At 40.2% G+C, this 72,089-nt stretch overlaps 1 long non-coding RNA gene across 1 annotated transcript; it reads right to left on the bottom strand.

Moving 5' to 3' along the window:
* Positions 1–32,504: 32,504 nt before the first annotated feature.
* LOC133537597 (uncharacterized) lies at positions 32,505–52,806 on the bottom strand. The gene is made up of 3 exons (XR_009802743.1): positions 52,593–52,806; positions 32,788–32,886; positions 32,505–32,695 (listed from the first exon to the last, which is right to left on the bottom strand). It is a non-coding gene; the product is annotated as an uncharacterized LOC133537597 (long non-coding RNA).
* Between the last annotated feature and the right edge of the window lie 19,283 nt (positions 52,807–72,089).

Genomic DNA, 72,089 nt, shown 5'->3' with positions numbered 1-72,089 from the left:
TGTTTTATCTTTATTCAAGAATGTATCCAATCTGTTCTTAAACAGTTTTTCAATAATTTTAGAACATTCTGGAAGTAGAGAAACAGGTTTGTAGTTCGTAAACTGCCCTGTAGTCACATAAGTAATTTTTGACCAATCATAGAGAAGATCCCCTGAAACCGGCCATACTTTTTCTACAAAACCCAAAACCAAAGAAGATGTGTAAACCGTAAATAAAAACACAATATAATAATTTGCAAATCCTTTTTGAACTTTGCACTTATAACTGCCTGGGTGGTTATTTTCCGCTTTGGTCCAGAGGACACGACGTCCACAGTTTCCAAAAACAATTTGAAATGTGGACTCGTCAGACCACAGAACACCTTTCCACTTTGCATCAGTCCATCTTAGATGAACTCAGGCTCATCAAAGCCGGTGTTTTAACAGAAGTGTAGACAGAACATGATAAAAGAAAAAGTAAGCAGATATTAACAGTAAATGAACAAGTAGATTCATAACTAATTTTGTACCACTTGTCCTTAATAATTTTGACCAAATAATCGAATGATAAATGACACAATATGTTACTGCATACGTCAGCAGACTATTTAGGAGCCTTTGTTTGTTTACTTACTACTAAAAGACAAGTTGTCTTGTATGTTCACTATTTTATTTAAGGACTTAGCTGCAATAAGAAACATATGTTTAATGTACCCGGAGATTTTTTGTTAAAATAAAGCCAATAATGCAATTTTTCTGTGGTATCCTTTTTTTTAGAAAAGTACCGAAAAGTACCAAAATAATTTTAGTACCGGTACCGGAACCAAAATATTGGTATCATTACAACACTAGTCTGTCATAATAATTGTGAATGATAGGCAAAATTCCCCAAAATTGCAATTTCTCTTTAAGTTCAAATGATTGATGTTTATATACTGCTTCAAAATAGCTCCATGAGAAATTAATGGTAAATGTTCTACCCTGCCTTGGAATCGTCAAAATTCAAACATTGCACAGCCCTAAACAAAAGTGCACACTGGTATTCTCACTTTTAAAAAGGCATTTCAATATTGAAAAGAAATCCATGTTCATGTTTATTGTCCATCCATATTTGACCGTTTGTCCATTTCGGGGTTAGCGAGGGGCTGGAGCCTATCCCGGCTGCAATCGGGTGCACACTATAAATCAACATGTCCAAATCTAAACCTTGACGGAATCATAAACATCCTCTTCAATCCTGCTTCCTCTCGTGGGAACACAGTTTATCTCTTCAACCCTCAACCCTCATTAGCATAACACTGGCACCAAGACAGCTAAATTTGCTTTATCAAAAAGGTATTTTAATTACCATTTAGATCGTTGGCAGCCGCCGCACCCCAGCTACTCTACTTTGTCAGACCATGCCACACACACGCACACACACACACACAAAAAAGTGTATAGCCATGAACAAGCCCACTGGAGCGACACGCTCTGAATAAACAATGTTCAGTTCAGCCCAAAAGGAATAATTAGGGAGCAAATATTCCAAAAAAAAGAAACTTGTTCATTCAGTGAGGAAAGCCGTAGTAACGATGCCGAGATGGTGTGTGGAGACATTATCTAAATGCCACACTTACAAAAGATGTATAGACATACAGAAATCCTCGGTGGCAGCTCCGTGACATGCTAAAAAACATTTGTGAATAATTAACGAAGTAGATAGTGTTTCATTGTGTATGTTAAGCTTTCTTCTCAGTGTGTGTGCTTCTTAATTCCACATTCTGGCACCGAGTTCGCGTTTGCAAAGTTGGCCTCTGGCTGCCCCTTTAAAATACACTCCACTTAATACATCAAGCCTGGCACATTTTGACTCACTTGTATACTTCTCTGTCAGTGTTTATGGTGAAATGAGTTAACAGCGGCGCGAATGCAAACAGACAGTAAGCATTCCATTGGAGTCATGCTTTAATCCCATTCAAGTCTGAAGGTAAACATATGGGGTTTGATCTACTAAGATGCCAAATAACAAGTGCTAAATGGTGGGCACATTGCAGGAACTGTTGCAGGTGTTCGGTGTTGCAGGTGATCTACAAGTACTGTGTGTGCATGTGATGACTACAAAAGTGGTGTGGACTTGCATATGCATTCAATGATTCAAGGACATTTCTTGTCATAAAAGCACAGACGAAAATGTAATTACAAACCCTGTTTCCATATGAAAAGGGATATTGTGTTAGATGTAAATATAAAAAGGAATACACTGATTTGCAAGTCATTTTCAAGCCATATTCAATTGAATATGCTACAAAGACAACATATTTGATGTTCAAACTGATAAACATTTTGTTTTTTTGCAAATAATCCTTAACTTTAGAATGTGATGCCAGCACTACGTGACAAAGAAGTTGGGAAAGGTGGCAATAAATACTGATAAAGTTGAGGAATGCTCATGAAACACTTATTTGGAACATCCCACAGGTGTGCAGGCTAATTGGAAACAAGTTGGTGCCAAGATTGGGTATAAAAACAGCTTCCCAAACAATGCTCTGTCTTTCACAAATAAAGGATGGAGCGAAGTACACCCCTTTGTCCACAACTGTGTGAGCAAATAGTCAAACAGTTTTAGAACAACGTTTCTCAAAGTGCAATTGCAAAACATTTAGGGATTTCAACATCTACGATCCATAATATCATCAAAAAGTTCAGAGAATCTGGAGAAATCACTCCACATAAGCGGCATGGCCGCAAACCAACATTATAAGACCGTGACCTTTGATGCCTCAGATGGCACTGTATCAAAAACCGACATCAATCTCTAAAGGATATCACCACATGGGCTCAGGAACACTTCAGAAAACCACTGTCACTAAATACAGTTTGTCGCTACATCTGTAAGTGAAAGTTAAAGCTCTACTATGCGAAGCGAAAGCCATTTATGAGCAACATCCAGAAACGCCGCCGGCTTCTCTGGGCCCGAGATCATCTAAGATGGACTGATGTAAAGTGGAAATCTGTTCTGTGGTCTGACGAGTTCACATTTCAAATTGTTTTTGGAAATATTCGACATCGTGTCATCTGGACCAAAGGGAAAGCGGACCATCCAGGCGGTTATCGAAGCAAAGTTCAAAAGCCAGCATGTGTTATGGTATGGGGGTGCATTAGTGCCCGAGGCATGGGTAACTTACACATCTGTGAAGGTACCATTAATGCTGAAAGGTACATACAGGTTTTGGAACAACATATAGTGCCATCCAAGCGCCGTCCTTTTCATGGACACCCCTGCTTATTTCAGCAAGACAATGCCAAGCCACATTCAGCATGTGTTACAGCAGCGTGGATTCGTAAAAAAAGAGTGCAGATACTTTCCTGGCCCGCCTGCAGTCCAGACCTGTCTCCCATCGAAAATGTGTGGTGCATTCTGAAGCGTAAAATACGACAGCGGAGACCCCGGACTGTTGAACGACTGAAGCTCTACATAAAACAAAAATGGGAAGAATTCCTCTTTCAAAGCTTCATTAATTAGTTTCCTTAGCTCCCAAATGTTTTTTGAGTGTTGTTAAAAGAAAAGGTAATGTAACACAGTGGTTAACATGCCCTTTCCAAACTACTTTGGCACATGTTGCAGCCATGAAATTCTAAGTTAATTATTATTTGCAAAAAAATAAATTAATTTTATGAGTTTGAACATCAAATATATTGTCTTTGTAGTGCATTCAATTGAATCTGGGTTGAAAAGGATTTGCAAATCATTGTATTCCGTTTATATTTACATCTAACACAATTCCCCAACTCATATGGAAACGGGTTTTGTAGAATAGGATATAAATACAGTAAGTTATAAATAGTATAGCTTAAAGGAAACATTTGTAGGACTCTGGCCAGAAATGGTACTGCAATCCTGACTATGGTTGCCAAATATGCAGCCGTATCCAGCTCGATCGACTGGGCTACTCCAAGGAACTTCAAACTTCCACTGTCTCTTACTGGGACCATACTAGCTGAATAGACAAGCGTTTTGTCAAGAACACATCTCGAACCAACACATTTTTCACAGAAATTAGGCACTTTTCATGAAGAAGTATGTCTTGCCTTTGTACAGCAAATAGCAATCGTCTTTTTATTGTCACTTTTATCAGAAAACAAAGACTAAAACGAACCAATGCTAGCAATGGTCATACTGGTGAAAATAAGTAGAGCATGCTTAGCAGCCTAATTTTTGCCTAAAACTAAAGAGGAGACATTTTACAAAAGTATGCCTAGATACTACGGTTTCAGGTGTTTCAGATTGCCATATAACTTGGTACATGTAGTCCACAAAATGCACACACGAATGAGGAATTATTTTATCATGTGAAATGTCTCTCTCCATACGTATTACTTTGCCATGATGACAGCCGTGCTAATGTTAGAACCCATTTCCTCAGTGTATCAGCATATTGAGAAAGAAATAGGCACTGACACTACTCATATCCACATAGGGTTTTTTGTCGAAAATATCTTTTGCCCTGTCAGTTGGATGACACATCAATATACAGGCTAACGGGCATATATTTTCCACGTTAGCCTACATGTTGATGTACCATTGACTGGGCTAGCATGCTAAGTATTCGTTGCACAAACATACTTGCTTTGTTAGACAAAGTCATAGACCGTATTGGACTATATGTTTTACATACGAAATGTTCATTTCCATTTATTACAAGTAATACGAAAACGTAAATGCCTGACTTACCTATCAATTAGCAAGTTTGGCGACAGATGAAAACATCTTATCCGCCTTAAATCGTCTCCATCTTTCAAAGGCATCCGGGATAAAAATCTTTGTTTTGTTCCTGGCTATGTCATAAATAAGTTGAAAATCGTAACGAGGCCTTTTAGATTTACTAAGGTCTGACATGTTTAGTAACTTTACCAGTGGCAGTAGCTCAACAAAGAGGACGGTGCGTAACTGGCAACCTGGATGAGACACACTCACAGACTTTCTAATTGGTCAAACGGTGGAGGGAGGGGATCCAAAAAAAACAAAACAGTAAGATTTTGGGGCTGTAAATATGATTTTTGAAATGAACATATTCCGGCTAAACTACTGTTACCAGTTATACAGGTATTTGATAGGAATATGATTTATTAATGCCTTATGACATAAGAGGGCCTCTTAATGATGACTTGACATGAAACTCTTACATATGGAACCTTTAATATGAACATATTATAAATAGATTGTGATGATTTAGTGTAGTGGTTCTAAAACTTTTTTCACCAAGTACCACCTCAGAAAACCCTTGGCTTTCTAAGTACAACCATAATGACCATCATTAAAATGCAGTAGTGTAGTCGGCCTTAGTATTTATTAATAACAGAGCAAAGGTTTTATTTAACAAAAGTGTTTACTATTTTTGGCCACTGTAACATTACACACAGTTTGAACAGTAACACTGTGTTTGAATATTGAGTTGTGATTATTTGGCATACCACTAGATGGAGCCCACATACCACTAGTTGTACACAAATCACAAATAATGTAAAAACAATGACAGCAAACTAAATCAAATAAAATCCCAGTTCAGCACACATGGTACACATGTACAACTTAAGTGTTCGTTGTGCTGGGATGGTGGCAGATTGCTATCTATTGCTACAGAGCTCCATCAGAGTTCAGCAGTCCTGTATTACAGCTCCCGTAAAAAAAGCTGTTCCTCAGTCTGGTGGTCTGACTACGGATGCAGCCTCCTGTCTGAGGGGAGGGGGTCAAAATATGTTGTTGATGCTTTCTGCATCTAATGATGATGAAGTAGGTATGGTGTAAGTTTATTTTAACCAAGTATACAGTTGCAATATGGCTCGGTTGGTGGTGCGGCCGTGCCACCAACTTGAAGGTTCCAGGTCCGATCACGGCTTCCGCCATCCTTTTCACTTCCGTTGAGTCCTCGGGCACGACACTTTATCTACATGCTCTCAGTTCCGCCCACACTGGTTTGAATGTAACTTACACACCCAAAATCAGTGAAACAAAAACAGAATGCAATGATTTGCAAATCACTTTCAACTTATATTCAAATCAATAGACTGCAAAGACAAGACCCAAACTGAGTTTGGATGGTTCTTCTCTTTGGTGCGGAGCACACGACATCCACATTTTCCAAAACCAATTTCAAATGTGGACTCGTCAGACCACAGAACAATTTTCCACTTTGCATCAGTCCATCTTAGAAGAGCTCGGGCCCAGCGAAGCTAGTGGCCTTTCTGGGTGTTGTTGATAAATGGCTTTCGCTTTGCATAATAGAGCTTCTACTTGCACTTACAGATGGAGCAACAAACTGTAGGTACTGACAGTCGTTTTTTGAATTGTTCCTGAGCCCATGTGGTGATATACCCTATACACACTAATGTCAGTTATTTATGTTGTACCGCCTGAGGTATGGAAGGTCACGGGCATTTCTCCATATTCTCTGAAACTTTTGATGATATTATGACTGTGGATGGTGAAATCTCTGTTCTTAAACTGTTCGAAAATTTGCTCACACGTTCGTTAACAAAAGGATGACCCTCGCCCCATCCTTGTTTGTGAATGACTGAGCATTTAATCGAAGCTGCATTTATACCCAATCATGGCACCCATCTTTTTCCAATTAGACTTTTCGCCTGTGAGTTGTTCCATATAAGTGTTTGATGAGCATTCCTCAACTTTCTCTGTCTTTTTTGCTACTTGTGCCAGCTTTTTTGAAACATGTTAATATTTGCAAAAAAATAACGTTTACCAGTTCGAACATTAGCTATCTTGTATTTGCAGTCCATTCAATGGAATCCAGGTTGAAAAGGATTTGCAAATCATCACATTATTTTATTAATTACCCTTTACACAACGTGACAACTTCACTGGTTTGGGGTTTTGTAGATAATGAGTTTCACTGTGTAAAGTGCTTTGAGTCACTAGAAAAAAAGTTCTACATAAATAAAATTCACTTTGCTGCAATATGATACAACACATATTTCCAGTTTTTCATTACATCATGTCCATAAAGCAGTAGCAAGAAGCAGTAGCAAGAAGCAGAGCTCATTTAATCTTACTCCTTTTTTATTTCAAAGCAAAAAACAACACATTTGTTCACGCCTGTTCTCAATTTGTACACAATTTAAAAACCAATAAATAATAAAGTTCTCAATATATACTTATAAAAGTTGGGATTCACATAATTGGATGAAAAAGATCCTCATTTTTCATTTAAGTTACATTTTTTTAATCAAGATTCTTCTTATTTGTACTTTATAAACTCTTTGAATTTGAACCATTTCTTAGACTGGATCATATTAGTACATGGTTTCACTTCTTTGCTAAATTCATTCTATTTTTCAGTTCTACTTGTAAATATACTTAATGTCTTAAGTGTTGTAAGTGCTTTCAAATATTTTAAATTAAATTTTTCTCTATGCAAATAAAAAATAAAAACAATTCGGGCCATTTTTTCTATTTTCATTTCTGAAACAAAAGTTTAATGAGACCTTTTTTTACAATAAGACCCCTGCTGAACAAAGATGTCACTGTTTTGCTAAAAACAAAGGAAAACCTAAAATACTGCTTTCGGTTCAATTTGTCATCACACAGATAACCACAAATTTCGGATGAACATTTATTGATTTTTACTTTTCCAGATAAACAAAAAAATATAAGGACAACAGCAAAAAATCAAATTTTATGCCAATATTTTAATGAAAATCAACCTTTTTTTGTTTGTTTTAAAATCTACCATTTATAATAAAAATCCAAAAACGGCCCTAATTTTGTTTTTTGATTTGTGTTTCAGAAGAGGATAAACAATAAACGAGTGTTGTACATTCTTGGGTAGCAGTTTATAGTTTGCTTTGTTCATAATTTCAATCAATCAATAAATGGGTTGTACTTGTATAGCGCTTTTCTACCTTCAAGGTACTCAAAGCGCTTTGACACTACTTCCACATTTACCCATTCACACACACATTCACACACTGATGGAGGGAGCTGCCATGCAAGGCGCCAACCAGCACCCATTAGGAGCAAGGGTGAAGTGTCTTGCTCAGGACACAACGGACGTGACGAGGTTGGTTCTAGGTGGGATTTGAACCAGTGACCCTCGGGTTGCGCACGGCCACTCTCCCACTGCGCCACGCCGTCCCTAACAATTAATCAATTAATCAATCAAATATGTTTATTTATATAGCTCTAAATCACTAGTGTCTCAAAGGGCTGCACAAACCACGACACAAACCACAACAACATCCTCGGCAGAGCCCACATAAGGGCAAGGAAAACTCACCCCAGTGGGACGTCGGTGACAATGATGACTATGAGAAACCTTGGAGATTACCACAAATGTGGGCAACCCCACATATGCGGGTCTAACATGACACTGTGAAAGTTCAATCCATAATGGATCCAACACAACCATGAGAGTCCAGTCCAAAGTGGATCCAACACAGTAGCGAGAGTCCTGTCCATAGTGGAGCCAACAGGAAACCATCCCAAGTAGAGGCGGATCAGCAGCGCAGAGATGTCCCCAGTCGATACACAGGCGAGCGGTCCATCCTGGGTCCCGACTTTGGACGAGCGATCTATCCTGGGTCCCGACTTTGGAAGAGGGGTCCATGCTGGGTAACGACTCTGGACATTTAGTACTTCATCCATTGCCACCGGACCGGACCCCCTCCACAAGGGAGAATGGGACATAGGAGAAAAAGAAAAGAAACAGCAGATCAACTGGTCTAAAAAGGGGGTCTATTTAAAGGCTAGAGTATACAAATGAGTTTTAAGGTGAGACTTAAATGCTTCTACTGAGTTAGCATCTCCAACTGTTACCGGGAGGGCATTCCAGAGTACTGGAGCCCGAACGGAAAACGCTCTATAACCCGCAGTCTTTTTTTGGGCTCTAGGAATCACTAATAAGCCGGAGTCCTGTGAACACAGATTTCTTGTCGGGACAATACAATCGGCAAGATAGGCTGGAGCTAGACCGTGTAGTATTTTATACGTAAGTAGTAAAACCTTAAGGTCACATCTTAAGTGCACAGGAAGCCTGTGCAGGTGAGCCAGTATAGGCGTAATGTGATCAAACTATGGCGTCCCATTAGTGCCAAAAATCCAAGCGAATAAAAACTGTTATCGCGCGCTGATTCTCCACTTCGCTCGCGTGCAGTGCGGTACCTATATGTGCGCGCTTCACAAAAAAATAAATCTTTAATATCAATATTTATGGAACATGTCCACAAAAAAATCTAGCTGTCAACATTGAATATTGCATTGTTGCATTTCTCTTCACAGTTTATGAACTTACATTCATATTTTGTTGATCTATTATTCAATAAAAATGTTTATAAAGGATTTTTGAATTGTTGCAATTTTTAGAATATTTAAAAAAAAAAAAATCTCACGTACCCCTTGTCACACCTTCAAGTACCCCTAGGGGTGCGCGTATCCCCATTTGAGAACCACTGGCATATTTAATATGCAGGTCACGGCATGTATATTGAGCGTTGTTGGAGGTTTTTTGGATGTTTATTAGCAGGTTTCATTGGCAAAATGGTAGAATTCTCATTACCTGCATTGTTAGCCACCTCATACTCGCACTTTTTTTTCACTAATTTGAATGCACAGAAAAGGGTAAACATGTTTAAAGATTGTGGATGATGGGTAAAATTAAAAAAAAGTCAACCAGCAGCTCTAAAATGTAGGCTCATTCCTCTCTTGTTTGTCAAATTAGTTTTCAAAATAATAAAGCAGGAGACATGCTCTATCTCATAAAGCTGTATACTGAATGTGTAATGTTTCAGGTTAAGCAGGACAGAAATCAAAGTAAATCAATAAAAGTGTATTTGTATAGCCCTTAATCACAAGTATCTCAAAGGGCTGCACAAGCCACAATGACAGATATCACATCAGTGAAAGAAAACACTCAACCCAATGGGATACAATGAGAAACCTTGGAGGGGACCACAGATGTGAGGACGCCCCCTGGGCGACCGCTGCAATGGACGAGGTAAATATATTTATTCTGTAACAAATTCTATCTTAAAGCAAAATCCTTTCGATTCTGTTAATTGAGGTATTTTCCACAAAAAATGTATGATTGAAACAATTTATTTTCCATGTATTTGTAATAATTCAAAACCTGCTCAAATAGTATAGAAATATGTGTGGATTGTCAGTCATCAGGTCATACCATCCACAAAGGTTGAATGGAAGCAACTGGACTGGAACATTTTCAACAAGAGTCCAGTTGCCCCCATTCAACCTTTGTGGATGGTATAAAACTCCTTTCACACAAATAAAAAAGGCCGGAAAAAATTAGGTCGACCAGCCCTGCGAGGTGTCCCTTATTTTATTTTTTTCGGCATAAAAAAATGAATGGGTATTATTTTCGGGGATCAAAGTATTTAAAAGTAATAATGGGCTTGTTTGTTGTTTTTTTTTCAAAGGAACCTGCCTATGAAATGAGGCTGGGCAACCTTAGACTTAGACTTAATCTTAGACTTCCTTCTATTGTCATTCAAATTCGAGCTTTACAGTACAGATAAGAACGAAATTTAATTAGCTTGTTGTAGTGCAGGATAAAATAGCAATAAGATGTAGATATAAATAAATAGATTACTGTACAGATAAATATATTGCATTTTTTATATGTATCCAATTTTATGGATGTATGTCATATTGTCTTTATATTCCATTTTTGGGGGGAATTGAGCGGATTATTATGATGTGTTCAAGAGTCTTACGGCCTGAGAGAAGAAGCTGTTACAGAACCTAGAGGTTCTGCTAAGGAGGCTGCAGAAACCTCTTTCTAGAGTCCAGCAGTGAGAACAGACCTTGGTGGGGGTGGGAGGAGTCTCTGCAGATTTTCTGAGCCCAGGTCAGGCAGCGGCTTTTTGCGATTTTCTGGATAGGAGGAAGAGGAGTCCTGATGATCTTTTCCGCCGTCCTCACTACTCTCTGTAGAGACACATATGATATGAAAGCCGTAAAATATGTGCAATTTGAACGGAGGACAAACTTTGCATGCAACTCCATTGACGAGATATAAACAGGTCTCAATTCCACCAATTTTACTTATTTACTCAAGGCTGCGAGACTTTGGAATTGGGTAGAGTTGGTCTCGATTTGGTCTTTTGATTTTTACATTTTGTACGATCCATTTTGTTGCTCTCTCTCACGGGTACGGTATTGCAATGTAAACAAAAGCTATAGCCAGAAAAATAGCGACCGGGGCCCCACAATGCATTGCGAAATCACATGCCCATTCGAGCCCTGTCATGTTTAGTGTTTTCTCTAGTGAGAGAGGTATGTAGAAAACATAGTTTTGTGGATTTCTTTCTAGCAGAGTTCCAAGCAGTGTTAATTTTGTTGACAAACATTTTTCATCATAATTATCGTCAACGACCTTTTTTTTCTGACTAAAACGAGATAATAACTAAATAAAAAATAATTTACGTGGACTAAGACGATGACGAGGTGTATTGACATATTCGTCAACGAATAAAAACGAGACGAAAATATCTGCCAGGGACGAGATCCAATCGGAACTCATTTCGTTAGGAAGAGGCGGGAGGAGTTGGGAAGAGAACCAATCAGAGCGACGTGGTAAGGAAGTTACGTAAACGTAGTTTGCGTTTGAGACTGACCCGGGAATGCGCTGCAGAAGACAACATGTCAACGCCGGGGAGGAAGAGGAGAGAGGACATATGGGGAAATTTTATATTTGACGTCAAAGATAAGACGCAGTGTAAGAAATGCTGCGCGAGGATTACGGGGAAAAACACAACAAACTTGAAGCGACATTTACAGTCGAATCACCCCGAAATCCACACACAGGTAAGCATTTTCCACAACATACAACTCACTCGACGTTATCCCGTTTATTTCACGGCTTACTCGTGAAATACTAAATTTGAGACATGATTTTCATCAAAATACGACTTGTATCGGTGATTTTTCCGCTGTTTTGCTTTGACTTTCAGAAATTGAAGGGAAAGTTTACATATTACCCTTTAGTCGACTAAATCTACTGTAGTTTTCGTCGACTATAATCTTATGATATTTCGTCAACTAAAACTAGACTAAAACTAAAACAATTTAAATAACTAAATTATGACTAAAACTAAATTACATTTTAGTCAAAAGACTATGACTAAAACTAAGTAAAATTTTGCTGTCAAAATTAACACTGGTTCTAATATCTTGTCAAATTTACTGGTTTTATAACTGACACAATAAAACAAAAAAAGGCAGATGTGGATGTGCAGCAGAAGCGTGTAGTCAGACCCAGCAGTCTGGTTATATTGGCAACAGGGAGTCATTGGGGAACTCTGAAAAATACATTTTAAATCCCTGATGAGATGTCTAGGAAACGATTATGTCTCACAGGGAAACAGTCAAGCCTGAAAACAAATGTAGCATGCAACAAAAACAGTTATATAAATGGATGGCAGTATTATGTCATAATTTAGGTGTCAACTTTGTAATGGCTTTCCAGTAATGGGTAATATATTTACAGTGGTACCTCTGATTGCATACGCCCGGATTTTAATATGATTCCATTTCTGTTTACCAAAAATATGGCTTGGCGTTCATACACTGGGTTTTCTTGTGAGTACCTTTTTTTTACTGAGTACGGATATATAGATAGATAGATAGATAGATAGATAGATAGATAGATAGATAGATAGATAGATAGATAGATAGATAGATAGATAGATAGATAGATAGATAGATAGATAGAAAGTACTTTATTAATTCCTTCAGGAGAGTTCCGTCAGGAAAATTAAAAATAATGTTGTAGTATATAGTAATGGATGCTACATGCTACCATACATGTAGTACCCTAGTACCCTAGTTACCATGAATTGATTAACGTGGACCCCGACTTAAACAAGTTGAAAAACTTATTCGGGTGTTACCATTTAGTGGTCAATTGTACGGAATATGTACTGTACTGTGCAATCTACTAATAAAAGTATCAATCAATCAATCAATCAATCAATCCTTGAATTGCCGCCGGGGCGCTAATTAATTTAAAACCTTTTCTCACTCCTGCGCTTACCAGAGGCATGCAGTAAAAGTAAGCATGTGCTAATTATTTTAAAACCTCTTCTCACTCCGGCACTTACCAAAGGTATGCAGTCAAAATTTGAGTGTGATGTAAGTTTGGACCTTAAATCCTACTGAATAGCTCTTAATCTTATTCCCTTTATGCGAATTCAAATTACCGGTATTAAAATCAGCCTCCTCTATTTTGAAAATGATGACAGGGGAAGTGTCACACGTGACGTCACGAGTTTGACCAGGTGGTAATACTAAGCATGCGCTAATTATTTTGGGAAACGAGTTTGACCCAGCAGTAATTCAAGGCAGAAGCATACTTAGGGGCGCCGCTAGGGATTTTGGGCCCTATAAAATAATCTTTACAGGGCCCCTAACACATAATTTCATATAATTTCATCATCATTAGGGGCCTCTCTGGGCCCCCCTCAATCATGGGCCCCTAGAATCTGTCTCCTTTACCCCCCTTGTCGGTGCCCCTGCGCATACTATATATACCCTGCGGCAATTCAAGGATATACGGTATACAAAAATATTTTGACCATAGTTGACGGATCATCAACTATGGACTATTGTGAATTAATGACTTAATAAATGTTTACCCCCAATTATAGGAAAAAATATATATATAGAATGTAGGTTTGTGGATCCCAGGTTTGAAATCCCTATTAAAGATCAAACATTTATTTTGATGTTGTGGTTTGTAGCTGGATGCTTTACTATTAAAAACCTAATTATTTGACCATAATCTATCCATCCATCCATTTTCCTACCGCTTATTCCCTTTGGGATCTTTGGGGGCGCTGCTGCCTATCTCAGCTTTAATCGGGCGGAAGGCGGTTTACACCCTGGACAAGTCGCCAACTCATCGCAGGACTATTATCTAAGTGAAGGTAATTAGTAGGCAACAGCAGGTAAACCAAGGTAAGAAGTGAGTAACAGAAGGTAATAAGTAGGCGAGAAGTTGATAACAAAAGGTGAAAATTAGGCAACAGAACGTACGAAGTTGTTGACAAAAAGTAAGAAGTAGGTAACTGAAGGTAAAAAGTTGGTAACCAAATGTAAGAAGTAGGCAACAGATGGTAAGAGAAAGCCTGCGTCAGCTTTCCATTACTACTTTGACTTGATGGCGACGACATTTCAAGATTTTACTGATTTTTAAAGACGACTCAGTATTTAATGTTTTACTAATACAAGATTTACACGATTTATAGATGACATATTGTACTATTTTTTGTTTCTATTCACAGCCCAGACGTTGATTGGTCCATAACAAGTAAAGATGTAAGAATGACGTCATGGCAGAAACCAGAAACTTCATTGGACTCCAAATTTAGTTGTTAACTTTTTGTGGAAATTATCATGTACTGTAAAGATAACTTAAAACCATGCTGATGTCTGTGTGGTCTCTAATTAACAGTCATAAAAAGATTACAACCCTCCCAAGTATATTGCATTGTTTACATTTATTCATACATTATATTACTTTCATTTAATTTCAAATTAAAAACACTCATTTTCAAGGTGTGGTGACTTTTTTTATTTTGTAGTAGTTGTAGCAGCGACTTGTTTATTTGGAGAACCTGGTCAACTTCCTTTGTTTTCACGGTATCGAACTGCACATGCAAGTGATGTCTGGTCCATATTGGGGCCTGTGCAGGTTTACAATATAGTTTTATAAAATCACAATTTTACTTGCAGTGTAAACAGTCTGGAGAAAAATCCGATTTAGAAAAAATCTGATTTGGGCCATTTTGGCCTGCAGTGTAAACGTAGTCCCTGACTGGTGGGCTTGTTGGCAAATGTAAAATATGTGAATTTTTTTTTTTTTTTTTAATGAAACTTTTACCAATATTTGAACAAATAAACAGAGGTGGGTAGAGTAGCCAGAAATTGTACTCAAGTAAGAGTACTGTTACTTTAGAGATGTATTACTCAAGTAAAAGTAAGGAGTAGTCACCCAAATATATACTTGAGTAAAAGTAAAAAGTATGTTGTGAAAAAACTACTCAAGTACTGAGTAACTGATGAGTAACCTGTTCGTTTAATGATGACGGCAACAAGTAATGCACAAAAACATAAAAATAGCAATGAACGATTTCAGAGCCAGGATTATCTCTTAAGCAACTGAAACAATAATATATATTAAATAATATATATGTGGTTTTACACTGTATTGAAACAAAAATTGAGAATGAATTTTACCTTTGCAACCTCATTATACTATTGGCTAAGTTTTATATTCATAAATGTAAGTATCCCGACCTGTATTTTTGCCTTTAAAAAAGATTTAGAACTCTACATTAAAACACTCTACCTCTAACAACCAAAAAGCTGTGAAAACAATGATGATGTGTTCCAAATTTAAGTACTGAGAGTGAGTGAGCATATGGCTTTGCACTTTGTTTATTATACATATATATATATATATATATATATATATATATATATATATATATATATATATATATATATATATATATATATATATTACTTTGAATTTACAACCCCCTGGCGCTGTTTTGTACGGTTTTTATACTTTTTTGTACTGTTTTTGTACTTACTTTGATTATTATTTTCAAGTGTTTGTAAATGTTGATATTTATAAATAAAAGTTTATTAAAAAAAGTGTGCAGTTAATCATGTGACCGCCTGGCTCTGTTTGATGGGTGAAACGGAGTCAAATGTCACCAGTGACTGCATTTGATTGGTGAAACGCAGAGATGTGATAGGTCTTACATTGAAGGTCTGTCTGTCAAACCAAAACAAACAAAGCGTGCAATAACAGATCGATAAAAATCAGTAGCGAGCTGAATGTAGATAAATGGAGCAAAGTAAAAGTAGCGTTTCTTCTCTATAAATATACTCAAGTAAAAGTAAAAGTATGTTGCATTAAAACTATTCTCAGAAGTAGAATTTATCCCAACAGTTACTTAAGTAGATGTAACGGAGTAAATGTAACGCGTTACTACCTACCTCTGCAAATAAATGACGTGAACTAAAATAAAAATACATATAATAATTCTGTATAACTTTCTCGCAAAAAATTGTATTAGTCAAAATATTGAGATCTTTTTAGAAAAATTTCAATCATGAAAGACATTGACTTAGTAATTGTAATTAATCAAAATGCAAAAGTGTGATTAATCTAATTTAAAAAATTGAATAGTTTGACAGCACTTGTTACAATATACATTACCGTATTTTCCGGACCATAGGGCGCACCGGATTATAAGGCGGACTGTCGATGAATAGTTTATTTTTGATTGTTTTTCATATAAAAGTTGCACCGGATTATATGGCACATTAAAGGAGTCATATTATTATTGTTTTGGTTCTGAATGGAAAACACTTCCTTGTGGTCTACATAACATGTAATGGTGGTTCTTTGGTCAAAATGTTGCATAGATTATGTTTTACAGATCATCTTCAAGCTGGTTTCTGACAGTCGCTTCCAGATGTGCCATTTTCTGGGCATTTTTATTTACGTGGCTCACCTTTGGCAGCGTCTTCTCCCCGCCATCTTTGTTGTAGCGGTGTAGCGTGCAAAGACGGGAGTGGAAAAAGTGTCAAAAGATGTAGCTAACTGTTTTAATGACATTCTGACTTTACTTAAATCAATAACGGAGCATTATCTCCTCTGCCGGAAATAACAACACCGGAAATGTGTCCCATGAAAAAACGTCCGACCGGAACTCTAATAACTAAAGTTCCTTTGAGTAAATAAAACAAACTCACTACACCGGTATGTCGTAGCACTTTCATGGCGAGTTTACAAACGGATATAAGTAAGAACTTTACACTACTTTATATTAGAAATGGCAACAGCGGAGGATGAATGTCCCATAACAATAACAAACTTATCGAGAAAGGTGTTGGCATGGACTACAAAAGCAGAAGCGCACACATTTTGAGGATTTATGCAGATCCCAAAAACTGATCAGCAGGTACTAGAAGATAACAAAAGTGGCTTTTGCATAATATTGCGAAACAAAACACCAGATAATTTGTCTTACCTCATACACACACACCATTATAATACTCGTATGTTTAATGCGCCGACAAACTTTCAAGCGGTGTGGCTTCATAGCTTACCAAAATCGTACTAAAACATTTTGATACATTTTTGAGCGCTGCATGTAATGTTCTTGTGGAGAGGTGGAGCCAATGGGCCGACGGGGAGGCAGGGCACGCTTCTGACCAAGATGGCGGCAAGGAAGCGGAGGATTCGGCGGAGCGGAGAGGCGGGGCTTGCTGAGAGCGACGCCACCACAATCTAAATCAGGTGCGTGGCACACACACCGGCACACAATTAATTAATCTCCTCCTGTTGTATAAAAGGGGAGAAGGAGTAGAGTTTGGGGGAGGAATTGGAGAGCCTGCAGTAGCAGATGAAGAGCGATCAAAGAGCGACAGAGAGCAAGCCACAGAGGAGGAGGACGACGACGGCGGCTGAAAAAGCGGACCGTGAGGGATCAGTGGAAAGGAGCAGCTGCAAAGCGATCCGACCTACACTCAAGACAAGCTTTATTTGAAAAAATAAAGGACTCAAACCTGCTCAAAAGCATGTCCTTTCTGGGTGGTCCACTGAACCCGCACGATTACAGCAAGAGACGGTCACATTTGGCACCCAACGTAGCTGGACCATCGGAGGAGAGGGAGGATGATTTCCTCTGGGCGCTCGTCGGCGCATTCACTGAGCTGGCAGCAAGCAGCCAGCAGCGGCTCGAGGAGTACCGCCAACAAGTGCGGCTCCTGCAAGCGCTGGTGGACCAGGTGGGGGGAGGTGGCGAGTACCCCCCCCCCCCCAAAGAAGTAGAGGAGGAGCACAACAAGGGAGACGGCAGTGCGGAGGAGGCGCCCTCTGCTGAGGAGACAGATGCACAGATGGTGGAGCGTGCAGCTGAAGAGGAAGAAGAAGAAGTGAAATACGTGGTGGTGGTAGAAGAAGAGGAAGAAGAAGAAAAACAGCATAATGATGATGAAGATGAGGAAGAGAAAGAACAGGAAAAAGTGGTGATGCTGGAAGAAAAAGAAGAAGAAGAAGTGAAAGAAGAGGAAGAAGTCAAAGTTGAAAAAGAAGTCAAAGAGGACAAAGAAGAAGAAGTCAAAGAGGACGAATGAGAAGAAGAGGTCAAAGAGGACGAAGAAGAAAAAGAAGAAGAAGAAGACAAAGGAAAGGTCAAAGAGGACAAAGAAGAAGATGAAGAAGTGAAAGACATAGTGGTGGTAGAAGAAGAAGAAAAACAGCAGGATGTGATGAAGATGAGGAAGAGGAAGAAGTGGTGGTGCTGGAAGTAAAAGAAGAAGAAGAAAAGGAAGAAGAAGAAGAAGAAGTGAAAGAAGATGAAGAAGTAGAGGAAGAAGTCGAAGAGGACAAAGAGGCCAAAGAGGACGAAGAAGAAGAAGTCAAAGAGGACAAAGGAGAAAAAGAGGTCAAAGAGGACGAAGAAGAAGAAGAAAACAAAAGAAAAGTCAACGAGGACGAAGAAGAAGAAGAAAACAAAAGAAAAGTCAACGAGGACGAAGAAGAAGAAGACAAACAAGGTCAAAGAGGACAAAGAAAAGGACAAAGAAGAAGAAGAAGACAAAGAAAAGGTCAAAGAGGACGAAGAAGACAAAGAAAAGGTCAAACAGAACGAAGAAAAAGAAGACAAAGAAAAGGTCAAAGAGGACGAAGAAGAAGACAAAGAAAAGGTCAAAGAGGACAAAAAAAAGGTCAAAGAAAGGGATAAAGAAAAAGACAAAGAAAAGGTCAAAGAGGACGAAGAACCGGAAATACAACCACAAGACGAAGAGGTGTCAGAGGAAGAGGACAAGCTCGCCTCGGTGGAGGAAGCGATGGAAGAAGAGAAGACAGGTGGCCGTGGCAGTTTTTTCCCCGCCCCTTCAAAAAAGGGAGGTGGGAGTATGCTCAGCTGGGCAGAATTCCGGCTTGCGTCTGGCGATGGAGGACTGTGTAGAGGCGGAGCCAACGGGCCAGCGGCGGGGCAGGGCACGCTGCATCCCTGCCCAAGATGACGGCAAGGAGGCGGAGGATGCGGCGGAGCGGAGAGGCGGGGTTGCTGGGAGCGACGCCGCCACAATCTAAATCAGGTGCATGGCACACACACCAGCACACAATTAATTCATCTCCTCCTGCTGTGTATATGGGGAGAAGGAGGAGAGATGGAGGAAGGAGTTGGATAACCTGCAGGAGCAGTTGAAGAGCGATCAAAGAGCGACAGAGAGCGAGCCAGAGAGTAGGACGACGACGACGACGGTGGCTGAAAGAGCGGACCGTGAGGGATCAGTGGAAAGGAGCAGCTGCAAAGCGATCCGACCTACACTCAAGACAAGTTTTATTTGAAAAAAATAAAAGAGTCAAACCTGCTCAAAAGCATGTCCTTCCTGGGTGGTCCATTGAACCCGAGCGACCACAGCAAGCGACTGTCACAGTTCTATATTTTCAATGGAACATATAACATGTTGGTGTTGTTTACTTGAATCATATTGGCAATCATAGTTCAGTTTACACCTATCTGTTATGTTTGATTGCCATCTACAGGTCACATTCATCATTACACTTGTAAGCAAAACCAGAAGTATTCCATACTTTAAGTGCACCTGGTTATAAGGTGCACTGTCGAGTTTTGAGAAAAAACTAAATGTTAAGTTCGCCTTAAAGTCCTGTAAATACAGTATAAAAATTTGGCCTACAACAGAGATTTTAAATTATATTGCCATATCGTGACAATGCATGTTGATGACACCTTCTAGCGGGATAGGCTGCAACAAACACGATGTACATTGTTCCACAGTGCAAAGTAAGTTTCTTCCATGCATCATTGTCACATGGGGGAATACAGGATGATGACTAGCTGGTCATATTGCTACACTCAGGGACGTAATTTGTCTCCTGCACTTTTTCAAAATGCTTTTTTTTTTCCCTGCACTTTTTACCGCCCCAAAATAATATGCTCTTTAATTGAAACACTTAGGCTGAAGCTTGTCTCTATAGATCGCCCATAACCTCATTGATTGGCTGTCTGTCTCTGCCATTGTAATGAGAATGATTGCCAGCATGCGGCAGCTGATCCATCTGATGCAGGTGGAGAGTTGGATTCCAAATGGCAATATGGAAGACGCGCATGCAACGGAACGAAAGAAATCAGCAAGGAAAAAGCCCGGTGCTTCATTCAAAGGTGGCTGACTATGCTGCAGAAATTGACAATATTGTGGCATAAACACTACAGCTGTTACTTAACAACAATAAAAACTCGGATAATACCTACTTTATCGTCTTGAAAAAACAGAGTAAATGTATGTTTTTTTTTTATCCTGTTATTTTGTACACAGAGTATATTATTGAACATTTTGTTTCCTGTGTACTCATATTACTCCAAAACATGCATTTAATCCCCTCAAGCTACACACTCTTTTAGCCACGCCCCCCTACTAACTTCCGAAATAAAAATGTTGTGCACGGCTACCTACACATTGTAGGAGGATAGAGGATGCTAACCCCTAAGCTACTGCTCTTGAATATAAACAGAGCTGGGTGAATTAATACACATATTGATAGTAACATTACCAAGTATATCAGGGGTGTCAAACATAAGGCCCAAAGGCTAATCAGGCCCACAAAGAGGTTTTAGCCGGCCCGCGGGAAGAGTTTGTTAAATATACAAGTTTACCTGAATTGTTTTTTAATGAAAGAAACAGCTGTTCTAAATGTGTCCACTGGAGGTCGCAATAGCAATTCTGTTAGGTAGATGATGCTACAAATGTACAAAATAAACCACATGATGTTAGTATATGTGAATGTGAGTGTGAATGTTGTTTGTCTATCTGTGTTGGCCCTGCGATGAGGTGGCGACTTGTCCAGGATGTACCCCGCCTTCCGCCCGATTGTAGCTGAGATAGGCACCGGCGCCCCCTACGACCCCAAAGGGAATAATCGGTAGAAAATGGATGGGATGGATGGATGTTAGTATATCAGTCGAGGAAAATGATCAGACTACATAAATAACATACTTTAATTTGATTTTGATATATTTTTTTATCTTGATAGATTGAAAATGAACACTGATGAGTTGACTGATGAACATATCGCATAATTTTTTCATAAAGTATAAATAACAACAAATAAAGATAGAACACTATTAACCGCAACATGTAAAAATAAGAAAAAAACAAGCAAAGATTTGTAAAATTTCAATATGTGTTTGTTCTATTTTTAAACAAGAAAACAATCTGAAGTTGTCTTTATTTTTAAATAATCGGTCCGTGATTTTACCAGACAAGACCCACTTGGGAGTAGATTTTTCTTTGTGTGGCCCCCGATCTAAAATGAGTTTGACACCCCTGAAGTATAGTATCAGTATATCAGGGGTCGGGAACCTTTTTGGCTGAAAGAGCCATGAAAACCAAATATTTTAAAATGTATTTCCGTGAGAGCCATTTAATATTTTTAACACTGAATACAACTGTCAGGTTCAAACACTGATGACATGTATTAAACAGGCAAGAAGCAAGGAATTCAACAGAGAATGGATTCAATTTAGCTCAATAATGAGAAACCCGTGGACCTGTACCCTTCTACAGTGTCGTCCCACAAGAGAATTCTATGCCTCCTAACAACTAAATGCGTGCATCTCTTATTCTTTTTAATAATATTGTTATTCTGAAGTTAACCAATAATAAATTACATACTCTTGACCTTTAATGAGACTTCTTGAACAAGTGCGGTAGAGACGGATGGATGGATTAAAATGCATGAGAATGTTTTATATTTTGAACGTTATTTTTAACACTGTGATTACCTGCAGAATTATTAATTACTTATCGTGTTAAGCAACGTCAGCTAAGATTAATCTGAGAGCCAGATGCAGTCATCAAAAGAGCCACATCTGGCTTGAGAGCCATAGGTTCCCTACCCCTGCAGTATATGGTCGATACAGCTATTTTGCTCAAAATATTGTATGTAATAAAGGAAATAAGAAAATAATTTAAATATACAATGGATATTGGTACACAGCCATTCTGTGTTTTTGTCAGTTTATAATTGTAATAAAAAATGTAATCATTTATTGCTCGAGACATATTTTAGTATTAGCATCAGCCAATATGACCAATACTGACCCTGCAACTACTTGGCATTGGATCGACAGCCAAATTTGTAGTATCGCCCAAAACAGGTGATGGTTCCGTATATATTCCAGTATTTTGGTTTCAATGTCTTTGGCAGGATGTAACAAAACTTGGTGGGTGTTTTTTTCCAGCAGTTTAGTGTTGACCGTGTTTGGAAATAAACTACATCTCCCAGAATCCTCCGCGAAGCGCAGGGTGCCAAGGTGGGGGCGTGGAATTCTAAGTAGTTACAGGACTTTTGCCCTGTAACTACTTAGAATTGGACTGATACCAGTAGTAGTAGTATCACCTAAAACTAATGTAAAGTATCAAACAACATAAACAATAAGTTATTATTTTAACAGAAGTGTAGATAGAACATATCAAAAAAGAAAGTATTCTTCCATCTAATTTGTACCGCTTGTCCCTCATAATTTTGACCAAATAATACAATCAGAGATGACAATATGGTAATGCATACGGCAGCAGCCTAATAAGGAGTCTTAGCAGCGCGTTTTTTAATGCCAAAGTTGTTCTTTCATTGCAATAAGAAACACATTTTATTGTATCCTAAGATTTTCTGTTAAAATAAAGCCAATAATGACATTCTGTTGTGGTCCCCTTTATTTTGAAAGGTATCAAAATACATTTTCAGACCGGAACCTAAATATTGTTCTTGAGATAACCCTGGTTTGTACATTAGCGCTTTAAGATGAAATCAAAAGTGTGTTGCAAATAAAATTTATGAATATTTATTATTTCTGGTGGTCGCTGTACTATTTTGTTGTTACTCCGTCTCGTATTTCTGGGATCGATCATTGTGTGATATGACAGCACAACTTATCGGTTCATTTACACAAATGAATAGTTTAGTTGCTCAGACAACAATGTGTGTATGAATTCAGATTGGGGCATGTCATTTATTATTGGGGAAAGACATTAATGCCTCTCATTTTCATGCAAGCATTTAGGCTAGTGAACTTGCACTAGTCAGTCCGTGTGCTTGTCAAAACGTAAATATCAATCACAGTCTTTAGATCATTTTATTTAAAACAGTAAAATATGAGATTATCATGATTATCTTTTATCATTAGCTACTACATACCTAGTGATAGCGTCTGCAACTGGCCCTGACGTCACCCGCAGCCCAGGTGCTGTAACGTGGCAGTGTTGGATTTTAAGTAAATTGGTGCTCGGTTGGACCGGCAAGATTCGGTCGGTGCCAAAAAGAAGAGTGCTGGACATGGTCCATTACCTGGACAGGTACGTTGCACATCTGTCAGAGGCCACAAGGCCACACAATGAACGTCTGAGAAGTGACACTGAATGGACCCGGGGCCCAGTGCAGGCAGACGCATTTCAGAAAGTGAAGCGTCTAATCATAGAAGCACCTGTGCTGGTGTTCTACGACGTTAAAAAGGACCACAATTGTGAGCGCTGATGCCAGCAGTTACAGTATGGCTTAGGAGGAGTCATCCTACAGGACCATGACGGCACGCTGAAACCGATAGCCTACTGTTCGCGAGTCTTAACAGATGCAGAAAAGCAATACATTCAAATCAAATCAAATCAACTTTATTTATAAACCACATTTAACATTTACCACAGGAGTAACCAAAGTGCTGTACAATGGGCAGGTTAAAAAATAATTCGAGGACGGAGCAAACAACACAACACAAACAGAACATGATAAAAAATAAATAAATAAAACATAAAAACAGGTTCACAGCAGGTGTATAATGGGGCGCCATTGCAGGATGGATATCACTGTGTTAAAAGCCAAAGAATAAAAGTACGTTTTTAAGAGAGATTTAAAAACAGGAAGAGAGGAGGCTTGTCTAACACTCAGAGGTAGGTCGTTCCAGAGCTTGGGAGCAGCAGCGGCGAAAGCTCTGTCACCTCTAAGCTTCAGCCTTGTGTCAGGGACCGTCAGTAGCAGCTGATTGGTGGATCTTAGAAATCGGGTGGGGCAGTAAGGCTGAAGGAGGTCAGAGAGATATGTTGGCGCGAGGTTGTTTAGACATTTAAAAACAAATAGAAGGAGTTTAAATTTGATTCGATAACGCACAGGGAGCCAGTGAAGGGACGCTAATATAGGGGTGATGTACTGTGTGGGCATGCGAGAAGTTCTCCATCCATCCATTTTCTACAGCTTATACCCGGGGGGTGCTGGCGCTTATCTCAGCTACAATCGGGCGGAAGGCGGGATACACCCTAGACAAGTCGCCCTCTCATCGCAGGGCCATCCCAGATAGACGGACATCATTCATACTCACATTCCCACACTAGGGTCAATTTAGTGTTGCCAATCAACCTATCCCCAGGTGCATGTCTTTGGAAGTGGGAGGAAGCCGGAGTACCCGGAGGGAACCCATGCATTCACGGGGAGAACATGCAAAACTCCACACAGAAAGATCCCGAGCCCGGGATTTAACCCAGGACTGCAGGACCTTCGTATTGTGAGGCAGACGCACTAACCCCTCTTCCACCGTGAAGCCCGCGAGAAGTTATCAAGACTCCTATATCGCCTAGAAAGTTTCAAGCTTCAAACTGACCACAAACCACTGGTGCCACTGATAAATGCCAAAGACCTCGACTCAGTCCCACTGAGGTGCCAAAGACTGCCAGGCACACATACTGCTACTGGATTGTAGCGCATGATACGCACAAGCAAATACCTCATTGTTGCAGACCCACTCTCAAGACACCACCATCCAGTTGTCACTGCTGAGGTCTGTGAGCTGATCCAGGAGGTGGAGGCCTATGAGGATACGGTCAGAAGTGCGTGGACCATCTCATCCACCAGATTGGATGTCATAAAACTGGAGACAGCGAAGGACAGGGACATGGAACAGGTGACCCACTACATCAGGTGCGGTTGGCCCAAGTATACCTCCAATGTTTCACATGCTGTGGGGCTTTACTCCAATGCAAGACAACACCTTTGCATCTCCCATGGATTAGTCCTACACGGCGACAGAATTGTCATTCCTCACAACATGCGTGCTGATATATTGCAAAAGATTCACTGTGATCACCAGGGCAAAGTGACATGTCATGAAAGTGCCCAGGTGAGTGTCTGGTGGCCTGCCACAGGCCAGGAGATAGAACAGTTAGTCAGCAGCTGCCAAGATTGTCAGGAATTACGACCGACACAGAGAAGAGTTCCCGAGCTCAAGATCTTTCTGTGTGGAGTTTGCATGTCCTCCCCGTGACTGCGTGGGTTCCCTTTGGGTACTCCGGCTTACTCCCCCCCGTTACCCCAAAGGGAATAAGCGGTATAAAATGGATGGATGAATGGATGGATAGAGAAGAGAACCTCTAATGACCACTGCCTAACCGCCCATGAGAGAGAGTTGGAGTGGACGTATGTGAAATTCACAAGCAGCACTACCTCGTAGCTGTTGATCATTGCTCTAGATACATAGAGATTGCACATCTGCCAGACCTGTCTGGTGAGACGACATGCTTCAGGTCAAAACATATGTTTGCAAGGTGGGGCTGTCCCAACATTCTCATTACAGACAATGACCCACAGTTTACAAGGTGAGCCTTTCAACAGTTTGCAAAAGACTATGACTTCCAACATATTACAACCAGTCCCCACTATCCCCAAGCTAATGGCGAAGCCAAAAGGGCTGTTCAAACAGCAAAGAAAACACTGAAACAGTGAGACCCTATAGCTGCTAGTGAGCTACCTCGCCGCCCCTATTCAAGCTACAGGAGCAAGTCCAGCTCAACTGATGGGCAGACAGATAAGGACAATCATCCTCACACTGGAGTTACACCTGCAGCCAACATGGCCAGACCTACAGCAGGTGAGGCACACGGACGCCGACGCAAAACAACTGTACAAGTGTAATTTCAACAAAAGGTTCAATGTCAGACACCTACCTGATAATCTAAGCGGGGAAAGAAAAAGGATGCCGAAAAACGGACAAAGTCCTCAAGAGATTTTAGACACCAAGGTCTTATCTCATTCAAACGGAAAAGGAATTGATTCCTCGCACATCATGACCACACCCGATAAAAAGCCCTCATCTGCAGCACAAAAAGACACATCAGCGTCAGAGCCACCAACACCTGCACAGGAGGTTCAGGCTGATTAGAGATCTTCCACCAGATCTGAGTTCCAGTTACCAGCAACCACCTGCAGAGGCCTCACCGTCTTTGATGAAAACACACAGAGGCCGAGTGGTAAAGCCTCCTGAGCGATATAAAGACTGTGTATAGAATTTTTACTTTTCCCTCCACAGGGTTGAAATAGCCTTGAAATAGAGTTGTGTTATGGTCTGTCAGAGACAAAGAGTTTAATAGGTGATTCGCAAACATTTGTATTACTGAGGTTATGTTACTGTTGAAATAGCCTTCACAGATCTGAGTTTTAATGAGACAAGAGGTTTAGACAGTATGTTCAATGGAATTGAACGTGTGTGTGTGTGCGTGTGTGTGTGTGTGTGCGTGTGTGTGTGTGTGTGTGCGTGCTCCAATAGAATATATGGAAACGAGATATCATATAACTGTTAAAGAATACGGCCTACTTCATTTATATCAACAGCTTGTTTATCTAAAGATACAGACAAATACATGTCTGTATCATAATGCGCCACACATTTTCGATGGGAGACAGCTCTGGACTGCAGGCGGGCCAGGAAAGTACCCGCACTCTTTTTTTACGAAACCACGCTGTTGTAACACTTGTCTTGCTGAAATGAGCACAGGCGTAATGATAACGTTGCTTGTATGACAATACAGTATATGTCGCTCCAAAACCTGTATGGACCTTTCAGCATTATTGGTGCCTTCACAGATGTGTAAGTTACCCATGCCTTGGCCACTAATGCATCCCCATACCATCACAGATGCTGGCTTTTGAACTTTGCGCCTATAACAATCCGAATGGTTATTTTCCTCTTTGTTCTGGAGGACATGTGGACTCGTCAGACCACAGAACACCATTTCACTTTGCATCAGTCCATCTTAGGTGAGCTTGGGCCCTGTCAAGCCGGTGGCGTTTCAGGATATTGTTGATAAATGGGTTTGTCTTTGTTTAGTAGAGTTTTAACTCGCACTTTCAGCTGTAGCGACCAACTGTAGTTACTGACAGTGGTTTTATGAAGTGTTCCCGAGCCCATGTGGTGATATCCTTTACACACCGATGTCTCGTTTTTGATGCAGTACCGCCTGAGGGATCAGAAGTCCGTAATATCATCGCTTAGGTGCAGTGATTTCTCCAGATTCTCTGAACTTTTTGATGATTTTACGGACCGTAGATGGTAAAATCCCTAAGTTCCTTGCAGTAGCTCGTTGAGAAATGTTGTTCTAAAACTGTTCGACAATTTGCTTACAAAGTGGTGACCTTCACCCCATCCTTGTTTGTTATTTAGCATTTCATGGAAGCTGCTTTTATACCCAATCATGGCACCCAACTGTTCCCAACTAGCCTGCACACCTGTGGGATGTTCCATATAAGTGTTTAATGAGCATTCCTCATCTTTATCAGTATTTATTGCCAGCTTTCCCAACTTCTTTGTCACGTGTTGCTGGCATCAAATTCTAAAGTTAATGATTATTTGTCTTTGCAGCATATTCAACTGAATATGGGTTTTAAAATGATTTGCAAATCATTGTATTCCGTTTATATTTACATCTAACACAATTTCCCAACTCATATGGAAACGGGGTTAGTATATCAACACTATATATTATAATCGAACAATAACAATATTAAACAAGGAAATGGCATGTGTGAACTAGATCCAAAAGTGAGTATGTGAGGCGATGTGTGTGATTAGCTGTAGTGTGTACCTACTCAGAGGCTTAGTGGTTAGAGTGTCCGCCCTGAGATCGGTAGCTTGTGAGTTCAAACCCCCGCCGAGCCATACCAAAGACTTTAAAAAGGGGACCCGTTACCTCCCTGCTTGGCACTAAGCATCAAGGGTTGGAATTGGGTGTTAAATCACCAAAATAATTCCTGGGCGCGGCCACTGCTGCCACCCACTTTTCCCCTCACCTCCCAGGGGGTGATCAAGCATGATGGGTCAAATGCAGAAAATAATTTCGCCACACCTAGTGTGTGTGTGACAATCATTGGCACTTTAACTTTAAGTGTGTTACCGCAATGTTCAACATTTGCAGGGCCAAGGCAAGAAGGTATTGCATGGGCAGGCATATAGTCGGGGGCTAAGCGAGGCGTAGAAGGTCCGTGTCCATGCGAAAGGTCGAGATCCAAGGGGACAGCCAGAGAACCAGAGAGGACTAACGACAAAGACAAGATGCACAGCTCGCCACGCAGGAACGGGGATTTGCTGCAGGAACGACAGGACACAAATAGAGAATGAGAGGATGCATAGAGCTATGATATTACTTACGGTACCAACAAAAGATTATGTTCTGGCCCGGAACGCAGGTCTGCACTTGCTTAAGAAGCCCAAAAAGATCATCATCGACAGGTGCGCTGATTGCAGATTAAAAGCAGCTGCTTGCTGCCGGTGGAGTGACGTGTAGAGGAGAGGAGTGGCCGTGGGCGTGTCCCGAGGTGCGCTCATTGAGGAATGCGCATTGACATACGCCCGGGCCATGACACAAATTTGTAGTAAGAAATCCACACAAATTGTTACACATGAGGCCCTCTGTGTTTTTTTCGATGCAGACTCTGCGCGCACAAGCCGGGAATTGACACCCCCTGCAGTGGAAAAAGTGTCGTACATTATTCTGTACTGACGTTCCTGGAAAAAGTAGTTGTGCATGTATTTTTTTGCATCAACTTTTGACAATTTTAAATGAAACCGGGAGCAAAAAAGCCCGGAAAAAAGCAGGGTTAGACCCCTTGACCCCACTTATATACTTTCATTTGCATACACAGTCAGGTATGTGAAGTACTTCTTACAGCATCTTGTTCTCAACAGCGTTCCATTAATGCTACAAGTGTGTTGGATCTCCTGCCAATTTCCAACCATCACGAGGCCCATAAAAAAATCCCAAAGCCAATAACTCCCATGCGGGTAATAACTCGTCCTTAATGGTCTTGTGCTTCAGTTCCAGCCTACATCCTCGTTGCGGTGCAGGTGCATGTCTCATATTTCCCTCAAGTCTTTTGTCTCCTCCTACGTTCCCCTCGTGGGCCTTTATTTCAGTAAGACATCTCATCCGAGCATCTTCTCCTCCTCAGCTTGTGCCTTGGAACTTATCAGTGGAGAAGGGAGGAAAGCGCGTGAAGGGAAGTCAGTTTGATTAACAAAAAGGAATTTTGGCACTCAGGCCTGTGCTTGTCCTCTAAAATGAGTTTTAATGAGAGCCTGCTCTTTTTTAAGCCTTGTTTGTTCATTAATCAGTTGGAATACGGTGCCAGCAGATGGCAGTACAGATAAGGTGCCTCCGGGGAATTAGCTAATAGGGTAATAGAACGCGGAGGATAAATAATAGCAGAAACAGCCGCAGATGCATGCAGATGACCCCAGCCAGGGTCTTGTTGTACTCCATGTTTCACCTGGCGTGCTGATGAAAGGGCAGGATTTGCATGTACTACGGGTGTGTACGCATGTGACACACACACACACGGGTCACTTACATGCATACGATACACACTGAGTCGGTTCCAAAAACCTTTCCGAGGGCACTGGAGGTGTTGTCGTTACACAGATGGAGGAGTCCCAGAGCATATGCTGACAGAATATTATATGTCTCGCTTTGTTTTACAGTCTAAAAGGCCCTTTGTGGAATATTAATGTTCCCAATTCAATTTGTGGGGGCCAAAGCGTCTTCCTGGATGAGTGTCAACGCTGGTGAGAAATGGATGACAAGCAGGGTTTGTGTGCTACTAACCAAATAACACGCCGAGGAAGGGAAATAAAAGCTCCCTGAAGATACTGCAGACTCCTGAAACATTATAGGGAGCGGCGACACTGTTTAAAGTCTATATCGCAATTCATATATCGCTGCCATGCGTATCATAATCACGTATCGGTATATTTTTCTGATTGAGCTCTCATCTCACTAAAAGGATACACAGTATTTTAACCCTTGTGTGGTGTTCGGGTCTGTGGGACCCGTTTTCATTTTTTATCAAAAGAAAAATGATACAATTAATTAATTTTTCAAACTGAGACTCACTGACTTTGGCTCATTTTCTGTGAAGAACATATATAAGAATACATATTTAATGAACACACACCATACACCCCCCTTCACATTTCTATTACATATAAGATGTCCGGGTCCACTGGACCGGGGGCTAATAGAAGTGTGGAAATTGATGTTCTGTGTACCACACGCAACCACCCACCCACTATGTACCTAGTAACAGTTACCAGCCATGTAATGCACGCTCAACAAAACAGAAAGGGACAAGCGGTAGAAAACAGATGGATGGAACACCATCCTCCACACGACACCTCCGCTCCGGACAGGCTAACCTCCTCCAACCTCCGAGGACAAACCTATGAACAATGGGAAACCGGGCTTGCTGCTCCGCCGTTTTCAGTCTGTGGAACGCTCTCCCTGACCACCTGAGGGCACCACAGACTGTGGATGCTATTAAAAAAGGCTTAAAAACCCTTATTTTTTAAAACTGACTAATACAAGTGTGAAAAATTATGTTTTGTGTACCACACGCACACACACACACACACACACACACACACACACACACACACACGCACACACAGCTGGCGTAGGCAGGAGGAGTGTAGGTACACAGAACATCAGAGGGTCAAATGTGCAAGAAAATGAGAGCAGACAATGTTGACAAACAAGTTGCAACCTTGTGTGGGAACCCCAGGTGCAGAAACACAAAAGAAGAATCCCCTGTGGGATTCAGAAACTGGCGGAGAAATTTTCTGCGCAACGTTCATATTGTTGCTACTCACAATCAAACACTTTTATGTTAACATAGTGAACAGACGTTTATTTGGATGAGGTAAACATCTGTTCAGTATGTTAACATAAAAGTGTTTGATTGTGAGGCATTAAAAGCCACAAAATGCAACGGGACCATCAGACCCACAAACGCTGGCTGAGTAACAACAATATGAACATTACACAAGCGTTAAGGTCACTTGTCGAGTTCCACAAGGTTCGGTTCCTGGCCCTGTACTTTACAACAGTGGACCCCAACCTTTTTTTGCACGACGGACCAGTTTAATGTAGGCATTATTTTCAGGGACCGGCTTTCCACTTTTCCAGATAAATTAAGCAAAATTAAGTGCATGAAAATTAAAACTCGCTATAACGCTGAATTAGTGGGAGCCATGGGCTTGTTTCTTTGCAATGAGATGCAGATGGAAATCAGCCTTTGGCTACAAACTATCGCGTTTGTATTTGGTATGTCCATTAATGTGCATTGTATCATGTCACAAAGTTATAACCAAATGCAACTTCTTATGAGGAGTTTTATTGTACATCTATAAACAAGCTCATTGGTGTGTCTAGTGCACAGGTGTCAAACTCAAGGCCCGCGGGCCAGATCCGGCCCTCCACCTCCTGTAATGTTTGTCTGATCTTAAATGGGATTGTGCTGAAAATGTTCATTTTCCTGAAGGAACTCTCCTGAAGGAATAAATAAAGTACTATCTAATCTATCTCTAATCTAATTCTATATGGCCCGCAAAAGCCTGGAAATAGTATGTGTCAATAAAACTTTACTTTCGTACTAAAGGTATTAGGGTTATTTTGTAGTTTGACAGGGAAAAAAATTGTTTCCAATATTGCAACAAATATTATATTATCTAACTTTGTTGGTCACAATCCAAATAGATACTTAAATATCTGCTTAACTTATGATTTCGAAGCAAGTTATCCATCAAATTTTACACTATAAAAATGACCAATTTTTTTTGCTGGAAAATTTAGGGAGGTTTTTTTTTTTTTACAACATTTTACTGTAAGTTTAAAAAATAACTACCAATGTTTGTTTTTTACAGTAAAATTATGTCGACTGAACTGTCAGTTTTTCTTTTTTTTTTACTGTAAAATCCACAATTTTATGGTACCGCATTTTATTCTGGTAAAAACTTTCAGCTGAGTTGCCAAAATAAAATTAAACAGCGGTATTGTATTTCTATTTACAATAATATGTTGTAAAAATCGGCACCACGCGGAACAGGGGTTAGTGCGTGTGCCTCAAAATAATACTAATAATAATTAAAAAAAACACCATATTTTACAGTAAAAGTCCGGCAACTTTTTTTCCGTAAAATATACGCACATTTTTTTTACTCCTTACGTAAGAAATGTTTAAAAAAATATTTAAATTCATAAGCAAATTTCTGCCATCCGTATGTGGGTTGCGGTGACATCTGATACATGACGCATCGTAGCAGGTTTGACTTGAGTTTATTATTTCAATACACATCAAGTTTTCTTGCCTGTCTGTGGCACCACTTTTCAGTGCGCGGGCGCTTCCTGCTTGCGGTCGCAGTGCACCTGTTGGTGTACGGGGTTTGCGTCTATTGCGGGGGCTCATCGTCTTCCGGGTCTCGTCCGTCGTGGTCGTGGTCGATGTCGTCAGGGGGTTCCTTCTCCTGCGTCTGCCACGATCGTTCATCCCTCGCCCTTTTTGAGCTGCCGCACAAGATGTAGGGATTTAGCACAGGTGTGTGGTGTACGCACCTGACTCGGATTGCTGCTGCCGTGCCGCTCCGAGTGAGTCACACCTCTCCTCTCTGCTGAATGCCCTGCCTCCTGGCCTCCATCTTTGTCAGGACCGCTCCTCTCAGCCCGCTATCGGCCCGCCGGCTGCGTCTCTCCACACCCTGGTTTAGTGGGACAGGACAAAGTTAAGTTGGAGAAAATGCAGTCTTTTACAAATTAATGTTTCTCTGCAGCCCGGTAGCGAAGATGTCACAGACCGGTACCCGTACCGGTGGTTGGGGGCCACTGCTTTACAGCATCTGTCACTGCCGCTTGGTGACATCATATGCAAATATAGTGTCACACTCAACTTTAAGACCAGTTGATCTGTCGCTATTCTGCTCTGTTTCCAGTCGCCTGCATGGAGAGGATATCAGGTGTTCACAGATGATTTCTGTAGAGGTACCAGTCTGTATGATGGGCAAGCTGTTTCAAGTCGTGACCTGGGGTGGACCAAATATATTTGTGCGATTTCAATTTTTTTGTGGCCTTCAAAATGTCTTGTTTTGTAGTCACGTTCTGTTTGGTTTTGAATGTATTGTGCACTCTTGTTAGTTTTGTCACCATGACAACTCATTAGTTTCACCTTTTATGTGTTCCAAACTCACGCACCTGATTTGTTTGGACTCACGCACCTGTAAACCACTGCACCACAATTTAAGCCTATAGTTGCCAGGCAGTCAACCTGGCGATATCACCCTCTCCACAGTCCTGACTGCTCACTTCCTCCCATAGTTTCATGCTTTTCGCATCACAGTAAGTGTAGTTTTGTTTCATGTCCTTAGTCTGTTTAGTTAGGTGTTAGTTTTGTTCCTACGTTAAGTTTGTTCCCCGCCTTGTGTGCGCCCTTTGTTTTTGTAGTACTTTTGAGTGTTAAAATTGAAATATGTCATTACCTTCACGTCGTGTCCGGTCCAGTCGCTCTGCACCACGGTAAAACAAACCTCACCAAAGTCCAAGTCATGACACAAAATTTATTTGTGTCATTTAAAATCATTTGTTTCGCATTCCTAATGTTTTTGTTTTATTTCAAAATGTATCTGTGGCATTCCAGATGTATTTGTGGTGTTTTTCCAAATGCAATATGCAAATAAATGAACATATAGGAAACAGTGTGTGGTGGTTGCTTGTTACGACTCATAGATTACAGGAATCAGCAAGACTTAGCTTTGAGTCGCACAGCGTTATGTCAATCTTAAGAAGAGTTCAGAAAGCAAAATAAGTGTGTCATGTGCTTTGTGTGTGTGGTGAATTTCAAGTTGTGTGTATTTTTTGAAATACACAGCTGAACACACTAGTTGATATTCACACACATTATTTCACTCTGCGCTGATAACTTTCCCTCTGAGAACTCCAAGATGACTCCAAGGTCCAAAAATCAGGGCCCTGAGTGGGAAGAGACTGACATATACAAATACATATTTATATTTCAGCAGATATTGTTAAGAACTGCTGCAATCGAAGGAGTTATCCGAAGAGTCTTAGGGGTGGGGTTATAGCAGTGCATACATCTTTGTCATAGTTACTTGACGCCGTTTAGGTTGAAGGAATATACTGGGATGGACACAATGTGTGATGGTTCTAAAATCCTTTTCACCATAAACCATTGAGTATAAATACAAGTCTAGTGTGTATAAATACATGCAGACAAAGATTATCTGCATGTACTGTAGAATCATGTTATCTCAAAATAAAATGATAAACCATGCAGATAACATACAGTGTAGCTTATCCCCATTAAATCCAACTGCAGAATCCACTAATGACAATTTTGGCTTGGCATCACTATGACAACCGTAACTTGATTGCTAAGCCTAATCTTTTTTTAATGTGCCCTAAAACTGTGTCTGTGTGTGTGTACAGAATGAGTGATGTACCACATGACTTACAGAAACGGCTGCATTTCCTGCTTGACTGTTTGCTTTCAAACTAATAGAATTCGGGGCCTTCAGACCTGATATTGATAAAAAAAAACAAGCCGAAAAAAATTTAGGAAAATGAAATGCAATCATGTTTCTTGGTTTTGTAGGTGGTAGAAAAAGATTTAGAAAAATATCTGATCACAGATGTACCGGCTGTATGTGAGATCCAAGCAGAACGTCTGTCTTTGTGAGTTTGCGCTTATGTAGTTTCGACTACAAAGCACTTCTGTATGTCACAGACCTGGGAGAAAGCGACGAGTTGACATATCTAAGAGGGCTGCGAATCCTTTGGCCCCACTCGATTCGATTTAGAATCGGTTGTCAATTCGAAACCATTCTTGGTTCAAAATCTATATTTTTCCCCAAAAAATTGAATGCTAGTTTTATAATTAAAGCCTGCTCAGTGGCCTTCTGTTTAGAGAATCCGCCTAAAGATCGGTAGGTCTTGAGTCATACCAAAGACTATAAGGATGCGACCAATCACCTCCCTGCTTGGCACTCAGCATCAAGGGTTGGAATTGGGGGTTGAATCACCAAAATGACTGCCGAGCGCGGCCACCGCTGCTGCTCACTGCTGCCCTTACCTTCCAGAAGGTAAAACAAGGAGATGGGTTTAATTCAGAGGGTAATTTCACCACGCCTAGTGTGTGTGTGTACTTTAACTACAATCCTCCATAAAATAGATATACAGCTCTGAAGAATTTATATATTACTCAAAAGAAAACTGGCTCTGTTCAATAAAATGCTTCCCAAACATTTAATAAAGTCAAATACAAATAAGGCAAAAAGACAAATATCCAACTTAGCAAATATGGGCATCTACAATATGATTTGCCGGAGTGGGCGGACAGGTCAGAGTTAAGAATCGTTCCAAATAAGAATTTTGATTAATCTGAAAATTGATTTTTTATTTTGACACACCTGATATCTACACCAGAGGTGCACACACTTTTTCAGCAGGCGAGCTACTTTTCAATTGAGCAAGTCAAAGGGATTTACCTCATTCATTTCGATAATTTATATTCATCAATCAATCAATCAATGTTTATCTATGAAAGAGACATTGTTTGTTAACAAGTTAAAGGTGTTTAATGATAACACAAGCATGTTTAAGACATACAGATTCCTTTCTTTCATGAAGACAAGAATATAAATTGGCGTATTACCAGAGGTGGGTAGTAACGCGCTACATTTACTCCGTTACATCTACTTGAGTAACTTTTGGGATACATTGTACTTCTTAGAGTAGTTTTTATGCAATATACTTTTACTTGAGTATATTTATAGAAAAGAAACGCTACTTTTACTCCGCTCCATTTATCTACATTCAGCTCGCTACTCGCTACTTTTTTTTAATCAATTTATTAATGTTTGTTTTGGTATTTCAAAGTAGGATATACGCTTGCCTGCGTTTCCCCAATCACATGCAGTTACGGGTGACGTTGGACCAATCAAACAGAGCAAGGCGGTCACATGACCGTCACACGTAAAACCCGACTCAAACAAGCTGAAAAACTTATTGGGGTGTTACCATTTAGTGGTCAATTGTACAGAATATGTACTGCACTGTACAATCTACTAATACAAGTTTCAATCAATCAATAGTGTAAAGGAAAAAAGACACTTTTTATTTCAACCGTACTTCCCGTCAAAAGTCTAAAGACTGATCGCACAGTTCCTGTCTTCACAATAAAAGTGCCGCTCCATAGCGCCTGCGTTAACAAAATAAGAGTCTCCGAAAGCCAGAGCAAACAAGCTAGCAAGCGACGGAGTTTGCCGTCAATGTATTTCTTGTAAAGTGTATAAAAACGAATATGGAAGCTGGACAAATAAGATGCCCAAAACCAACGACTTTCATGTGGTATTAGACAGAAAGGAGGACTTTTTTTTCTCCTCCATTTGAAAACGTGGACGTTATCAGCACTACTGTCTGATTCCAATCAATGCAAGTCATCAGAATCAGGTAATACACCAACTTATATTCTTGTCCTCATGAAAGATAGGAATCTATATGTTAAACATGCATGTATATTCATTAAAACACCTTTAACATGTCAACAAAAATGGCAAAATAGACACATATAAATTATATTATATACTGTGTATATATATATATATATATATACATATATATATATATATGATATGTGTGTGTATGTATATGTATGTATGGTAGATCACCTCAACTTGGTCATTTATTAAGTAATTGATTAACGCTGAAAAACTTATTGGGGTGTTACCATTTAGTGGTCAATTGTATGGAATATGTACTGTGCAATCTACTAATACAAGTTTCAATCAATGCCTACTGAGCCTATGGTGCTGTTAAGTTATTGTGGCTCAATGTGCCTTAATTTTTTTATTCTAATGTACTATTATTTAATATATATTATTGTTTTAGTTGCTTAAGAGATATTCCTGGCTCTGAATTTGCTCGTTGCTATTTTTTATGTTTTGTGCATTATTTGTTGCCGTAATCATTATACAAACAGGTTACTCATCAGTTACTCAGTACTTGAGTAGTTTTTTCACAACATACTTTTTACTTTTACTCAAGTAATTATTTGGATGACTACTCCTTACTTTTACTTGAGTAATACATCTCTAAAGTAACAGTACTCTTACTTGAGTACAATTTCTGGCTACTCTACCCAACTTTGCGTATTACGATGATTCTGATGACTTGCATTGATTGTAATCAGACAGTAGTGCTGATAACCTCCACATTTTCAAATGAAGGAGAAAAAAAGTCATTCTCTCTGTCCAATACCACATGAAAGTGGTTGTTCTTTGGTATCTTATTTGTCCAGCTTCCATACTTGTGTTTATACACTTTACAAGAAATACATTGGCGGCAAAATCCATAGCTTGCTGGCTTTCTGAAACTCTTATTTTGTTAGCGCAGGCAGGATGAAGCAGGGCTTTTATTGTGAAGACAGGAACTGTGCAGTCGGTCTCTAGAGTTTTGCCGGCATGTACGGTGCAGTCTGTTGAAATAATAAGTATTTCTCGTATTCCTATCGGTCATTTTTTTTCTTAATAATGAGCTGGAATCAGCCAGCATCATCTCACAAGACCCTCGGGTGCCGTAAATGTCAATCAAGTGAAGACTTGGTGAAGATCGATGATCTCTAATTTTTAAGTCTATTTTAGCTGGCGGTCTACGGACACACCCTCCACGATCGACCGGGAGTTTACAATCGACGCAATGGGCACCCCTGATCTGGAGAATAATACACTCTGTCGAGCAATGATCAGAGCTAAAAACACAACGAACTTGAAGAAACAGCAGGCGAGTCATCCTGATAACCTGATAAAAAAATTACAATTTTCACAATAACTGTCACAATTTGTCAATTGTCTTTTGTATACATCTCATTTATTGCTCTTTTTACTGCTGAGAAAGAGCCGAGATCCGTAAAAAGAAGACTAGTGTAATATTCAGTGTTTGTTACCATTCAAACACCTGCTGCCTCTCACTCTGCTATGCGCTCCGCTGAGCGCACCTCGGACACGACCACGGGCGCTCCTCTCCTGCTGCAGCCGTGCCTTACTCTGCTATCAACACACTTGACGCTGATGAGACTCCTGTCTTCATAAGCCAGCGTGTCCTGCGTTCCAGTGCCAGAACATAGCTACTTGTACTTGTACAGAGCTTCCTCGCTCTTTGTGTTTCCCCTCCGTTGTGCTCATCGTGTCTTGTCCTGTGTCGTCATCCAGCAACCCGTCATTATCCTCTGGTTTTGAACTGTGTGTCTCGTCTCCATGGATCCCCTGTAGACTCTCTGCTGCCTTCCTGGATCTGGACCTCACGTCTGTCCTCGAACAACGACCCCTCGTTCCAGCCACTGACCTCCTGCCTGTCCCTGGACCTCCGAGCCTGCCTCGTCGCTTCTGGACTTCCGCACCGATCTCAACACGCACCTTCAACACCACCTGGTAACACTCATATAATCGCTACATATAGTCACACTGTATACATTTGGTTTAATCACACACTTGATTTAAATACATATATATTTCAATAAACAGGCTTCACGATGGCAGAGGGGTTAGTGCGACTGCCTCACAATACGAAAGTCCTGCAGTCTTGGGTTCAATCCCAGGCTCGGGGTCTTTCTGTGTAGAGTTTGCATGTTCTCCCCGTGAATGCGTGGGTTCCCTCCGGGTACTCCGGCTTCCTCCCACTTCCAAAGACATGCACCTGGGTATAGGTTGATTGGCAACACTAAATTGGCCCTAGTGTGTAAATGTGAGTGTGAATGTTGTCTGTCCATCTATGTTGGCCCTGCGATGAGGTGGCGACTTGTCCAGGGTGTACACCGTCTTCCGCCTGATTGTAGCTGAGATAGGCGCCAGCGCCCCCCGCGAACCCAAAAGAGAATAAGTGGTAGAAAATGGATGGATAGTTCAATAAACACACTGCAAGCTAACCACTTCCCTGCCTCCGTTGTAAATAATGTAAATAATTCAGAGTTTATACTCTGATGATGAACTTGTGTGATGATTGTATTAAGCTGATAGTATATATTTGTACCATGAATTGATTAACGTGGACCCCGACTTAAACAAGTTGAAAAACTTATTCGGGTGTTACCATTTAGTGGTCAATTGCACGGGATATGTACTGTACTGTGCAATTTACTAATAAAAGTTTCGATCAATCAATCAAAACCATCCCGTCTACTTCTCCCACTGTACTGTTACAGTATTGATATAAGACTTCAAAACAGGGGTGCCCAATCTTTGGCCACATTGGGTTGAAAAATCAGCTGGGAGCCGAATCAGAATCTTATTTTTACCATGTACCTTTGTAAGATTTTTTTTTTCTTTTTTTACAAAACAATTTGTTTTTTTTAATATATATTTTTTTAAATCAAACTCGAATTTATTTTGATGTGTTCTGTACAAAATAACAAACTCAACAAAACTTAATTTAAGTATATTCCTTACAAATCACTGTTCGGGAGGTGATCCAAGTACAGTCGTTTCCAAAATTTCAGGAAAATTTGCATTTGCAAACTTTTATTTTTTTATTTTTTTATCGATGCTATTTTCTACTGATATCGGATTTATTTGTGTGATGACATAATTCCTCATATTTGCCCGATAATTATCTTTCCAACATTCATTGTGGGCCCCTAAATACGTCAATCATTCTCATACCATTTGATCATCAATAAAGGTGACAGGTCACCTCACACACATTTTTCTACCATGCAATTCTATTCAGCTTTACTGGGTGCAGTTTGTGTTTCCATCAAATAAAATTGGGCCAAAGGGACCACTTTTAGCTCCACACAGTCAGAGCCGCACAGTTAAAGGGTGAAGTCACCTGAGAATCATCTACTTTGTGCAACAACAGGGAAGGAATACAAACAACACACAAAACATGGCTTTTCTCCAAGCTTGTAAGAAAGCGCTCCATGCTGAGAAGAAAGAACACGACATGTAGGTTGTCCTCCACTGTGTTGCTGTGCTTTTTCTGTTGCTTTTATTGAAACGTTCCACTGTGTTGCACAGATTTTGTCAGTTACTTCTGGAATGTCGATAAAGCACCGATTCATGTTCATTTCAACCTTTTCCAGCAAATTATATGCAGCCTCACAACTTTGTTCAATTCCTGCGACTTTCATGCACATTTTCGCAAACTATTATTATTTTTACCAATCAAATGTATTTCCTGACCGGCGCTTAAACGCAAACTGTCTAATCAAGATGTATGTTGGTTTCCTTTGTAAGAAACTCCTATTGATCACACGACACAATTTTACGTAGTTTAGACCCTCTTATTAGAGATGTCCGATAATATCGGACTGCCGATATTATGCTTTAAAATGTAATATCGGAAATTATCGGTATCGGTTTCAAAAAGTAAAATTTATGACTTTTTAAAACGCCTCTGTACGGAGTGGTACACGAATGTCGGGAGAAGTACAGAGCAGCCCCCCAGTCATACTTGCCAACCCTCCCGATTTTCCCGGGAGACTCCCGAATTTCACTGCCACTCCCGGAAATCTCCCGGGGTAACCATTCTCCCGAACTTCTCCCGATTTCCACCCAGACAGCAATATTGGAGGCGTTCCTTGAAGGCACTGCATTTGCATAGCCCAATCACATAATATTTAAGGCTTTTCACACACACAAGTGAATGCAAGGCATACTTGATCAACAGCCATACAGGACACACTGAGGGTGGCCGTACAAACAACTTTAACACTGTTACAAATATGCGCCACACTCTGAACTTACAACAAACAAGAATGACAAACACATTTTTGGACAAACATCCGCACCGTTACACAACATACACACAACAGAACAAACACCCAGAAACCCTTGCAGCACTACCTCTTCCGGGACGCTACAATATAAACCCCCGTTACCCCCTAACCCCCCACGCCTCAACCCCGCCCCCCTACCCCACTCACCTCAACCTCCTCTTGCTCGCTCAAGGAGAGCAGAACCCAAATTCCAAGCTGATGTTTTGAGGCGTGTTAAAAAAAAAATAATGCACTTTGTGACTTCAATAATAAGTATGGCAATGCCATGTTGGCACTTTTTTCCATAAATTTAGTTGAAGTTGTTCTCTTATTTTGGAAAACCTTGTTACATGGTTTAATGCATCCAGCGGGGCATCACAACAAAATTAGGCATAATAATGTGTTAATTCCACTAGTGTATATATCGGTATCGGTTGATATCAGAATCGGTAATTAAGAGTTGGACAATACCGAAATATTGAATATCGGGAAAAAAAGCTATTATCGGACATCTCTACTTCTTTATGTTCAGGTCTAAAGCGCAAAGTCATCTGGCTAATGTAGTGAACACATTTACTGCCAAGTTGACATGTATTTATATAGTCCATCCATCCATCCATTTTCTACCGCTTATTCCCTTCGGGGTCGCGGGGGGCGCTGACGCCTATCTCAGCTACAATCGGGCGTAAGGTGGGTTACACCCTGGACAAGTTGCAACCTCATCACAGGGCCAACACAGATAGACAGACAACATTCACACTCACATTCACACACCAGGGCCAATTTAGTGTTGCCAATCAACCTATCCCCAGGTGCATGTCTTTGGAGGTGGGAGGAAGCTGGAGTACCCGGAGGGAACCCACCCAGTCACGGGGAGGACATGCAAACGCCACACAGAAAGATACCGAGCCCGGGATTGAACCCAGGACTACTTCGGACCTTCGTATTGTGAGGCACATGCACTAACCCCTGTTCCACAGTGCTGTCCTGTTTATATATGTAGTCAAACTTTATTTATCCAGGGCAAGACAATTAAACAGGTTTTCTTTAGCAATGCTGACCTAGCCAAGGTGCAAAATTTAAATGTTAGAGATGTTGAAGTGTGATGACAATCTCTCATTGTCTCTCATTCATAGATCGATAGATCGCTCTCAACAGTTCACACATGTACTTTACGTGTAAGGGTTAATGTACTTGAACATAAATAAATGTTTAAGCTTGACAAATACTCCTCAAGCGTAAATCATACACAAATAATGTTTGCGTTTGTGGATGAAAGAACAGACAGCAGACACGAAGGAAGTCTTTGGTGGTGTTTCTTTCCATATTTATAATGAATTATTTATTTTATTAGTTATAACGAATTAAGAGTGGATCGTGAGATCGCAAGGCGGATCGGTGCGGCGTCTTTAGTAATGCAGACGCTGTATTTATCCGTTGTGGTGAAGAAGGAGTTGAGCCGGAAGGCAAAGTCCTCAATTTACCGGTCGATCTACGTTCCCATCCTCACTTATGGTCAAGAACTTTGGGTTATGACCAAGAAGACAAGATCACGGATACAAGCGGCTGAAATTAGTTTCCTCCGCCGGGTGGCAGGGCTCTCCCTTAGAGATATGGTGAGAAGTTCTGCCATCCGGGAGGAGCTCAAAGTAAAGCCGCTGCTCCTCCACATCGAGAGGAGGCAGATGAGGTGGTTCGGGCATCTGGTTATCATGCTACCCGAAAGCCTCCCTAGGGAGGTGTTTAGAGCACGTCCGACCGGTAGCAGGCCACAGGAAAGACCCAGGACACGTTGGGAAGACTATGTTTCCTGGCTGGCCCGGGAACGCCTCGGGATCCCTCGGCAGGAGCTGGACGAAGTGCCTGGGGACCGGGAAGTCTGGTGTTCCCTGCTTAGGCTGCTGCCCCCGCGACCCGACCTCGGATAAGCGGAAGATGATGGATGGATGGATGAAATAAAACAGCACAGTAATTTGACAATAAGCTCTTAATATATGCTTTTACTGCCATTTAGTGTCTACTTTAAAGTTTGTGTGGTATAAAACAAGCAAAACACCAATACAGTATTTTTGGAAATCTTGGGCATTTTAGGGTCAATTTTACAAGGAACACTTAAACACTTAAACACTTAAAGCTTAAAGCTTAATAATCACAACAAAATTTTAGACCAGGTGATCTGCCATTTCTTTTCTTTTTCTTCTATGTCCCACTCTCCCTTGTGGAGGGGGTCCGGTCCGATGGCCATGTACTGCTTGCCTGTGTATCGGCTGGGGACATCTCTGCGCTGCTGATCCGCCTCCGCTTGGGATGGTTTCCTGCTGGCTCCACTGTGAACGGGACTCTCGCTGCTGTGTTGGATCCGCTTTGGACTGGACTCTCGCGACTGTGTTGGATCCATTATGGATTGAACTTTCACAGTATCATGTTGGACCCGCTCGACATCCATTGCTTTCCTCCTCTCCAAGGTTCTCATAGTCATCATTGTCACCGACGTCCCACTGGGTGTGAGTTTTCCTTGCCCGTATGTGGGCCTACCGAGGATGTCGTAGTGGTTTGTGCAGCCCTTTGAGACACTAGTGATTTAGGGCTATATAAGTAAACATTGATTGATTGATTGAAATTCATAAAATTAATTTCATCAGTCATCGAAAAAATAAAAATAAAACTCCTCAAAAACATTGCAACTTTCTGAAGAACTTGCTGTGAATTCAGCTACTTTTGGTTGCAACAATCACCCCCCAAAAAGTAAAAAATGTGACTGATTGGACACCACACTTACGAATTCAATACAACAATCGATGTTCTGGCAACAGTATCAATATTAGTTATAATTTCAGCATAGCAGTGATTAAAAATCCCTCATTGACATTATCAGACATTTATAAAAATTAAAAAAAGTGTCACAGTGGCTTACACTTGCATCGCATCTCATAAGCTTGACAACACACTGTGTCCAATATTTTCACAAAGATAAAATAAGTCATATTTTTGGTTCGTTTAATAGTTAAAACAAATTTACATTATTGCAATCAGTTGATAAAACATTGTCCTTTACAATTATAAAAGTTGTTTACAAAAATCTACTACTCTGCTTGCATGTCAGCAGACTGGGGTAGATCCTGCTGAAATCCTATGTATTGAATGAATACAGAATCCTTTTAAATCGGGAAAAAAAATGGTTTTTGAATCGAGAATCGAATCGGAAAAAAATCTATATTTTATCGAATTGTGACCCCAAGAATCGATATTGAATCGAATCATGGGACACCCAAAGATTCACAGCCCTAATGTGTACATTAGATTTTTTTTCCAAACAGATGTGGGTTTGATCTGCCCATAACCTTCAGAATCAGCCGTGCAGGCCCATGTCTCACTTAAACTATATAACCAATCAAATTTCAAATTCACCTACGTCAGCATTTTTCTGTCCTCTGATTCAGTGGTTCTCAGACATTTTTCAGTGATGTACCCCGTGTGAACATTTCTTTAATTCAAGTACCCCCTAATCAGAGCAAAGCATTTTTGGTTGAAAATAAGAGATGAAGTAAAATACAGCACTATGTCATCAGTTTCTGATTATTATATTGTATAACAGTGTAAACATATTGCTCATTTGTAGTGGTCTCTCTTGAACTATCTGGAAAAAAATATATAAAAATAACTAAAAACTTATTGAAAAATAAACAATTGATTCAAATATAAATAAAGATTTCTGCACATAGAAGTAATCATCCACTTAAAGTGCCCTCTTTGGGGATTGTAAAAGAGATCCATCTGGATTCATAAATTTAAAGGCCTACTGAAACCCACTACTACCGACCACACAGTCTGATAGTTTATACATCAATGATGAAATATTAACATTGCAACACATGCCAATACGGCCGGTTTAGTTTACTAAATTACCATTTTAAATTTCCCGCGGAGTTTCTTGTTGAAAACGTCGCGGAATGATGACGCATGCGCGCGACATCCCGGGTTGCAGAGCACATATTAGCGCAGCACCATTTGCGGCAAAAAGTCATCTCTTTTCATCGCGCAATTAAACAGTTTTCTGGACATCTGAGTTGCTGAATCTTTTGCAATTTGTTCAATTAATAATGGAGAAGTCACAGTAGAAAGATGAAGGTGGGAAGCTTTAGCCCAGGGGTGTCAAACTCAAATACAGAGTGGGCCAAAATTTAAAACTGAACAAAGCCGCGGGCCAATGTTTAACAAATTAACCTTTTAATAGGGACCCAAACAAGTTTTGCAATGAATATTGAACAAGCAAGGCTTAAATTGGAAAGCACGGTGGAACAGGGGTTAGTGCATCTGCCTCACATTACGAAGGTCCTGAGTAATCCTGAGTTCAATCCTGGGGTTAGGATCTTTCTGTGTGAAGTTTGCATGTTCTCCCAGTGACTGCGTCGGTTCCCTCCGGGTACACGGACTTCCTCCCATGGAACAGGCAGAGCTTATATAACGTAATAGTGTAAAATTAACTTTCAAAAAACAAACGTAAAAACATCAGTGGTATATTAAATAAAACGTAATTAAAAAAATTAATGCCTCTTTTCTATTTGCAGCCTTCTGTGTCAAATATCAACATTAACTTTTTCCGCAGGCTAATAAATTCGAAAATAAAATAGAAATTAGGTGGGCGGGGTTTGGTGGTAGCGGGGGTTGTAAATTGTAGCATTCCGGAAGAGTTAGTGCTGCAAAAGGGTCCTGGGTATTTGTTCTGTTGTGTTTATGTTGTGTTACGGTGCGGGTGTTCTCCCGAAATGTGTTTTGTCATTCTTGTTTGGTGTGGGTTCACATTATGGCGCGTATTTGTAACAATGTTAAAGTTGTTTATACGGCCACCCTCAGTGTGACCTGAAAGGCTGTTGACCAAGTATGTGTGTGTGAAAGCCGCATATATTATGTGACTTGGACAGCACGCTGTTTATATGGAGGAAAAGAGGACGTGACGGCATGTTGTAGAGGACGCTAAAGGCAGTGCCTTTAAGGCACGCTCCCAATAGTTTGACACCCATGCTTTAGCCTTTAGCCACAAAAACACGGTGTTTCCTTGTTTAAAACTCCCGGAGGTGAAGCTTTACTATGGATCAGAGCGGACAAGCGAACATGGTTCCCGACCACTTGTCAACCGGCAGGTTTCGGTGAGAAAATTGTGGTAAAAAGTCGCCTCTTACCGGAGATCAGCTGAGCTTGCGCCGTCCATGCAGCTGCCATCGACTTCCCTCAGAGACTGGCGTCAAGAAACCAGTGGACACACCCCTCTGACTATCAGGTACTATTTAATCTCACTAAAACAGTAGCAACACAATATAAAGATAAGGGATTCCCCAGAATTATCCTAGTAAATGTGTCTAAAAACATCTGAATTCATCCCAATGCAATCGCCTTTTTTTTTTCTAGTCCTTCGCTATCAATATCATCATCCACCAATATTTCATCTTCGCTCAAATTAATGGGGACATTTTCTTGGTCTGAATCGCTCTTGCCGCTGGAGTTTCCCATTATAAACAATGTTAGGACGTGAGGAGCCCTCACACTTCTGACGTCATCGTGTGCGACTTCCGATACAGGCAAGGCTTTTTTATCAGCACTAAAAGTTGCGAACTTTATCGTGGATGTTCTCTACTAAATCAGTTCAGCAAAAATATGGCAATATCGCAAAATGATCAACAATGACACATAGAATGGACCTGCTATCCCCGTTTAAATAAGAAAATCTCATTTCATTAGGCCTTTAATTCTAAACATTTCTTCACAAAAAAAGAAATATTTAACATCAATATTTATGGAACATGTCCACAAAAAATCTAGCTGTCAACACTGAATTTTACATTGTTGCATTTCTTTTCACAGTTTATATTTTGTTGAAGTATTATTCAATAAATATAATTATAAAGATTTTGAATTGTTGCTATTTTTAGAATATTTTAAAAAAAATCTCACATACCCCTTGTCATACCTACAAGTACCCCCAGAACCATTGCTCTGATTTGGGGATAGGAGAAAAAACACTCCACGAATGGTCGGTAGCCCTCAGGAAAGGAGAGTGGATTTTGTTTATAAATAGTCAGCATCTCTGGTGAGAAGTATTGTATTATTATGATTATATGGTAACGCTTCTGTCACGTTAATAAAAAAAGATTGTTACATTTGGTGCAGTGCCACATTTACAAGCAGCTTCCGCCAGTGATCGAAAGGAGTTACATTATCGAATACGCCTGCAGTGACAAAGAGCAAAAATCATGCACATCAGCGATATAATCAATTGATTAAGGGCTCACAATGTTTCTTGCTTTAGTAATAAGAGTAAAAATTCCTAATATGTAAATGGCTCTCTCTGTGTAATGATATCCTATGCCACATTGCGCTTATATTGATTGTTTGTATTGTAATTAGGGGTGTCCAGATTCGATATTGGTCTGACATCAATTAAAAAAAGCATGTTAATTGTCCAATATAAGCTCTGGTACAAGCAGTCCTGCAGCGTGTTTACTTCTGCAAAGCTGGACAGCCAGTTTACGTCTTAATGTCTTCCATTTAGCACAAAAGGTTGGTCTTTTCTTGTATTTTAAGCAAGTCATTTACAAACCATAAACATGTTTGGTTATATGCTACTAGGATCCAGCAGCTACACAGCAGCTAAGCACACAATAGCACACAAACTAGACATGTAGTATGTAAGAAGTGTTTTTAATTTACCGTACGTGTCAATCTAAACTAGTATCAAATATTTGTAGTTTTATATTACTTACACATACAAATTATCCAAGGCAGAAGCATATCAGCAGGTATCCAGGAACAAACGTGTCCGCATCATTCAAGTTACTGCATCATGAGCTCAGTTTACTCAATAATTGTGATTGCTAAGTGTCATTAAAATAACAATTACCACCCCACTTCAACTTAAAGAGTGTAGACATTAATTTGTCTTTAGCACGAAAACCTTTGACACTAAATATTTTGCATTTAAATTTTGTCAACAGAATTAAAAAAAAAATCTAATTATGCTGACAATTTCATAGAAAAAAATGATGTTAGCAAAATGTGTGTATTTAAAATTTCCGTCTTTGAACATTCCCTGTTTGAAATTTCAGTGTTTAAAAATTCACTATATAAAAATTCAGTGTAGGAAAATTCGGTGTTTAAAATGTAGGTGTTTAAAAATTCAGTGCTGAAAAATTCTCTATTTCAAAATGCTTAAAACTTGAGACCTTAGGCTGGTTCTGAGACAGCATCAATTGCTTCAGTCCTAATTTACCGGAAGTCAGTGTTGCTTTTTGAAGCAGCAATTTTTTTCTACGCGGAATTTTTATACACTGATTTTTTTGTACCCTGAATTATTATTATACACTAAACTTTTAACACACTGAATTTGAAAACATTGAATTTTTAAACAGTGATGTTTAAAACACAATTTTTAAACTCTTAAATTGTATACACTATTTTTTAAACAATACTTGTAATAATTTTTAAAACATATTTTTCAATTAAACTGTCAGCATCAATTGATGTAAATAAAAAATTTAGTTCACAAAATTTAAACGTAAAACATTCAGATAGTGTCCAAAAAAAGCTTTTGTAATAAAGACACAAATTAACGTCCATACAAGACAACATAAGTCCATTCCATTGAGTTATTAATAAATATGTTAGTGTTTTCATACCTGCCGTTGTTCTCTGTTCGACTAATTTCACTTGATCAGACATCTACACTGAAAGAATGTATGGTTGTTGCTGATTTTGTATCGGCTCAACTTCGGCATCAGCCAATACTCAAGGGTCCAACATCGAAATGGAAGCGAAAAAGTTCACCCTAATTGTGACGTCTACCCCAACGCTAGGAGGATGGTGAGAAAGTGGTCCATGCACAATGTTGTTAGTTTCAGTAGCAACCCCGCCGGCATAAATAAACAAGCTTTAAGTGTGTTCTCCACGCAGCCACCCAACACATCCCACGACTACTGGGCCGTGACAGTATCATTGTGTCTGGATAGTGTTGGTATTAAGAGGAGGAGTCAATCAGTTAAGTACCCACTGAATGGTGTCAGCATGCCGACAGATGTTTCCAAGTAACAATATGCTTGTTTGCAAATGTTTCTGCAGACGTTAAAATATTATACTTGCACATATACAGCTGTTTTTGGACATGAGGATGATAGCATATTCACAAAGGTCCCTCCTGTTTGCTCTTCAAGTTTTGCACGGACTTTTGTTATTAGTTCATTTAAAATCATTAAAAGGTGCCATATTTAACAATTTCACTTAAAGTCATCATTAAATGGCCCTGATATGTCCAAAGGCATTAATAAATCATGTTTTGTTTAATACCTTAATAACTGATAATGGTAGTTCAGCCGGGATATGCTCATTTCAAAATTAGAGGAACAGCCCCGAAATATTGTTATTGTTTTTTTTTTGATGCCCCGCCCTCCACTGTTTGACTTATTAAAAAGTCTGTGAGTGTAACACATCAAGGTTGCCAGTTTCGCACCACCACCTTTGTCTGGGTTCTGCCACTGGTAAAGTTACTAAACATGTCAAGCCTTAGTATATCTAAAAGGCATCGTTGCGATTCTCATTTTACTCATGACGAAGCCAAAACGAAACGAGGATTTGAAAGATGGAGACGATTGAAGGCGGAGAAGAGATTTCATCTGACTGCAAACTTGCTAATTTCTTCCTTAATAGGTAAGTCAGGCATTTACGTTTTCTTAATACTTGTAATAAATGGAAATGGACATTTCATGTGTAAACTATATTGTCCAATACAGTCTATGATATTATCTAACAAAGCTAGTATGTTCGTGCAGCGAATACTTAGCATGCTAGCCCGGTCAATGACACATCGACATATACTGTAGGCTCACAGGGGAAATACATGCCCGTTAGCCTGTATGTCGATGTGTCATCCAAATGACAGGGCAAAATATATTTTCGACAAATAAAACCTATGTGGATATGGGTAGTGTCAGTTTCTATTTCCTTCTCAATATGCTGATGAAATGTGTCCCAACATTAGCATGGCTAATTGAGGTTTATGGTCCTGTATGTGCATCATACACATATGGGGTGATATTTTCTTGGCACAATATAATGTATTACATGTATAGATTTTCTACTTTGTGTATTGACATTGTAGTAGGATTTATGATCTAAGTGTAATGTGGTTTATGCGTAGAGTGGGTTGGCTCATAGAGTTGCAATCTGCACTGAAAGATGGTGATGTGTGTACATGAAAGAGAATGCAGTGTGTCAGGTTGGATGCAACATGGAGTTATGCTGAATGAAATGTGGCAGTATTTTTACTGTTGGCCTTGGCTTGCCATCATAGTAGGCCTATGTGATATACAAACCCCGTTTCCATATGAGTTGGGAAATTGTGTTAGATGTAAATATAAACGGAATACAATGATTTGAAAATCATTTTCAACCCATATTCAGTTGAATATGCTACAAAGACAACATATTTGATGTTCAAACTGATAAAAAAAAATTTTTTTTTGCAACTTCTCATTAACTTTAGAATTTGATGCCAGCAACACGTGACAAAGAAGATGGGAAAGGTGGCCATAAATACTGATAAAGTTGAGAATGCTCATCAAACAATTATTTGGAACATCCCACAGGTGTGCAGGCTAATTGGCAACAGGTGGGTGCCAAGATTGGGTATAAATACAGCTTCCCAAAAAATGCTCAGTCTTTCACACGAAAGGATGGGGCGAGGTACACCCCTTTGTCCACAACTGCGTGTGCAAATAGTCAAACAGTTTAAGAAAACGTTTCTCAAAGTGCAATTGCAAAATATTTAGGGATTTCAACATCTACGGTCCATAATATCATCAAAAGGTTCAGAGAATCTGGAGAAATCACTCCACGTAAGCGGCATGGCCGGAAACCAACATTGAATGACCGTGACCTTCGATCCCTCAGAAGGCACTGTATCAAAAACCGGCATTAATCTCTAAAGGATATCACCACATGGGCTCAAGAGCACTTCAGAAAACCACTGTTACTAAATACAGTTTGTCGCTACATCTGTAAGTGCAAGTTAAAGCTCTACTATGCAAAGCAAAACCCATTTATCAACAACATCCAGAAACGCCGCCGGCTTCTCTGGGCCCGAGATCATCTAAGATGGACTGATGCAAAGTGGAAAAGTGTTATGTGGTCTGACAAGTCCACATTTCCAATTGTTTTTGGAAATATTCAACATCGTGTCATCCGGACCAAAGGGGAAGCGAACCATCCAGACTGTTAGCGACGCAAAGTTCAAAGCTTCAACAATTAGTTTCCTCTGTTCCCAAACATTGAGTGTTGTTAAAGAAAAGATGATGTAACACAGTGGTGAACATGCCCGTTCCCAACTACTTTGGTACGTGTCACAGCCATGAAGTTCTAAGTTGATTATTTGCAAAAAAAAGAACAACGTTTTTAAGTTAGAACATCATCTATCTTGTCTTTGTAGTGCATTCAAATGGATATGGATTGAAAAGGATTTGCAAATCATTGTATTCCGTTTATATTTACATCTAACACAATTTCCCAACTCATATGGAAACGGGGTTTGTATTATAAATTATTATATATAATTATTTCGATGGTGGTCCGTGCGGCCAAACTAGACATTTTAGCAGGTTATTGCCAACAATTTGTCCCGACTCCTAAATAAACAAGAGAAACCTAAAGCGTAGGACTCGTCGATTGCCATTTAACGTTCCTTGGAGTAGGATTCGGATTTGGCTGCGTATCTGGAAACCTCAGTCATGAAGAGTGGGAGGGGACAAAATAATTTTAACTGTGATTGCAGTACCATATCTGGCCACATTACTACATATACACCTTTAATGTCCATGAAAAATATAACACTTTAAAGAGAAAAGGTCATATCAATACGGGGACCAGCCAGACAGAGTAGCTGGGCAAAGTGTATGCAACTGCAAACAGAGTGCTGGCTGCTGGGTTAAAAGCTTTTTGTTTTAGCCTCGTGGCTAGCACACTGACCTCTTATTCAGGCAACCCGAATCAGAGCGGTGGAAGTTTGGGAAGATAGATACACAATGCAGATCCGCTACACTTGTCATGCGAATGTGTGTTGTCCTGAAGATGTAGTGTGTGTATGCACGCTACAACAGCTTCCTCTTCCTGCTGGATGTGAATAAATAATCTGGAGATTGAACTTTATTTACTTCCGACTATAACTACCTGGATGTTATTGGTGATGTTAAGAGTTCTGTTAAGTGCAAATGTTTGTGAAACCGTGATGCTTCAAAAGGGAAAATAGTCCGCAGAAAACCATGAGTGTAGGTAATTTTATTGAGATGGATTGCTTTGAGAAGGATAAAAATGGTTTGTACAAAACCGGTGGAATCATCGTGCAGAAAGAATTAGAGCGTCCGGTTATGTAATTCTATTGTACATTTCCCTGAAGGAGTAAAATTGTAGCAAAAAGGATAATGCTGAAAGTCGATAGAGAAAGAGCTTGTCAGCCATTGAAAGGAACGACATTAAAGGACAAAAAAAGCGAGCAGAAATAATAAAATCCATTTTAGATGTTCCATGACATTGGTGCCTGTAGTGTAAATCTAATAGCAGCATTTTCTACTCCGGCTAACTTGTGATCAGTAAAAATAGACTCACAGTATCACAGTGTCACACCCACCAATGGCCTCGCTACACATCAGCAGACTTCTGCGCTTCACCTCCAGCGAGCGCTGACAAAAGTGACGAGCTCGGCACAGCACAGAAAGCAGGACGGGGACGGAGAACAAGAGAGAGCAAAGCAGGAGTTGACAGTTAAAAGGAGCAACAAAAAAAAAAGGCTGGTGTGCAGACGTTCTACTTGTGAGGTGGAAACGCCGGAACAGAAGGCGAGAGCAGGCGGGTGGGCGGGCAGAGCGAGGAGGCTTCAGAAATATCAAGGGGTGTGGGGAGAGGAAAGGAGGAGGAACGACATCTGCCAGCTGACTTGAGAAAGTAGCTTCTGCAGGAGTTTAGGCGGAGTTGTCGGTCCGAAAAGGAGGAAGAAGACAGCGAACGAGGAGTTAAAGGCCTAATGAAATGAGATTTTCGTATTTAAACGGGGATAGCAGGTCCATTCTATGTGTCATACTTGATCATTTCACGATATTGGCATATTTTTGCTGAAAGGATTTAGAAGAGAACATCGACGATAAAGTTTGCAACTTTTGGTCGCTAATAAAAAACCCTTGCCTTTACCGGAAGTAGCAGACGATGTGCGCGTGACGTCACGGGTTGTAGGGCTCCTCACATCGTTTATAATGTGAGCCTCCAGCAGCAAGAGCTATTAGGACAGAGAAAGCGACAATTTCCCCATTAATTTAAGCGAGGATGAAATATTTGTGGATGAGGAAATTTAGAGTGAAGGACAAGAATGAAAAAAAAAGGCGATTGCATTGGGAGCGATTCAGATGTTTTTAGACACATTTACTAGGATAATTCTGGGAAACCCATTATCTTTCTATTGTGTTGCTAGTGTTTTAGTGAGTTAAATTGTACCTGATAGTCGGAGGGGTGTGGCCACGGGTGTGTTGACGCCAGTCTCTGAGGGAAGTCACGAAGCTGCAGCAGGACAGAAGCTCCGCTGATCTCCAGTAAGAGGCGACTTATTACTACAATTTTCTCACCGAAAACTGCCGGTTGACATGTAGTCAAGATCCATGTTTGCTTGACCACTCTGATCCATAGTAAAGCTTCACCTCCGGGAATTTTAAACAAGGAAACACAGTGTGTTTGTGTAGCCAAAGGCTAAAAGCTTCCCACCTCCATCTTTCTACTTTGACTTCATTATTAATTGATCAAATTGCAAAAGATTCAGCAACACAGATGTCCAAAATACTGTGTAATTGCGCGATGAAAAGAGACAACTTTTAGCCTTAAGCGGTGCTGGGCTAATATGTCCCCTCCAACCAATAACGTCACAAACACGCGTCATCATTCCGCGACGTTTTCAACAGGAAACTCAACGGGAAATTTAAAATTGTAATTTAGTAAAGTAAACCGGCCGTATTGGCCTGTGTTGCAATGTTAATATTTCATCATTGATGTATAAACTATCAGACTGCGTGGTGAGTAGTAGTGGGTTTCAGTTATCAGACTGCGTGGTGAGTAGTAGTGGGTTTCAGTAGGCCTTTAAAGACGACACTATGGCCATTATTAAAGCTGCGGTTGAGGTCACAGTGAGACTTTAATAGCTCAGCTCTTTGGCCGCCATCCCATCAGCCCTTTAGCTCTAAATTAAGCTGATTACCTCCACATTTAACCAAAAATAACTCAATTAATATCACTTTGACGAAAACATGTCAGGATGGTGGGATGGAGCGAAAGAGAAAATTGTGTTGCTGCAAATTTAATTTCACCTTTTTAAATGCAGCAGATGCTTAACTCATTCGGGGACGTTTGATCTTAAATATCTATGTATAAATCGTACATACTTGTATTTTGTTGTGTGGAATGTTGGAAAAGGTTTGATCAATTGAATTTTGTCAAAAAGAGAACAATGGTAGGTATGAAAAACGCTAACCTATTCATCGTTATCGTCCGAGGCAAGGACTTTTGCTGTCTTTAAAGAGGAACGGCACTTTTGGGGCCCATAAAACCCACTAAAAACATCCCAAAAGTGTTGACCTACTCAGTGGCCTAGTGGGTAGAGTGTCCGCCTGAGATTGGTATGAGTCATACCAAGGACTATAAAAATGGGAGTCATTACCTCCCTGCTTGGCACTCAGCATCAATGGTTGGAATTGGGGGTTGAATCCTGAAAAATGATTCCCGGGCGCGGCCACCGCTGCTGCTCACTGCTCCCCCCACCTCCCAGGGGGTGATCATGGGTCAAATGCTGAGAATAATTTCGCCAAACCTAGTGTGTGTGTATCCATCATTGTTACGTTAACAATGCTCCTTTTACATTTTATGACCTGAATATTAACCAAGTATTAAAGATCTATCCATCCATCCATTTTCTACCGCTTGTCCCTTTCGGGATCGCGGGGGGTGCTGGAGCCGATCTCAACTGCATTCAGGCGGAAGGCGAGGGACACCCTGGACAAGTCGCCACCTCATCGCAGGGCCAACACAGATAGACAGACAACATTCACACTCACATTCACACACTAGGGCCAATTTAGTGTTGCCAATCAACCTATCCCCAGGTGCATGTCTTTGGAGGTGGGAGGAAGAATTAGAATGTTCTCCCACGCAGTCACGGGGAGAACATACAAACTCCATAAAGAAAGATCCCGAGCACGGGATTGAACTCAGGACTTTCGTATTGTGAGGCACATGCACTAACCCCTAGTTCACCATGCTGCCCGCATTAGAGATATTGTTATTTTAAGTGCTAGCGTTAAGGACCTACTTTCAGCGGTGCAATGATCACAGGGAGATAACGTGCTTCTGCTGCTGTATTGAGATACTTCTGCCTCTGACTTGGTGAATGTTAATTCTAGATTATATATCATGCCTGTCCATACTTGCCAACGAAATGTGTTTGTCAATCTTGTATTGTGTGGCTTCACAGCGTGGCACATATTAGTAAGTGTGAAAGTTGTTTATATCACAACCATCAGTGTACTCTGTATCACCCAGTATGCCTTTCAATCTCATACGTGTGATCGCGGAAGGTGCACACAACATGTTGCTGGACCAACAATAGGTTCGTACATGTTTTTGAAGGTGTCTAAGGCAATGGTTTCACAGCACGACCATATTCTTGTCGTCACGATGTACGCTATTGATTAGTCGCGACAACGTTAGCGGCTCCAATTGACTTCATTACTTTGAGAAACAGGTTTAAATAGCTCTGTGAGTGGTAAAGGTGGCCAACCTCTGATGTAATTCAGCGGGCGGTTGGCGGGCGGGTACGGTCATGATAAAATGTTGGTTCGGGTGGATGACGATTTGGTGATGCGGATAACATAATTGCCTATCCGCGCATCTCTATCAGCTACAATCGGGCAGAAGGCAGCGTACACCCTGGACAAGTCGTCACCTCATCGCAGGCCTCGTGTCAGCCACATGCATAAATCCATCCTTTAAAGTTTCCCCCCCTTGGATAAGTTTTTACATGGGTAAGTGCGCCGTGTATTTCCTGAATCTCCGGCTCTTAGCTCTGTGTGGACTCATCGATCATTTTCAAACTAAGTTCGGAGAGGAAGTGTCGTCAGAAAGACCGTGCCCCACACAGGACGTGACGTCAGAAAGAACGCACCACAGCCAGCTTCATAACAACCTGTTTCGTAAGTCGGAGGTAAACACTGGAAAGATGGAGGCTAATCATCCAGACATGCCCGTGTTTCTTCTTCTTCTACTTGTACAGACACTTGTGGAAATCAAACATGAATACCTTAAGACAGGGGTCACCAACCTTTTTGAAACCAAGAGCTACTTCTTGAGTACTGATTAATGCGAAGGGCTACCAGTTTGATATACACTTAAATAAATTGCCAGAAATAGCCAATTTGCTCAATTTACCTTTAATAAATGAATCTATATATATATAAAAAAAATGGGTATTTCTGTCCGTCATTCCGCCATACATTTTTTTTTTTCATTTTATGGAAGGTTTTTTGTAGAGAATAAATGAGGAAAAAACACTTAATTGGAGGGTTTGAAAGAGGAAAAAACAGGAAAAAAAATGAAAATTAAACTTTGAAACATAGTTTATCTTCAATTTTGACTTTTTAAAATTCAAAATTCAACCGAAAAAAATTAAGAGAAAAAATAGCTAATTCGATTCTTTTTGAAAAAATAAAAAAAAATAACTCATGGAACATCATTAGTAATTTTTCCTGATTAAGATTAATTTTAGAATTTTGATGACATGTTTAAAATAGGTTAAAATCCAATCTGCACTTTGTTATAATCTATAACAAATTGGACCAAGCTATATTTCTAACAAAGACAAATCATTTCTTCTAGATTCTCCAGAACAAAAATTTGAAAAGAAATTCAAAAGACTTTGAAATAAGATTTAAATTTGATTCCACAGATTTTCTAGATTTGCTAGAATAATTTTAATCATAATGTTTGAAGAAATATTTCACAAATATTCTTCATCGAAAAAACAGAAGCTAACATGAAGAATTAAATTAAAATGTATTCATTATTCTTTACAATAAAAAAATCAAATACTTAAACATTGATTTCAATTGTCAGGAAAGAAGAGGAAGGAATTTAAAAGGTAAAAAGGTATATGTGTTTAAAAATCCTAAAATCATTTTTAAGGTTGTATTTTTTCTCTAAAATTGTCTTTCTGAAAGTTATAAGAAGCAAAGTAAAAAAAAAAATGAATTTATTTAAACAAGTGAAGACCAAGTCTTTAAAATATTTTCTTGGATTTTCAAATTCTATTTGAGTTTTGTCTTTCTTAGAATTAAAAATGTTGAGAAAAGCGAGACCAGCTTGCTAGTAAAGAAATAAAATGTAAAAAAAACAGAGGCAGCTCACTGGTAAGTGCTGCTATTTGAGCTATTTTTAGAACAGGCCAGCGGGCGACTCATCTGGTCCTTACGGGCTACCTGGTGCCCGTGGGCACCTCGTTGGTGACCCTTGCCTTATGAGTAGGGATATTTTGGATACACCACATCTCAGATGGCAACATAGAAATGTTGAGCGACGGTTTTGGATAAAGCCTGGAAGAACGGCAACCTTGTGAGACATGTTTGTCAACGAGTGTGTTGTGCCGGAGGAATCAAGAGAACTTTCGAATATCCAGGTCAGCTGTGATTCTACTTAATGAAAAACATTGTCCATTTGTCGAAGGAGACACAACGAGAATGTGGGCTCCCGTGAATGTGATAAAACAGGTAGCGTGTGCTTTGTAGTACCTGGCCGACAAGGGAAGACTTCAAAAAACAGTGAATGTATTCGAACTGGCAAAGCAGACTGTATCAGTTATTAGAGGTGAAGACAAAAGAGTGAAAAGGACCAGCAGCGCTTGGGATGGTTTCCTGCTGGCTCCGCTGTGAACGGGACTCTCGCTGCTGTGTCTTGGATCCTCTTTGGACTGGACTCTCGCGACTGTGTTGTATCCATTGTGGATTGAACTTTCACAGTATCATGTTAGACCCGCTCGACATCCATTGCTTTCCTACTCTCTAAGGTTCTCATAGTCATCATTGTCACCGACGTCCCACTGGGTGTGAGTTTTCCTTGCCCTTATGTGGGCCTACCGAGGATGTCGTGGTGGTTTGTGCAGCCCTTTGAGACACTAGTGATTTAGGGCTATATAAGTAAACATTGATTGATTGATTGAAAAGTGTACTGAACAGACAACACGATCCCTACATTGATTTACCGTATTTCCCTGAATAGCCGCAGGGCATGTTATATGCGCTTGCCTTGAACTACTGCCGGGTCAAACTCGCTCCCCAAATTTATTAGCGCATGCTTACTTTTACCGCCGGGTCAAATTTGCGACGTCACAAGTGACGTTTCCCCTGTCGTCATTTTCAAAATGGCGTAGGGGTTTTATTTTGCTTTTACTATGTGTAAACCAGGGGTCTTGTTCAACAGCCATACAGATCACACTGATGATTGTGATATAAAACAACCTTAACACTCTTACTAATATGCGACACACTCTGTGAACCCCCACCAAACAAGAACAACAAACATTTCGGGAGAACATCGGCTCTGTAACACATTATAAACCCAACATAAGATTTACCCAGAATGCCATGCATCCATGACTCTTACTGGCTATAGTATACACCCCGCTAGCATCAAACCCCCCCCTCCGTGCGTCGGTTGAGGTGGGCGGGTTTGGGGGCGTGTGTATAATATAGCCAAGAGTCATGGATGCAAGGCATTCTGGGTAATTCTTATGTCGCGTTTATAATGTGTTACAGAGCCGATGTTCTCCAGAAATGTGTTTGTTATTCTCGTTTGGCGTGGGTTCACAGAGTGTGGCGCATATTAGTAAGAGTGTTAAAGTTGTTTATATCACAACTTTCAGTGTAAATGGTATGGATGTTGAGCAAGTATGCATTGCAATCTCGTATGAGAAGCAGCGAAATGCATGCGTCCGGCCGGCACGCACGCAGATAGCATGGTGCAAAGGTGGGCGTTGTAGAGCAGTGGTCCCCAACCACCGGGCCGCGGCCGCAGAAGTATTTTTTATTATTATTTTTTTTAATCGCTCTCAATTTTTTACTGCATGCCATTGAAAAGCGCAAGGGTGAGAAGAGGTTTGAAAACTATTAGCGCCTGCTTACTTTTACCGCATGCCTTGAATAAGTGCAGGAGTGAGAAGAGGTTTTAAATTAATAAAAACCCCGGCGGCTATTCAAGGAAATACTGTATGTAAAAGGTTCTTAATCACGTTATTTACGTTCACCTGTCCATTAAAGAGTTGATTAATTTATAATGGCTCAGGTGTGATTCACTACAAGAGGGCCCCACAGCACACTGGATTCCAGTTAATTGAAATGCTACAACACTGTATATTCAGATAAGTTCAATTTAATTTAATCACTTGCACACAAAGCAACTATGATGTGCGCACTTTCCGTGCATGCGTGGCAGGTCGTGTTGCGCCGGCGGACGGAGGGGGGAAGGGGTCTTAAACGATGGCATTGTGTGTGTGTGGACGGGGATAAGGTTAGGTGGGATATACCTATACCCTTTATAATCTTATCCGGTTTAGTGTAGAAGCAGCATTAGACACCAACCTTAGACCTGGAGATGGCAAGAAAGATACGAAAAGACGCTAGTTTGCGGCCACAATTTTTATTTAACCTTTCGCGAGGATTATGAATAGTTCTTCTTTTAAACAGGAAGATATTAACATCCCCCTAAATCCGTATTCCAGTGAGAGCAGACATTGTACAGTAAGTGTATGTAGTCACAAATAAGGACAAAAAAAGCACACAAAAGTTTCGTCCTTAAAAGTCCCTCAAAGTCACAACAACCTCAAAGCCATCCAGTAATCTACAAGCCAATATAAATCCAATCAAATTAGGGAACAATTGAAGTTATAGGATAGTCCATGAAGACAATTTGAAGCAATGAGCCGGTCTTTAGTCGCCCTTTAACGTCACTCCATGGTGCCGTGTTTGCGTGGCATCAAAACACACCTTGCTGAAATGTGTTCCAGTGTGTTCTGTCTCTTGACTTTACGACTTGAACAATCAAGTATTACATTTGCTCATGAGACGTGTCTCAATTCATGGTTCCTGCATCCTTTCAAGGACCCAGCCCATGTGGTAGACAAAGTGGGACGGTCTCGCCTACGGAACACTTCACGAGAGATTGAATAATGGCAATTTAAGGGAAGAATTTCAAATTGTTCTTTGTGTTCTCTTGGTCCTTTACCTTATTTTAGAGCAGGGGTCTCAGACATGCAGCCCGGGGGCCAATGGCGGCCCGTGAAACGTTATCTTGCGGCCCCCACCTTAATATGAAAGTTTAATATTAGTGTGGCCCGCAAGTTTTATATGAATGCTGCTAGACAGCGTTGTGTGCAGAGCTGAAAGAACCTATTAATCATGGTGTGGTATGTGGCTTTCGAGGGCCAAACATTGACGTCACTTGCGTGATGCAAGCAGAGAAACGTTTTACCGCTTTTCCACTACACCCGCACGCGCTCTTCCTCCCTTGCTCGCCCGCCTGCTTTTCTGTCTCTCGAGCTCTTTCTGTCACTGTGTGTGTGTGTCTCTCTCTCGCTCCCTCCCGAATGATTCAATAGCTTCCGAAGCACTCCGCCGAAGGACCGAGCGACAATACAGAACTGTGGTCCACTGGACCCAAGTGCTGATACTCTGACAGAGAGACACTGGGCGAATCGGCGCCCCTTTTGGTTGGTTCCAGACAGAGACCATTTTTGTTATTTGGGTCCAAAATGGCTCTTTCAACGTTCTGGGTTGCCTACCCCTGCGTTAGTGGAAAAGCGGCAAATGAGTGAAAGTCTCAGAAACGTTACCATGGAGACAAGGGTTTTCTTACGTGCCTGGCTGCAGTCACAACGTGACACCTGTCCGTCAGTAACAACAGTCCCCAATAACCTGGACCAATTCAAACAGGTATTTTTTTTAAATTATTGTTTAATTTGCATTGCCTCACACAATGAACACTACATATATTTTAATAAGACGCCGGATAACACTCAGGGAGCTCTCACTTTTTTGCTCTCGCATTCTCGGTACTTTCCAGGAAAAGTGAGAGATGCAATAGTTCTTTGTTGAGCACAGGGGTACCCCGACGTGTCTTATTTGCACAGAGAAAGTTGCAGTGCACAAGGAATACAATTTGAAACGTCTTTATACAACTAGACATGCTGAGGAGTATGCACCATTTTTTTAAGAAATATTTTCTTGCTGCCCAGCCTCACCCAGACTCTGCATCCAGTGGCCCGCAGGTAAATTGAATTTGAGACCCCTGTTTCAGAGGAAGCGGCTAAAACCTACTGGCACCGCCGCACTCTGTTGTTTCTGCGGTTTGAGACGACTGATCATGGGAGACGGTTGTCATGGAGATGTGTCAAATGTTGACAAACTTTCTAAAGCTGTTATTCCTAAATATTGGTTAATGATGGATTTATTTTTATGCTTGTGAATGCTTGTTGTTGTGGGACAATCCAGAAGATGTCCCAGAAGAGTCCTCACGGTCTATCGATACAGCAACAGCACACATCCATACATCCATTTTATACCGCTTGTCCCTTTTTGGGGTCGTTTGGGGTGCTGTAGCCTATCTCAGCTGCATTCGGGCGGAAGGCAGCGTACACCCTGGACAAGTCGCCACCTCATCACAGGGCCAACACAGATAGACAGACAACATTCACACTCACATTCACACACTAGGGCCAATTTAGTGTTGCCAATCAACTTATCCCCAGGTGCATGTCTTTGGAGGTGGGAGGAAGCCGGATTACCCGGAGGGAACCCACGCAGTCACGGGGAGAACATGTAAACTCCACACAGAAATATTCCGAGGCCGGGTTTGAACTCAGGACTTTTAAGGACATTTGTATTGTGAGGCTCATGCATTAACCCCTCTCCCACCGTGCTGCACACAACATAATCATATTTTAATATGGTATTCACAATTAATGTACTTTTCTAATCGGGTCCAATTGCTTGCATTATAGCCAGTAATAGTAAATATTGCGATGGCATTATATTATATTAGATTATATTAAAATATTTGCAATGAAGGCAGAAGAAACAAATCACAACAATTACAGTTTCGGCACATGAGTATATTCATTTATATAGGTTATAAAAATAATTGTGTTTTTAAATGATCATCCAAACTGGTATATACGTGTTTTGAGTCATTTCATTTTGCTCTGTTGTTTTCTTAAATCCTCCTATAGGGGCGATATAGGTCGGTTGGTAGAGTGGCCACAACTTGAGGGTTCCAGGTTCGATCCCCGCTTCCACCATCCTAGTCACTGCCGTTGTGTCCTTGGGCAAGACACTTTACCCACCAGCTCCCGGTGCCACCCACACTAGTTTAAATGTAAATTAGATACTGGGTTTCACTATGTAAAAGCGCTTTGAGTCACTAGAGAAAGGCGCTATATAAATATAATTCACTTCACTTCACATTATTCTGCACAGCAAAAAAACAGCAGAAAAGTTAAACACAAGATCAGAATAATCATTAATATATTTTTTTTAAATAACATGCAAATGTACACTAAAAACAGCAATAACTAATACTGGTACATTGATGCACATATTTACAATACTTTATTATTCTGGCCACACCTTTATAGAACATAATTAGATCAACTTGTTGTGGTCTAAACAAGTAAATTAAAAGATGTAAGGTTTTTTCAAGCATTGAAAAAAGCTCCGGGCACCAAGCTGTTTGCAATGGCCAGAAATATGGCTCTTCCTCGGGGAAAAGAGAACGGAGGTCTTGTATTTTTAAGACACATTTATATCACTATTGTCACCCCAGCTTGAAATGTCTGTTTTTAGTTCTTTTAAATGAATAAATAAAGCTCTGCGTACATTGTAAAGTCGCTCTTTCCACGCCACGTAGCGTCGCCATGTTGAAAATGATTTTTAAAGTTGAGCGCGCAAAGGATCTGTGAATATAAAAGGACGCGACGTGTACACTGATGCAACCTCTTTGCAAATGGGAGAAAAAGACACATTTGTGGGCCGGATTCGAAGGACACTTGGAACTGTTTTTGAATTGAGAGCCTCCGTGCACCGCGATGACGTCAGCACCCCACAAAAGCACACTGCAAAGGATGCAGCCGTCGTATTAGGACACGGCTATTGGGTGCACATCAGTGTGGACCTGTCATGGTCTACCAACACTGCTTCACTGGTGAAGAAGGCCCAACAGCGCCTCTACTTCCTGCGAAAAATAAAGCGGGCAAGTGCTCCACCACCATCCTGACCACTTTTTACGGAGGCACCATTGAAAGCATCCTTTCTAGCTGCATCACTGTGTGGGACGGGAGCTACACTCAACACAACAGAAGAGACCTGCAGCGCATCGTGAAAAAAGCTGGGAAAATCATTGGTGCACCACTCCCATCTCTTCAGGACTTATACACCACCCGCCTCACCCGCAAAGCACTCCCAATTGTGAGTGACGCAAGCCACCCTGCACACAACCTGTTCAGTCTCCTTCCCTCTGGAAGAAGATAGAAGAGCCTCCGCTCCCGCACCACCAGACTCACCAACAGCTTTCATCACCAGGCTGTTAGGCTGCTGAACTTTGTATGTATGTCTTTACATGTAAAGAAATTGTCAAATAAAGCTGACTTGACTTGAGTCTTTAGATTTCCCCACGTCAAAAATATACCATCTCACTGGCTACTAATAAATGCTCTAGAACCACAACTGGTTTACATATAACTAACGGTGTTCGGATTGTAATCATCCAAATATGATTAGCAGCACAGTAGACAGCCGCCAACGTTGTGTCTCTGTGACAGTTTGACCCCACACTGTCACTGTTTGACCTTTTGGCTTCCTCTCAAACCATGCACATTTTCTTAGTCAGTGGAAAGCATGCTCCACAAACAAATTGTAAGCTGTCACTCACCATGGCTCTGCATGTCTGGCTAATAGAGTCGGGGTGGGGCTGAAGGCTTTATGTAGCTGAGCACACCTGCTTTGACTAATTAGGCCCAAACCATGACTTTCAGGAGCTGGGTGTTGCTGAGGGACACTGGACATTTGAAAGTTGTGTTGTCTAAACCTGAATACACTGTGTACTAAAATGACTGCTTTAAAAATGCAAAAGTACTGTGTGAATACTTTTTAGACATGTGATGGTTATTTCTGGTTAAATTTACAAAAGAACTGTTTTCTTAATTTCCCCTGTCAAATTGGTCCCAGCTAGTGGGCGGGGCTATGGGCTTTTTAAGTGGGGAAAATGCCCTTTTTCTGCAGTCTGCTGCCTGTCACTGCCAGAGGAGATTCTCTGTCCTGAGCAAGAGTTTCAGGCTGGGGACATCTCTGCGCTGCTGACCTGTCTCCACTCAGTATGGTCTCCTGCTGGCCCCACTATGGACCTATTCTCACTATTATGTTAGGTCCACTATGGACTGGACTCTCACTATTATGTTAGATCCACTATGGACTGGACTTTCACAATATTATGCTAGACCCACTCGACGTCCATTGCACCGGTCGCACTAGAGGATGTGGGGGGGGGTGTCACCTAAATTTGCGTTCCTCTCCAAGGTTTCTCATTGTCATCCCACTGGGTTGAGTTTTTCCTTGCCCTGATGTGGGACCTGAACCGAGGATGTTGTTGTGGCTTTTGCAGCCCTTTGAGACACTTGTGATTTAGGGCTATATAAGTAAACGTTGATTGATTGGTTGATCTTAAAACTCATTCGTATACTCTAGCCTTTAAGTAGACCCCCCTTTTAGACCAGTTGATCTGCCATCTCTTTTCTGCTCTGCCCCCCTCTCATGCGTGGAGAGGTTATTAGGTGACTGCAAATGATGCTGTAGCTGTTAAAAGTCAGGTGGACCACTCATCTGTGCATCAGTTGGGGACGTCTCTGCGCTGCTGACTTGTCTCCACCCAAGACGATCTTCGGCTGGCCCCACTATGGACTGGACTCTCACACTATGAACTAGATCCACTTGACGTCTATTGCACCGGTTGCCCAGGTCCCCACATTTGCGGTCTCTTCCAAGGTTTCTCATTGTATTCCATTGGGTTGGGTTTTTCTTGCCCTGATGTGGGATCTGAGTTGAAGATGTCGTGGCTTGTGCAGCCCTTTGAGACATTTGTGATTAAGGGCTGTATAAATAAACTTTGATTAAAATATTTCACATACCTGTACCTTGGAGAGGGAACTTTTGCAATAACTCCTTATGTATGTGTTCATTTGATAGAAAATTGCACAATACATACAAACCCTGTTTCCATGTGGGTTGGGAAATTGTTTTAGATGTAAATATAAACGGAATAAAATTATTTGCAAATCCCTTTCAACCCATATTCAATTGAATGCACTACAAAGACAAGATATTTGATGTTCAAACTCATAAACTTATTTATTTATTTTTTTTTGCAAATAATTAACTTAGAATTTCATGGCTGCAACATGTGCCAAAGTAGTTGGGAAAGGACATGTTCACCACCTTGTTACATTACCTTTTCTTTTAACAACACTCAAATGTTTGGGAACTGAGGAAACTAATTGTTGAAGCTTTGAAAGTCGAACTCTTTTCCATTCTTGTTTTATGTAGAGCTTCAGTCGATCAATAATCCGGGGACTTCATTGTCATATTTTATGCTTCATAATGCGCCACACATTTTCGATGGGAGACAGGTCTGGACTGCAGGCGGGCCAGGAAAGTACCCGCACTCTTGTTTTTTACGAAGCCACGCTGTTGTAACACTTGTCTTGCGGAAATAAGCAGGAGCGTTCATGATAACGTTGCTTGGATGACAACATATGTTGCTTCAGAAACTGTATGTACCTTTCAGCATTAATGGGGCCTTCACATCTGGGTTCTAATACACCCTTATACCATCACAGTTGCTGGATTTTCTTCTTCGTTATGGAGGACACCATGTCCTCTGTTTCCAAATGTAATTTGAAATGTGGACTCATCAGACCACAGAACACCTTTCCACTTTGCATCACCCCATCTTAGGTGAGCTCAGGTCCAGCCAAGCCGGCGGCGTTTCAGGATATTGTTAAATGGGTTTGGCTTTGCATAGAAGAGTTTTAACTTGCACTTACAGATGTAGCGACCAACTGTAGTTACTGAAAATGGTTTTATGAAGGGTTCCTGAGCCCATGTGGTGATATCCTTTAGACACTGATGTCAGGTTTGATGCAGTACCTCCTGAGGGATCAAATGTTCGTAATATCGCTTACGTGCAGTGATTTCTCCAGATTCTCTGAACTTTTTGATGATTTTACGGACCGTAGATGGTAAAATCCCTAAATTCCTTGCAATAGCTCGTAGAGAAATGTTGTTCTAAAACTGTTCGACAATTAGCTTACAAAGTGGTGACCTTCACCCCATCCTTGTTCGTGAATTACTTAGCATTTCATGGAAGCTGCTTTTAAACCCAATCATGGCACCCACCTGTTCCCAATTAGCCTGTTCACCTGTGGGATTTTCCATATAAGTGTTTGATGAGCATTCCTCAACTTTATCAGTATTTATTGCCACCTTTCCCAACTTCTTTTTCATGTGTTGCTGGCATCAATTTCTAAATTTAATTATTATTAGCAAAAAAAAAAAATGTTTATCAGTTTGATCATCAAATATGTTGTCTTTGTCGCATATTCAACTGAATATGGCTTGAAAATGATTTGCAAATCATTGTATTCCGTTTATATTTACATCTAACACAATTTCCCAACTCACATGGAAACGGGGTTTGTATATTGCACGGACCAGATATAGCTACAAACTCACTTTTATCTGTTATCCCGAGGCAGAGGCAAAATGACAGCACATCAAAAACACATTTACCCATAAAATTTACAATACAGATGAAATAACAATAACAGAGCACAAGCACGTAGACTAGAACTACTGACTGCAAAGCTGATGATCCTTCAACTATTTCTTGAGGTTCGATTTCAAATGTTGCATGGTTCTACAGTCTGGAACAGTTAACTGGAAAGCATTCCACATCCCGGCTACAGTCTCTCCTTGTGTGAAGGCTCTGGTAGATCTGCTTCATCACATCATTTTACAAACTTTCCAAAGGTGGTGGTGCAAGGGTGTGAACAATTGCATGCACTAAACTTACATTACACGTAACATTTAAATTGTCCAACGTCTTATTAATTTTTACTTCTTAATAATGTTGCAATAATGATAAGAAAACATTTTTTGTGTCACATTTTCAGCACCTGTTTAGAGAGACTTTGAAGTGGTTGTAAAGCTACGCCGCTTGAAATTAAAACTGAGGAAAAATATCATTGATTGCACTTACAGCTTGGTTACATCATTGGATGGTGAATAAATCTAATGGGAGCCAAAATTAATTAGTACTGTCCAACACATCCCCTAAATATTGATATGCCGTATTTCCTTGAATAGCCGCCAGGCATGCAATCTGCGCCTGCCTTGAAATACTGCCAGGTCAAACTCGCTCCCCAAATTTATTAGCGCATGCTTACTTTTACCGCCGGGTATAAGTCGTGACGTCACGAGTGACGCTTCCTCTGTTGTCATTTCCAAAATGGCGGAGGAGTTTTTTTTTTTTTGCTTTCACTATGTGTAAACCAGATCACACTGATGGTTGTGATATAAAACAACTTGTCTTTTACACTCTTACTAATATGCTTTCACTTTGTGTAAACCAGATCACACTGATGGTTGTGATATAAAACAACTTTTCTTTAACACTCTTACTAATATGCGCCACACTCTGTGAACCCACACCAAACACATTTCTGGAGAACATTGGCTCTGTAACACATTATAAACGCCATATAAGAATTACCCAGAATTCCAATGTTGCATTTATAATGTGTTACGGAGCCAATGTTTTCCAGAAATGTGTTTGGTGTGGATTCACAGAGTGTGGCGCATATTAGTAAGAGTGTTAAAGGTATGGCTGTTGACCAAGTATGCATTGCAATTATATATATATATATATATATATATATATATATATATATATATATATATATATATATATATATATATATATATATATATATATATGTATATATATATATATATATATATATATATACACTGTATACGAGAATCAACTGTGTGCCAAGCTCTGAGCAGATGTCAAGAAGGTCATTATCATGTACCCTGAACAGCAGTGGGGTCCAGATTGATCCTTGGGGTACGCCTACTGACCTGTCTAAAAGGAAGGACACGGTGCTCTGAATGCTTGCACAGTGGTTTTCGGTTTGAACCATTTTAGCGTCTGTTCCGAGATGTTGCTAGATGACTATTTTTACAAAAGGTTATTATAATTGACCGTATTAAAAGCTTTTTTCAAATCTGTATAGGAATATGAAAAAACTTCATATGCCATATGTTCAAACGGCCTTTAAAGCAGTGGTCCGTGACGCATTTGCTACTGGACCGCACAGAATCTTTAATTGATGTACAAATCCCGTTTCCATATGAGTTGGGAAATTGTGTTAGATGTAAATATAAACGGAATACAATGATTTGCAAATCATTTTCAACCCATATTTAATTGAATATGCTACAAAGACAACATATTTGATGTTGAAACTGATAAACCCTTTTTTATTTTTTTTTGCAAATAATCATTTACTTTAGAATTTGATGCCAGCAACACGTGACAAAAAATTTGGGAAAGGTGGCAATAAATACTGATAAAGTTGAGGAATGCTCATCAAACACTTATATGGAACATCCCACAGGTGTGTTGGCTAATTGGGAACAGTTGGGTGCCATGATTGGGTATAAAAGCAGCTTCCATGAAATGCTAAATAATTTTAATTTGACTCACTGTAAAGAGTGTACATTTGTAAAAAAAACACTTCTATATTTTTTATCACTTCTATTTTTTTTAATCACTTCTATATTTTTTATGTTTTTATATATTTACACATTGATTTCTTGCATGCACACATCGCACTTTATGGAATGGCCTCAATCTCGTTACCCTGCGTAATGACAATAAAGCTGATTCTGATTCTGATTGAACCACAATCTAACACAGTGTACAGTATTTTATTTAATGATTAAATGACCACAGCGATATTTTCTTATTGATCCGTCAGTTATTTCAAGGAAAAGCATGTTCAACATGCAAACAAGTAAATGTCCTTAAAAAATAAAATATGTTCCTTATTATCAAGATGAATGCATACATGAAATTACATGCATTATAAACTGAAAGTGCAATATTGTGCTGCTCTATGATCCTACTAATTACTGCTTTCAAATAGTAAAATGAGAAAATAAAACAAATACATCAAATCAGTTGTATTCTTTCTCGATCTATCTGCAATTTTCTTTGAGTCCATTAACTGAAAATAAATATAAATAAATAAATTACAACAAACTATGGCACGGAAACAAAACATTACTTCCTTCAAAGTGTTTCCTAAACATTTCATAGTGCCTTCTTAGATGACATTCCTTCATTTCAGCCACATTTCCTCCACACAGGTTTGCCTATTACTTCCGTGAACATGTACTCTGGCCCACACCTGGCTTGAAACCCCCTGCCTTCACCGTCCACCTTTCGTTTAGCCATTATTGGGTAGGGGGGTTCTGAAAGTTGACATTTGCCCTGAATGCTGAAGAATAATGAAGCCAGGGCCCACTTGCGGCGCTGCAGTGAGTTCGCGGGCTACCCTTGCATTGTGGGGGATGGAGTTTTGGTGCGGGCAGGTTCTAATACTAATCAAATATCATCCCGGGGGCCAGAGATAATTAATTTGCGGGCCGGATCTGGCCCACGGGCCTTGATTTTGATACGTAGGCACTAGTGCAGGGGTCGTCAACTCAATACGCTGAAAGAGCCATAATGGACCAAAAATACAAAAAAACCCATCTGTGTGAGGACTGGTGGGCATTGTGATGACGGGTTCGATTCCCTCAAGGATGCGTTGACGTGAACACAATAAAGGTAGAATCTTAAAATATTTATTTAACAAAAAGGGAGCTCTGAACAGAAATACTGGAGCTAATAAAAAGGCAAACCAAAAACGCTAGTATGAAAACTAGGAAGTAAAAATAGACAAACTTAAATAGCACGTTGGCACAAAAGAGAAAACAAATCATCAGTATGTAAACTGGACAAAACAAGTGGCTTAGCGTGAGAAGCTAGCGAGAATAGAAATACTTGCTAGAAAGTAAATGATCAAAATCCAGACGTACAGTGGCGTGAAAGCAAACTATGAACCCAGACCGAATGAACAGAGAAGACTGGCTTAAATAGGTGGGTGACCCCGAAAGGGAATAAGCGGTAGAAAATGGATGGATGGATGGATAATTAGTAGTGTGTGTGCGGGGCGAGACTAGCAGGTGGACTGATGAGTGACCATGGTGACAAAGCAAACAGGAAATAAGGAGTCGGAGAAATATACAAAATGGAAAAATAAATAGTGTAGATCTGAGCAGCAGATCGCAACAATCTGTCTGGAGACGCAAAAAATGAAAAGCTGTATATAAGTTTGATAAAGAAGGCAACACATGACGTAAGTGTCGATATTAGCTATAATAGCCTACTAACAAAATGACTGTGTCGCAGGCTGAAGAAAATCTTTGTTGACAGAAATGTTGAAATTTTATATTTATTCTACGCATTTTTAGAACATTAGCAAGCATTAGTAAATCAGAGACTACTCAGAAGGTGAGATAACTCCTGGAAATTACTGGTATAGATGCATCTGCCCAAATTAAAGGAAATTTATTACAATCTTTGGCAAGCTAGGGAATGTTTGCTGTGGTCTGGAACAACATGGCACACAAACAACTACTGGTATCTGAAATGCAGCCAATATTGCATACAGATAATGTGTCATGAGACATGCAAAACTAAATTTCATACAAAGAGGATAAAAGTAAAGGATATTAAGTGAGCTCAAATATACTTCCAAAACGAAGCATAATGATGCAATATGTACATACAGCTAGCCTAATTAGCATCTTAGCATTTATTAGCTTGCACTCATGCACTGATTAAATGTGCCTGATTAGCACTCTAGCAAGTTAATAACATCAACAAAGATCACCTTTGTGCCTTCACGGACAGTATAAAACTTTTGGTGGACAAAATGAGACAAAGGGGTGGAAGAGTTAACATGTAAACAAACTGTTGCATCACAGTCCACACTATGGTGAGTTTAAGAACCACTAAAATTAGTAGGACAAAACGATGTTCACCAAATACTGTCATCAGTGAAGCATACACACAAACATATCTAACAATGGGCTTTCTAACAATTTGGAAGGTTTGCGTCACGTTTGTCCTCAAACAAAAACACACTAAAACAAAAAAAGTATTTCCCCCCCATCTTTTTCCTTTTTCAATCCTTTTTTAAAAATGCTCCAGGGAGCCACTAGGGCGTCATTAAAGAGCCACATGCAGCTCGAGAAACGCGGGTTGCTGACCCCCGGACTGGTGGTACACGTTTGAGAATCACTGGTCTAGAGTACACTTTTTAATGATAACAAATTATATCAATCTGCAATTTATTTTGTATTAAATAAACTGCAATTAATCGCAACTAAATATTTTAATAATTTGAAAAAAAAATTATGTAATACAACAAAAATATGGGCTAAAATACAGCAAAAATTTACTGATAACACCAAAGAGTCAATATTTGTCCTTGAAAGGTTAGTTAGCTATTCCACTACAATTGTTGTGTTGCTTTAGAAATACACAATTGCATTTTGTTAACTTGACCAATGCCTCACAGAGACTCCATTGTGTGTGAGTGCCTGTTATTTTTTTAAATTAATGACTCCTTTAATGTCAATAAAGCTTGTGAGGAGGACGTGTTGTTTTAATGCAGCGCTGCTTGACTTCACAGTCATCTGCATTCACTGCACTAAAGCTCTCCTCCTTGTCCACTCGCTCATTCGGTCACCTAAGAATAAATCTCTGACCCCAATCATTTTAATTGATCAAAGTGATTAGGAAATTGGTGCAGTACAGGCGACGACTTCCGTACAGCTGACGCAATCAATCAGACGTGTAAGT

Source organism: Nerophis ophidion, linkage group LG01 (assembly GCF_033978795.1).
Source record: "Nerophis ophidion isolate RoL-2023_Sa linkage group LG01, RoL_Noph_v1.0, whole genome shotgun sequence".
Classification (NCBI taxonomy): domain Eukaryota; kingdom Metazoa; phylum Chordata; class Actinopteri; order Syngnathiformes; family Syngnathidae; genus Nerophis; species Nerophis ophidion.
This window is presented reverse-complemented; position numbering and strand designations above follow the sequence as displayed.